At 39.3% G+C, this 71293-nt stretch overlaps 5 protein-coding genes across 6 annotated transcripts; 3 read left to right on the forward strand and 2 right to left on the reverse strand.

The window, feature by feature from the left end:
* Positions 1-6332: 6332 nt before the first annotated feature.
* rev1 (REV1 DNA directed polymerase) lies at positions 6333-23347 on the forward strand. The gene is made up of 22 exons (XM_077216581.1): positions 6333-6596; positions 8497-8563; positions 9649-9781; positions 11313-11481; positions 11558-11797; positions 12386-13092; positions 13209-13313; positions 13417-13533; positions 13650-13776; positions 14560-14688; positions 14793-14947; positions 15543-15662; positions 16118-16338; positions 16434-16606; positions 18357-18598; positions 18826-19016; positions 19435-19665; positions 19777-19876; positions 20210-20403; positions 20574-20724; positions 20814-20916; positions 23098-23347. Exons 2-22 carry the CDS (start codon positions 8507-8509, stop codon positions 23207-23209), a joined length of 3777 nt encoding a protein of 1258 aa, XP_077072696.1. The 5' UTR covers positions 6333-6596; positions 8497-8506; the 3' UTR covers positions 23210-23347.
* Positions 23348-25388: 2041 nt separating this feature from the next.
* On the forward strand, positions 25389-31218 carry txndc9 (thioredoxin domain containing 9). 2 transcript variants are annotated; one of them, XM_077216603.1, is made up of 5 exons: positions 25389-25457; positions 26262-26450; positions 26636-26754; positions 26864-27118; positions 30605-31218. In XM_077216603.1, the coding sequence occupies exons 2-5, from the start codon at positions 26265-26267 to the stop codon at positions 30723-30725; spliced, it is 681 nt and encodes a 226-aa protein (XP_077072718.1). In that variant the 5' UTR covers positions 25389-25457; positions 26262-26264; the 3' UTR covers positions 30726-31218. The 2 variants fall into 2 exon arrangements, with proteins under 2 accessions (XP_077072718.1, XP_077072715.1); XM_077216600.1 differs by lacking the exon at positions 25389-25457 and adding an exon at positions 25698-25774.
* Positions 31219-32831: 1613 nt separating this feature from the next.
* Positions 32832-34055, reverse strand: mrpl30 (mitochondrial ribosomal protein L30). Its single transcript, XM_077216609.1, has 5 exons — positions 33691-34055; positions 33533-33592; positions 33292-33438; positions 33126-33199; positions 32832-33029 (listed from the first exon to the last, which is right to left on the reverse strand). The coding sequence occupies exons 1-5, from the start codon at positions 33739-33741 to the stop codon at positions 32897-32899; spliced, it is 465 nt and encodes a 154-aa protein (XP_077072724.1). The 5' UTR covers positions 33742-34055; the 3' UTR covers positions 32832-32896.
* A 226-nt stretch (positions 34056-34281) lies between these two features.
* On the forward strand, positions 34282-38932 carry LOC143723805 (glutamine amidotransferase-like class 1 domain-containing protein 3, mitochondrial). The gene is made up of 4 exons (XM_077216604.1): positions 34282-34414; positions 36114-36285; positions 36384-36582; positions 38591-38932. The coding sequence occupies exons 1-4, from the start codon at positions 34307-34309 to the stop codon at positions 38784-38786; spliced, it is 675 nt and encodes a 224-aa protein (XP_077072719.1). The 5' UTR covers positions 34282-34306; the 3' UTR covers positions 38787-38932.
* A 353-nt stretch (positions 38933-39285) lies between these two features.
* On the reverse strand, positions 39286-42596 carry acod1 (aconitate decarboxylase 1). Its single transcript, XM_077216599.1, has 5 exons — positions 42475-42596; positions 42175-42336; positions 41992-42081; positions 41641-41840; positions 39286-40994 (listed from the first exon to the last, which is right to left on the reverse strand). Exons 1-5 carry the CDS (start codon positions 42484-42486, stop codon positions 40025-40027), a joined length of 1434 nt encoding a protein of 477 aa, XP_077072714.1. The 5' UTR covers positions 42487-42596; the 3' UTR covers positions 39286-40024.
* Positions 42597-71293: the final 28697 nt, after the last annotated feature.

A 71293-nucleotide genomic window follows, 5' to 3' on the forward strand; every position in this document is an offset into this window, starting at 1 on the left:
AAATGTCAGATTGCGTTGCTTCAAGAAACCCATTTCTCTGACATAGAGAGGTTTTGTTCTCTTCTTATAAGTCGAATAGCAGAGGAGTTGCAATTCTTCTTCATAAAAATCTCTCCTTTAAATTAGAAAAATCGATTACAGATGGTCGCTATGTACTTCTTTCGGGTTTTATATGGGGAATGTGTGCTGACCGGCTGCATTTATGCCCCCACGGCAATTTTTTCCCAAATTACTTGCTGACATATCTTCATTCTCATGCTCTCTCATTCTCTTGGAAGGGGAATTTAACCTACTAGACCCATCCATAGACCAGTCTCCCCAAGAGGTACCCAACCAAGGAAAAGTCTTAGACTTTTAGAATTTTGCAAGGATCTGGAACTATTTGATGTTTGGTGGTCAGTTCATATGAGGGAGAAAGATTATACTTTTTTCTCCCAGCCTCACCAAACGTTTTCGCGTATAGATCTATTCTTGTCATCACAAGGGATATTGGACAGAATGATGGATTGGTCCATTGGAATTAGGACTTTATCTGGCCCCTCTCCCATTATTATAATAATTCATCCCCCGTATAGAGATCCAGACTTTGGAGATAGATTTCAAAGTGTCACCCTCTAGAGGCTTATCCCAGCAGCTTAATGCAGACTGTTCTGCTTTAGATGTGTTATTAACTAAGAAAGCAGAATCATCTATTTTCTTTGCCAAACAAAGACTTTATGAATCAGGGAATAAACCAGACAGTCTTCTTGCGCAGTTGACAGAGACCAATGTAATTTCATCTATAAAGGATAACTCTGGGGCTAATAGATTTGAAAACAAATACATTAATAAAATTATTAAAGACTTTTATCAAAATCTTTATTCATCAGAATGCCACTCCATAGGGCAAAGGATGAGCCATTTTCTTAATAACATTAAGCTCCCCTCTCTCACACTGGAGGAGCAAGTGGACCTATGTATGCTAATTACAGAAGAGGGGAGGGAAGGCCCCTGGGCCAGATGGCTTTTGCCCAGAATTCTATAAAAAATGGGAAAAGAAATAGTTGGATCACTTACTGAAATTATTGCAGATTCATTGAAAAATGTTCAGTTTCCACCCACTTTAAATTTGGAAAATATTTAACTAATTCTTAAAGGGGTCATGAAGTGGCTTTTAAAAAAAAATTATATTGTTGTCTGAGGTCAACTTATGACGTTCGCTTGGTTTTTACATTCAAAACCATCAAAATGAATAAGTAATAGGCTATTTTCTACCCTAGTTTTGAGCCTAGCTCAAAAACGCTCGGTTTTTATGGGCGTCTCGCATTGAAGACTTGGAAGTAAACGCCCACTGCTGTGAGTGGATAACAGTTTTGCATAATAATGAGTTTCAACTCACTCGTCAGTGCACGTGGGGGAAATTGTTTTGAAAACTTCCAATGTTGTAAAATGGCAACCGGAATGATTCGCACCATACATGTTCGACCCAGAGTCCGATCCCGAATCGCAGGACAATGAACCAACAACACCTCAAATACAACGGAAACTTCAGCCTGTGACAGCGTGGTAAGTTATTGTTAATTGTTTATGCTACTTCTAATGTAGGCTATCTTTAATGTTTTTATAGAAATTTTACTCACATAAGTGTGTTGCACCATTCCTGTCGGATCCAATATAGAAGGCACAGCACCGTTTTTCAATCTTAATCGGTCTGCAAATCCTGTCTCGACCTGTGTCTTGTTTACAAAACAGTCCTCGGCGAAATGAAGCGAACAAACGGACAATGTTTTACCCACATCAGCTGGAACCTCATTAAAAATAAATTTTAACCATGCATTCCTATTGGAATCCAGAGGAAGCTTATGCAGCGACTGTCTTCTTCCACAACCAGGCACTGCACAATATTTAGTAAACGGCATGTTTACTGCTCGGTAGCTCAATCCGGTTTGTCATCACGAGGTAGGCCTATGTTATTTAGTTATGCGTGTAATGCGCGAATCGGTGGGCGGGGCTAAACCGGCCGTGTTGAAGTAGGCGTTGATCTTCTTCTGCGGGGGTGGTGTTTTATCCTCTTTGACGTCATAGTTCCCCAGTTTGAAAAACGAGTCGTTTGCTGAGCCTGGTGTCAATAAAAGCATTTATTGGACTAACAAGGACGTTTTCAGTTCTGAAACTTACAGGATATTCTTATAATATGGAGATCCCACTGATCCACTGCCTCTCTGTCCTCTTCCTCTACCTCTACTTCTTCCTCTCCCTACTGTTGAATCATCTGATGATGATATATAACAATGCACATACTTCAAAAAAATATAACGAGTAAACAAGGCATAAATACTAATTACAATAGTTCATGTTTTTGACCCTCACTATTTCATACTGTAACATTCGTTTGCTCGTTGTGTCAATTTGAAGTTTGTTTGAAATAACAAACCTGTTCACCCAAAGGAAAACTTGACGAAGTGCTATTAGAAGACATCCTGTCATAGCTTTTTGGTATTTCTAGGACCCTAGGTTTTTAGTGACAACGCCACCTATCGAATTAGAGGACCAGCGAAGATGAATGACATTGGGAGTGTGAGTAGCCTATCAAATGCGAATCAATTTTTATTTGTTTAACTTTAAAAAAAATTCTGATGCATTTCATTGGAAAGTTAACGTTGCCAACGTGCTGGTGATTTGCTAAACAGTCTTGAATGCATAGCCATCATATATTAGCCTCTAATGCTGGAAAATGAATTGTTAGCACGTTCATTTAACGGAACTGTTGCATGATAAGCCTGTGTTGACTTATTTACAGCACAATAAACTGTAGCATGTTTGTTCTGAAAGCTTGTTTATTACTCATTGTTTTTCCATTTTAATTCAGTTAAAATAATCTTAATGTTTTCACTGTCACCTGCTCACAGTCAGCCTGTTTAACGTTACCCACAATACATGTTATGTGTACGTCTCTTCATTTTGACATGGTTTTATAAAGTTGGTTGAGACATATGACATTTTAATAGTCAGACATATCCGAGAGGCCATTATAATAATTGAAATCCCACGTGTTAGATTGTGGCATTTACTGTATACTGTACTCTATATGAAGTGCTATCAAGGACACAGCTCAGGGTAGGCAATAGTATGACAAAAGATAAATAAATAAATTGGTTAAGCACTAGGCTTAGGCCAAATTTATGTCTATTTATTTATATGAAATTAACTTAAAAATGTTTTTCAAGAAACGACATGAGTGTTTCTAGAACCTTTGTTCCGAGAACATCAAAATCATTTTTTTTTCAAATCTTTGAACAGTATGCAATAATTGTATTATGAAAATTAATTGGTATGGAGATTGATATCATTATTTTTTATCATTATCATTACTCTGTGGTAACTAAGATCTTTTAAATATGAAATTTAAAATTAGAGAGTAGAACATGGTCAACTAAATGTTCCTTATTTAAATCACTTCTCTTTCTCTCTCTTAGGAGTCAGTGATGATGTTGTCCATGTGTTTGTCCATCCATTGAAGTTCTGTCTATGTGGTTCAGGTCATGATCAAATTTGTTTTTTTGTGTGTTCAAGTTCAGTGGGTATATATTATTTTGTAAAATATTTGGGTGTTCAATTTCAGTTTTTATATATTATTTTGTAAAATATTTTGTGTGTTCAATTTCAGTTATATATTATTTTGTAAAATATTTTCTGTGTTCAAGTTCAGGTGTTTTATATTATTTTGTAAAATACAAAATCTTAAATCTACCCCCAGAGTCATCCTTGTCTTCCCTCTGTACTTGAAAATGTGGTCCATAGTGACTGAAAAGACTATAAAATGATTCCTTGTTTATTTTACTTGAGTTATTATATGCTACTTAGACCCAATAATTTCTCAACATTCCTAGGAACCTGGTTTAATTGCAATAAAGAAAGTAGTATTTGGGTGTAATAAAACTTGAAAGAAAAAAAAACACTCTTTTGTAGTTAAAACTGGGTGGAAATATTACATTGCTGGCACTTTTTTCGGTCCTCCAAAACTAGGGTCCTGGAAATGCGTTCCTGGGACTGCGGTTCTCCGACTCGGTAGGTGGCGCTGTCACAAAAAACTAGGGTCTTAGAAATGCGGTCCTAGAAGTGGGGTCCTGAAAATGCAGCCTCCGGGACTGCAGACAGATAATATTGGAGGCGCTGGAGATCACAATTCGTTTGAATGCAAAATACAATTTCACCGCTAGATGGGAGTAATTCTTACTTAATGTCCCTTTAAGTGCCATACAGAGTGCAAGACGTTTCAGTTTGATGGTGGAAATGTCATGAATTATAGCCTATAAGGACATAATTTATTATTAAACAACTAAAAGCCCATTTTCATGATTTAGTAAATCATACTTATGATATAAAAAGTCAAAATTATGACAAAAGTTTGAAATTTTGATAAGTAGAAATTATCAGACAAAAATTCACAATTATGGCAAAAAAGACATGGAGGAAAATTTTTATTATTATTAGATAAAAATACATAATTATGACATAAAAGATTAAATTATTTGATAAAAAAAAGTTTATGCCTGTTTATCACATTATGTCGACTTTTTTTATATCATAAATATTATTTACCAAAGCAAGATTTATTCTTCTTATAAGGCAGAATTGGGCTTCCATACAATTGTTTACCTAAACAGTGTGCATCATTTAGAAACAATCGGTCAATTAGCAAAAGCTGTCATATTCACTGTAAAATGTGATCAGTTGAATTAAAGTCCCATTGTAACTCATCTTTGATTTTTTCCTGTGAAAAAATTTATTCATGCCTTAAAATAGCTTGAATGTAACTCTTCACCCTTGCCTTATTTAGTATACACAGACTCATAAATATGCAAATGAGCCCCGCCTCCACTCACTCATAAAGGCTTGTCTAAAAGTTGATGTATCAAAATGTCTTGTTACATAACGTCAATTAATATGATAAGCCTTTAAGGCTAAGGCTATGATAAGGCTAAACTATGTAAACAAACAGCTAATAATGTGTTTCTAATGTTACACAAACCATATTCCCGTTCTCCATCTCAGAGTCAGGCAGCTGCGTTCTAAAAAGCGTTCTAAAAATCATCATCCTTAGAAACGCTTTGAACAACTGAGAACGTCAGTGGAGTAAGGCATAGGCCTATTGTTCTTCATAACATTGTAATATAATTCACCAGCTATTTTGCTAAATGTGCCTGATTTCTCATATCAACAGAAAAATATACAGGGATAACCTGTCTTCTCTTGAGACTGAGAGAACAGTTAAGACTCTAAAGGCCGCCAGCACATTGATGTGATTGTTTAAAAGGTAGTTTGCAATGTCAGAAACACCAGCGATTTCAAACCACGTTTTTGAGACTGTCTTTGTTTCACTGCAGTTTTAAGGGCAAAATAGCCTACCCAGCAATGGTGTTGACTTATGAATTTGCACATGATTTGTCTTAAAGCATATTAAAAACACCACACAAAACTTTTAATGTTTTGTTTTCACCACAGGGGATCTTTAACTTAAAAAAAGTAAGGATCTTAAGTAAAATTACGAAGTAAATACACTTCATGCGTAATTGAAAAGAAAAAAAACTTGACAATCCCTCATAACTTTTTTACAGTGTACATACCACTCTTATCATTTTTGTCATATGGCAAAAATAGATAGTACTATTATGCTTGATTCTGTCAAACCACCTGTTTATTGGGCAAGACAAAAGGGTTTGCTAAAACGGCTTGCCATTAGATGTGTACAAATTTAATTAATAATGCACAACAAAGCATGTCATGTTACCTCTATTGTAATATATTTTGCCATAAATTCTAAGAGCTATAAACAGATGTTTCATGAGGCAGCCTCTCTGTCTGAGCTCCACAGGTTACCTTGGGACACCAACCAGTAACTGTTATGTGGCAGACAAGCATACAGTTTTCAGACTAGCATCAACGAAAATCTATTCTCAGAACATTTTGGTTGAGCTTTGGCGTGTAAAAACGGCCACCTCACATCCTCCTTGAAATCTTGTCATTGAGCTCGATCACTATGGCATGTTAAATTCAACAATACCAATTGCGAATTCGTGAATCATAAATCCTGCTAAAAGCGAAGGCTCTCTTCTTAATATTCAGAGCCAGCGCAGGCCTTCGCCATTGGAAAATTCCTGGCGACAACGTCATTGCCTAATTAATATACATGAGCCAAGCTTAGTCATTGGAACATTTCGGAGCGACGTCATCAGAACGTGATTAAAATTCAAAAGCTAAACTCTGCGTCAAGTGTAGGGTGACAAACGGACCGCTTGATGGTGCTGTGAGATACAGACAAGAGCTAACGCTGTCACTGTGCGACCCCGTCTGAGGAGGAGGAGGGTCTTAAGCGAAAACAAGCAGAGAATCTGGCAGAGCAAGCGGCTAGCAATGGAGAGATACGAGTGAATGGTAAAAGGGGTGAATCGTGCAGTCACGGGAGCATGTTGATATGGACAGAGTCCAGAATGCGTGAAGTCTCTGTTAGTAATCTTTCACAATTGACGCAAAGGGGGTGGAGGACGCAACCCAAGAGCGGAAACAAAAGCGCTTTGGTTTGAACAAAACACATCTGTAAAGAAGGGGGAGAATTGGTGAGCAACAATTTCAGTTTTCAGAGGTTTCTTTTTAAAAAGAAACCGCATATATCACACGCAGAGTGACGACAGTTGTGTTATTCTGTATTGAACTAATCGATCTGGTGTCTGTTGAACTTCTGCTACATTGTTCAAAACGCTGATGGCAATCCAGTTTATTATGCACGAAATGTCACTTGCCTTTTTATTCTCCTACGTGTCTGATCACTGTCTCTATCAGTTGCCCCACTAACTTATCTTCTGTATCGTATTTCTCCATCCCAAATGTACTGCAAAGTTTTTTTTTCCTTCCAGCCCGAGACAGTTCAGTGGTCTTTTACATGGCCAGACATGTCCCATGTGATGACTGATGTGTTCAACTAACGTTAAAGCTACAAATAAACCCGCAATGGAGTACAATTCGTGTTAGGGAGCTATCACCTCTGGTTTTGTAACTGTCGGTAATAAAAAGTAAAAAGGCCGTATATAGCTGTGATATATAATATAATGTTGCTTGTTGATTGACAGTTCACTAAACGTGAATCTTTCCATTTGTCAACCATTTAAGCCTTCAAACACATCCCTTGATGAATTTTTTTTTTTTTAAATGACTAAACTAGTTTGGTTTTAGCTTTTCATCTAGTCAGGCAGTAAGACCAGCTGGCTAATCAACTGAACACATGCTTTGAGACCAGATAAGACCTAATGTGTTTTCAGCAGTAATCATTTTATGATGATTTATTTATTTATTCATTTATTTGTACTGTTATTTTCATTGGCATTAACTGTTGGTAAATTTTATGGCTTCTAAAACATAATCAACTGCCTTCTGTAGTAGTGCATTTCATGGCCTAGTGAAGGCATATTTCTTGTGTAATTTTTGATAAATGAATCAGATGTTAAGTAAATGTTTTTGGGCCGATTGTCTGAACTTAAGTTCAATCCAGAATCACCTAGTAGTGGTTTAAAATGTGTCATGTGTCACATCACAAATACTAAATATGCTAAATAAACAAATAATCAAGCATGTGGCTGTAAATAACATTAAAAACTTTTAAGTAAAAACTTACTGAAGATGTTTTTCATTCTGTTACTCTTCACTACAACATTCAATGAAAAAGATTGTATCAGAGGCAAAAATGATCAAGGAGACAATGAATTAATGCTCTTATACATTCATTTGTCAAGAATAAAAGTAAATGACTGGAACAGATGTGCAGATGACCTCTGTTTTGGTAAGGTGTGCAGTACTTGGAGTAAAATGCTGATCATGTGTTTTCCGTTCACCTTTGACCTCACTGTTTTCAAAGTTCAGATATGCATCTACAAAATATAAGAATTTACCTGAATTCAATGCAGTGCATTAAATACAGTGAATTCAAACTTGATTGATATCTGTAAGTCACTTGTGTATAAATGTGTCTGTTGAATGCATACAATTATTTAAATTTTATGTTAGATGAAAAGAGTTGGAATTAAGAGGAATATGCTTAACTTCACTTTGCAAATCTCAACTACTTGATTGTTTGTATTGTAGCCAAATGTAAACTATATTATTGCCAAGCTCCAATTGGCTAAATGTGACGATAAAGCAAGAAGTTATGATTATAAACAAAAACATAATTACTTTTGTAAAGCTGCTTTCATGTGCCATTAAAGTTGACTTGTCTTATTCAGCGCTCAAGATTTCAGATGCATTAATTTTCTTTATTAAAGAAGTCACTCTTTACACACCTGCTAATTAAAGAGGTAGCACTTTTTTATTTACTGTAGCTCGTTTCCTTTCTTTGAGTCTGTAAACAAATGCAAGTGTGATGAAGAGAACAGATGTGCATACTTGTGTCCTCATTTTTATGTTAATTTTCCATCGCTCACACTTTTAGTTTTTGACTCATTCTTTTGAATCGTTTTGTTTCAGGTCCCTCAGTATGAGTCGAGATGGATGGAGAAAGAAAGCCAGTGAAGATGATGGGTGGGGAGGAAGGGTAAGAGTCTGTTGTTCTTTGTTATCTAATGTGTGTTATTGATATCAAGAATCACTGTAAAGTATTATTTTTACTGTTATTTCAACTTCTTTGATTTCCACATAACCGTCGACTGCATTCCTACCAGACGTTTCCCCTCATGTGAGCGCTGGTGTGTGTATGTGTGTGCTCCTGCTGGAGTCTAGACAGGTTTTCATTTGTATTACACCAGTGAGTAATCTCAATTTTCCTCACTGGTGACCAGCACCTCTGCTCTGCCGCCACAGTCCGAGCCCTGCAAGAGATTTGATAGGCTTCAGCATCCTGATGTTCCTTAGGCATTGGCAGAACCGCACTAGGATAAACAACTCCAAGATCGTCTGTCTTCACTGCTAACATTACATTCACAATATGTCCCTCTAATATGGCAACCATAGTGTTTTGCCACCAAATTTGAGACCCAAAAGGGTGTAACTGTTGATTTTTAGTTAGTGATTTAGTCATTTACAGCCGCAATAGCAGACCCTGGGTCCCATGTTTATTTTGTAAAAGTGAATCTTGCCAGTGCATGTACAGTATCACAATTGTTTTCTTACAGGTTTTTAAGTTTTTAAGCACAGAACAGTCAGTACCTTCATACCTTGTGTGTTTTCATATCTCAGGTTGTATTAATTAGGTTCGGGGGAATTTCCTATCAGTACAGGTGGAGCGAGTGAGTGAGTATTGTGGAGTATTATTGTGTGTGTGTGTGAGTCTGTTTATTGGTTCAGATTCAACTCCTGAATCCCAGCGTTCCATCCGTTGCCATGGAGACAGAGAGTCGCCGTGCCAGCAGGGCAGACTTGCACCTCCAGTCTCATTGAATGTCTGAGGCGTAATCAAACGCTTGTCAGCCAGACGCTGCACGTTTTCCTTTGTGTGTGTGTGTCTATATTGCGGTCTTTTTATTTTTTCCAGTGGTTAGAAATGTTTTTGTTTTTTTACTGTTTAAATGTGTGTGGTCAGTGAGTGCTGTCTGCTTTGCCTTATAACTTGATCTTGTAAATCAAGTTGATTTTTTAAATTCATGTTAAGATTACAGTTGTGTTTGTTAAATTCTTACTTAGGGCGGTTATATGGCTGCAAAAATCTGTAAGCTTGAGGAGCAGTTTCAGAAGGATGCCCCAAGAGAGAAGCAGAAAGATGGAATGTCCTCCTGTATCTTCAGCGGTGTGGCCATCTATGTCAATGGATATACAGGTCAGACTTCTCCCACATGTGATGTGATAACAAATGTCAAAATGAAAGCATTATTATTTATTATTATTAATTATTTTGAAATACTTTAAAAAAAAGATTATAAATACTTTGTTTTTGTAATCATTATTAATAATACTAATAATTAATAACAGAATTTTATTTATACAGTATATATTTTTTATTATTTAGATCTGCTATATATATATATATATATATATATATAGGCAGTTAAACTGCCTATTGTTCTTCAATTAAGTCCTTCGGGTTCTGCAAATTCTTCAGTGTTCCAGCATCTTTTGCATATTTGAACCCTTCAGCAGTGACCGTATAATTTTGAGATCCATCTTTTCTCTCTGAGGACAATTGAGGGACTCACACACAACTATTAAAAAAGGTTCAAACATTCACTGATGCTCCAGAAAGAAACACGATGCATTAATAGCCGGGGGGTGAAAACGTTTTGAATTTGAAGATCAAGGTAAATTGTACTGAATTTTTCTTCTGGGAAACATGTAAGTATTTTCTCTTTCTTCTGAAGGGCAGTACTAAATGAAAAAATGTATATTTAAAAAAATTAGAAAAAGTTGGGCATCATGCCCAAATCATCCTGTTCAAAAGTTTTCACACCCACCCGGCTCTCTTAATGCATCATGTTTCCTTCTGGAGCATCAGTGAATGTTTGAACCTTTTTTAATAGTTGTGTTTGAGTCCCTCAATTGTCCTCAGAGAGAAAAGATGGATCTCAAAATTATACGGTCACTGCTGAAGGGTTCAAATATGCAAAAGATGCTGGAAAACTGAATAATTTGCAGAACCCGAAGGACATGGGGTGGTGATGGCGCAGTGGATAAGACACATGCCTTTGGTGTGAGAGACCCGGATTCGAATCCACTGTGAGACACCAATGTGTCCCTGAGCAAGACACTTAACCCCTAATTGCTCCAGGGGCGTGCGACCTCTGACATACATAGCAATTGTAAGTCGCTTTGGATAAAAGCGTCAGCTAAATGTAAATGTAAACATCAGACGTAATTGAAGAACAATAGGCAGTTTAACTGCTCAGGACAAACAAGGGACTCAAGAACCAGCATCACAAAACAAAAACAAAAAAAGTCGTGGATCATCCAGGTAACAACACACAGGATTAAGAATCAAGAGTATATAAACTTTTGAATGGGGTAATTTTTTATAAATTCTGCTTTTTTTTTTTTGTCTTTGTCTTATGCACTAAATAAAAAAATAAGATGCCATTTTTATGATCCCTCTTATTTGTTAAAAATAATGTTAAAATTATTAACATTTTCGCAGATTCTGCAAAGAGTATGTAAACTTTTGAGCATAACTGTAGATTTGTGGATTTAGAATAATGTGTAAAATAATTTGGGAATATGAAGTGAAATGGTTTCTGGGAAACTTTGCAGGCTGGACTTATGTTTCCCAATTGAGCACCATAGCTAAACGTGTCAGGAGGAGTGCTGTGCCACTGCTCTACCGTTTTGAGAACCTTGTATTGTGTTTTTTTTGTTTGCAGTTCCCAGTGCGGATGAGCTGCGCAGACTGATGATGCGGCATGGCGGGCAGTTCCATCTCTATTACACTCGCTCCAAAACCACACATATCATTGCCACCAACCTCCCCAACAGCAAAATACAAGAGCTCAGAGGAGAAAAAGTAGTGCGGCCAGAGTGGATCACAGACAGGTGTGTCTTTTGTGTACTTTGCAAGCCATTGAAGCACATTATTATAGCAATACTAATATTTTTGTTTTTTGTGTAGTATAAAGGCAGGCTGCCAACTTTCATACATTCAGTACCAGCTCTATACGAAGCAGAAAGGCTTGACCTTTGCCAGTGTTCGTGCACAAGCTCAAGCACAACCCAGTCCAAGCTACCCCCAGTCAGACAGTATCAAGCCAAGCCACAGTCAAACCCTCTCTAAAGAAGTTCTCAAATCCACTCACCCTAACCACACGGCTGACTTCACTGATCGAACTAATCACCAGTTAGACGTCAAACTGTGAGTATGCTTTATGCCAGGGATCAACTGGCACACGTGAGTTTCAAATGCTGCGCTTAGTTAAAAAAAAAGAAGAAAAAAGATTCTGCTGCTTTAAGATCCAAGGAATAGCATGCACCACAACAAATTATTTAATTCATTTTTCATATTGTTTGTGTTTGGATATATATTGGATATTTAATTTATTGTCTTCATTCACCCAATTTTTACATTTAGATTACCTTTATCATGTAACACTCATTTAAAGTCTTTAGGTGTATAAATACTGAAATGTAATAATGTTAAATGTAATCTAAAAAATTTGTATCAGGTTTACACACTGTATATTATGTTCATGTTTCTAAATTCACTTGGAGCATTTAAAAAAAAAAAAAAGTGTTTTATTTATTTTTTCACATTTATTTAGACTACATAGTATAGAATTTTAAGTGTGCCCATTTATTTGTAATCGGTTTATTGTATTGGCCTGCGGGTCAGTTAAAACTGCTTCATGACCATGGGCCATGTTTTTACACCCCTCATTAAAAAACACATTTAGATAATTATTTAATATGGTATCTTCTTGTCCACTCTCATTTTGTCTGGCAGAAATGGCTCATATAGCATCACCTCTGAGGAGGATGCAGATAGGCCCGGAGTTAATGGGATTCATGATGGAGATGATGATGACAATGCCTGTGCCCTTTTGCCAAGAAGCTCACAGGACACTTCGTTAACTAACGGTTATGTACACCCTGTGAATGGTGCCTTAAAGCTTCAGGACTTAGTTTCTTTTGCAGAACATCGCCCTCATGTTGTTGACACAGGGTCCCTTCAGTCCCACCTCCCACAGGCTGGATGCTGGGACAGGGAGGAGCCCAGCTGCTCTTCTGCTGGATCAAAAACAAATTTCCATCAGACGTCCTTGATATCTACAGCCAGCCCTGCAAAGAAGCCTGATCCTCACAGTATGCAAAATGAACTCCATCCAGAACCAACATCTAATCCAGGAACTTCAGCTGTCCCTCAGAAGGGCAATCAGACAAGAGTTCAACTAAATGGCAGTTATCACATGACCCCTAACTCTTCCATCCTTGCAAACTCTAGAAACCAGTCAGGAAGTTCAACGGCCCAGGGAGCTGAGGCTGGAATAATATCAGAGTTCTTTTCTCACTCAAGGCTGCATCATATTTCTACATGGCGTAATGAGTTTTCTGAGTATGTGAACTCCCTGCAGAGCAGGCAGCGAGTAGCAGGAGGAGTTGTTTTCTCTGGAAAAGAGAAACTAAAGAAGCTCAAAGCTAATTGCAGTTCAGGTAGCTTGTCTTTGTGGTTTATGTTTGTGTATGTTTTTGTTATTGAGGAGCATTTGTATTTGTGTTGCAGATTTTTGAAGAAAAAAAAAAGGTTTCTGTATTTCTTTTTGGCACAGGTTCCTTAATGGCTGCTCCTCAGGTGCGTCAGTCCTGTATTCTTCATGTGGATATGGACTGCTTCTTTGTATCCGTTGGGATCAGACACCGACCAGATCTCACAGGTACGTTTCAGTCAGTTAGAGGGAAGTGCTCAAGTTCCTTATTGCAGCTTATTTGATAGCAACTGATAAACTGAGCTTTATTGATGATCAATCTGTACTTCAGGGAAACCGGTTGCAGTGACAAGTAACCGCGGTCCAGGCCGTGTTGCACAGCGACCTGGTGCAAATCCTCAGCTTGAGTTTCAGTACTACCAGAGGAAACAGGAACAGTACAGAAAAGGTAAACCCAGGTTTTAGAAGAAAGATGTTGGTTAAATTTTGCTTGAAATCAGAATTAATTTATTAAAGATTATTTTGAAGTTTGAATTAAGGTGACCATTGTTCTTTCTGCTTTAGAGAAGACAGGTAATGACCTTGAGATGACCCCATCTCCACAGTGTGATGAAGGTCCCAGTAATGGTGTGGATCTGGACCTGGCCGCCCTCTCAATGGCAGAGATTGCCTCTTGCAGTTATGAGGCCAGGTATTTATTGTAAACCTGCCGGGCTACTTTCTTTTGCAACATGTGTCCTTGATTATTTTGTTCAATTTTCCCAGAAAAAAAAAGGTTTAAAGATTTTAACATTTTAAATGTATATATCTGCTATTCATTTAGAAAATTTAGGAGTAAATTAGCACATAGATCAGGGATGTCCCGATTAATTTTTTTTGTGCCGCCGATCTGAGTCATTTGATATTGAGTATCTGCTAATACTGAGTCCTGATCCGATACAGGTATTTTCCTAGTGCTAGGTGCATACTTCAAGCACAGTAAAGTTATAAAATCAATACAACGTATATAGGTACGTACAGATAGTTCCTCAGGGGTAAATGCAAAATAGGGGAGTAATTCCAATGATGGATATGGAACTACTGATTTAAACTTCTCTTCTTGATTTTTATTTGTATAATAAGCAGAATAATAGCAACAGGAAGAAAGAAATTGTGGAGATAAGGTTAAAAAGCAATATTGCGGTGTTAGAATGCTAGTCTTTTAGTCAAGCAAGCCATAGCAACTCGTTGTGGCACAGTCTGACGGCAGATGACAGTAAACAGTCAATAAATTACTTTTGAGTAATTCATTACAAAAGAGTGCTGGTAAACCAGGAAACTCAAAACTCACCTGTGGTTCTTAATATTTTTGACTCCAATGCCCTCCATGGTCAACAACTGTAGATTACAATATATTTAAAAGTCAATGGCATTTTTCATAATACAGTTTGACCTCTAGCAGTACCTGTTACTCTGATGTTTTCCTCTCTTACAGGCAGGTTGGTGTGCGGAACGGCATGTTCTTTGGCCGGGCTAAGCAGCTCTGTCCTGATCTGCAGTCTGTCCCGTATGACTTCCAGGCGTATAAAGAAGTGGCACTGACTTTGTATGAGACCCTGGCCAGGTAACAGATATAATGTTTGCTACAATTTTATTTGGATTGCTATGTTATTCCTAAACCCAGAAGACAAACATTTTTCTCTTGCTTCACGCTTGCTTGTTTTATAGTTACACTCATAACATTGAGGCACTAAGCTGTGACGAGGCCCTGGTGGACGCCACGGCTCTTCTGGTTGAGCTGGGGGTTACTCCTGATGATCTGGCACGAGCCATCCGTGAAGATATAAAGGAGAAGACTGGTTGCTCTGCCTCAGTTGGAATGAGTAAGAGACTTTATAAATGAAAAAATGAAAATTCTGTCATTATTTACTCACCTTTATGATGTTCCAAACCTGTATGACTTACTATCTTTCATGGAACACAAAAGGACATTTTTTGAAGAATGTACTGGTTGCTCTTTTTCAATGCATTTACAGTGAATGTGAAATTTGATGTAAAAGTATTATAAAACTTGTGAGCTATATTCTACAAGTGTTCTAAAGCCATTCAATAGCATTGTGTTTTCTAATGCACTCTTGTGAACATGTCAAAGAGCTGATGTCAAGATTTTAAGTGAACAACAAGTTTGGTTTGATACCCACACAAAGCTATTCTATTGCTTCAGTAAACTTAAGAGATGTTTTGGAGCTTAAGAGCTCCAGTCCTCATTTACTTGCTTCATACCGAAGAGAGTGGCCAGGATATTCTTTAAAGTTCACCTTCTACAGAAGTAATATAGGTTTGGAACAACATGAGGGCCATTTTTGGGTGAACTATCCTATGAATAAGTTTAATAACCATGTGATCATATTGTAATGTAGTTGTTAGTGCTGTTTTATCTCTGAAAGCTTTTGTAACTTCCCTTATACATGTCATCAGGTTCCAACATCCTTCTTGCTCGGATGGCGACCCGTAAGGCCAAACCAAATGGACAGTACTTCCTCACGTCAGAGGAAGTAGATGATTTTATCAGGGATCAACCTGTCTCCAGTTTGCCTGGTGAGAACAGAGCATCCTACACATACACTACCATTCAAAGGGTCCAAAAGAGGGTCTGTTTAGTGTTTGTAAAATTTGTAAAGTCTCTTATGCTCACCAGGGCTGCATTCATTTGCATAATATTTTATTATTGTGAAATATTATTACAATTTAAATTAAGATTTAAATGTAATAATACATATTTTCAGCAGCCATTACTCCAGCCTTCAGTGTCACATGATCCTCCAGAAATCATTCTAATGTGCTGATTTGGTGGTCAAGAAACATTTCTTATTATTGTCAATGGTGAAAACAGTTGTACTGCAATATATTTTAGTTGAAACTGTGATGTATTTTCTTCTGGATTCCCAAACTTTTGAATGGCATTGTATTTAAAGCTGAAAACAGAGTTTTACAGTATCATTTATTGCGGTTTGTGTGCATGTGGACCTGTGCTTCTGCATGCTTGTGTGCAGGTGTGGGTCGCTCAATGAACTCCAAGCTGACCTCTTTGGGAGTGAGTACCTGCGGTGACCTGCAGCAGTTGTCCATGTCTCGACTGCAAAAGGAGTTTGGGCCACGGACGGGACAGACGCTCTTTCGTTTTTGCAGGGGACTGGATGACAGGCCTGTGCGCAGTGAGAAGGAGAGAAAGTCTGTGTCTGCAGAGATGAACTACAACATTCGGTTCACACAGGTTTTGAAGTATACAAGTTACAGCAATCATTGCTAATTGTCCTAAATCTGTTGACCACCCTCATTAGTTTTCCATCACCTCTAATGTTCTGCTAGGTTGAAGAGGCGGAGTCTTTCCTCACTAACCTATCTATGGAAGTGCAGAAGAGGTTGGAGGGGGCGGGGCTTAGAGGTCGCCGGATTACACTTAAGGTCATGGTACGAAAAGCAGGGGCTCCGATAGAGCCAGCCAAATATGGTGGTCATGGGATATGCGACAACTTTGCCAGGTGACTTGCACCAGGATAGATTTGCCACTTCTAGTCTTATCAAATAACCACTGCCATTTGTTTATGGGGAGTGATACTCTGACATTTAAAGTTGTGATGAAACAGGAGTAGCAACAAATCTTTTCCTCTGTATTGTGACGTAAAATTTGAGTGACACAAAAAAAAAATGAAAAATGTAGGGCAGGTATTTGGTTTAATTAATCTGCTGTTAATTGGATAGAGGCGGATTTGAATGTGAACTTGCAATTGATTGTAAGAAAAGGGTGGGTTTAAGCAGACTAAATTATTAGAGATTCAAGTTATGATGTTTTGATAAAGAATTATGAGATCAGAAAACAATATATGCATGGATGATTCATTCACAGTACCACGCATTTAGAAAATGGGGAGAATTTCTCTGATAAATAAAATTCCTACTGATACCGATAAGCTGATGATAATTACTTTAATGCTGTGGGATATATTAAAATCATATACAATTTTGACTGAATAAAAAAGCACTAAAAAATAAAATCAGTCTATGTAAAGGCTGCAAGTAAATTTAGGCATCACAAAATGTAATGTAAAGTGTTTATATTGTGTAATGTTTATGAAATGTAATTGTTTTTTGCATTTTGCTTAAGAAAATTTAATTATTAGTGTTTTTAAAAATTAACTTCATATGAGCTTTAGTAGATGGCAAATGGCCTACTTGTAATTTAAGCACATATCTCACATTCTTTCAAATTAAATTCAAAATAATTCACAATTTCATGCATAACCCTTTTAATTAAGCTCAAAATATCTTACATCGGGTGTCTTTGCCGACCTCTTGTGGAAAAAAAATAATATAACATGATATTTCGTGACTCTTGCCAATGGACTATGCACAACTACTTCTGCGTTCTAGTTAGTACATATCGTGAGTTTCCGGTTAGAGCGTTCAGCGCACCTACATACATGAGAATGCAGATTATCACTATGTTTCATGGCTACCAATTGATTAAAAGATAAGTCTAAATAAATCTTATCTTGTAATAAGTTTGGAAAATTCTGCACACAGTAAACATCAGAGTATCTCTTTTGTCAGTAAAAGTTGCCAAATTTTTAAATCTTATTGCAGACACTCATTTTAGGTGACGTTTGTTCAACTCATTGACTACAGTACATTGAAAGTAAACAGAAATAAGTGAGACGTACTATTTCCAAATGCAAGTGCGTCACAAAGCTCAGTGCAAGTGGTCCATAGATGGCCTTATAGCTCTATTTGGAGTAAATGTGGTTTTCCGCTGTGTCCTAAAGTCACTTCCTTTCAGAATGCTTTCAGATACACATGTAGACATTATAAAATAATTTTTTGGGAAAGTTTTGGCAATTTTAGTTAGAATTTTGAGCATTTTTAGGTTTGTCAATGTGTACTGAAGAATTCTTCACATTCCATTAATTCTGTGGAGGTCATTTTGACCCGCGAGGGAAGGTTTTGTTACTTTTTAAAATTCCAACCGCAAAACTCCTCGAGTCCATTCTGTGTTGGTGTGTGTGCGTGTGTGTGTATTCGTTGTTCAAGTGTGACAAAAGTTCGAAAAGGTCAAAATTACCCGAGGGAAGGATGAGGGTTAAATGTTAAAATAGGGTAGATTAGAATGCACAGTTAAATATCCAATATCAACCGAAACTGATTTAATTATTTTGAAGAATCTCTAATATTGACTGATAACTGAGCTCTGATTTGATATACATTTGGGAGTTTCTTATTACTGTCACATTGCAGGTCTGTTTTACTAGCTCAGCCTACAGACAATGGTCAGCTGATAGCAGCAGAGGCCATTAAGCTATTCCACGCCATGAAGTTGCATGTGAAGGACATGAGGGGAGTGGGGCTGCAGGTGCAGCAGTTGGAGGGACCACATGCAGACCCATCAGGACAAGGGCCCACTCGTGGTCGCTCGATCAAAGACCTGCTGCAGGCCAGACAGCCTGCCCACAGCCCCAGGAAAGAGCCTCTAGCACAAGGTCAGAGCAGTTTGATTAGGGTTCTTGAAATCCAAAGTTTAGATATAACTCTGAACAAACTCACCTAATTGTATCTTAGTTATGCTCACTCATATGTGTTTGATTAGTATGTGCTGGAAAGTGGCCCTCCAGGGCCGGATTTGAAAAACCCTGATTTAGGTTATGATGTATAGGATTTATGTTGGTGTCTGACTCTTAACACACATTCCTTGTTGCTTGTATTTTAGATGGTTTAACCAGCCCTTCCTCATCCAGAGCTTTCTCCTCCAATCAGGAGAGAGTTACTCCATCATCACCACCCTCCACCAGCTCAAATCCAATGCCTGGAACGAGTAAAGGAGAATTTCACCACCCACGCACCCCCAACCATGTTAGGGCATGCCTAAACATCAGCATTGAGGTGCCATCTCCCTCTCAGGTTAGGTTCTTGAGTGCACCTCATGATCTAAATGAAAATGTATCATGGTTTCCACTAAAATATTAAACAGTACAGCTTTTTTTCAGCATTGATGATTGTAAGAAATGTTTCTTGAGCAGCAAATCAGTTATTAGAACAATTATTAAAATGATTTCTGAAGGATCATGTGACAGTGAAGACTGGAGTAATGATGCTGAAAATTCAGCTTTGCATCACAGGAATGATTTAATAATTATGTAATACTTATTAATACATTAAAATAAATTACAAAAGAAAACGATTATTTTAAATTGTAAAACTATTTCACAGGATTACTAAAATAAAAGCAGCCTTAATTAAAAAAAAAAAATCCTGCTTAACCCGAACTTTTGAATGGTGACATTTCAAATGTAAGCCCCTGTTTCCCCACTCATTTTAGGTGGACCTGTCTGTTTTAGAAGCTTTACCTGTAGACATAAGGAAACAGGTGGAGCAGTCCTGGAGACACCGAGAGGAGCAGCCAAGCACCTCATCTCATCTCTCAACCCCACCTCGAACCTCCTCTCCACCTCCAGCCCCATCACTTGGCACCCTTGTACTGCAGCTCCCAAACCAGCCAGGACAACCATGTACAACAGGCATTATACTAGAGCTCCCTGACTTCTCTCAGGTACATGCTATTAACAATCCCGACTACAAGGGGGAAACTTGGTTAAAAATGGTGTTAACATTGACCATCAGAAACTAGTATTTTAGGGATCCTAAAACAGGTTTTTAACAGGTTGACCCAGATGTGTTTGCAGCACTTCCCAGAGAGCTTCAGGAAGAACTGTACTCTGCTTATCGAAACAAGGGAAATGCTCAAGCTCAAGGTGCCACTGGTGAGAAACAATAAGTTGGGCTGTTCATTGTGCAACAATGTAAAAAACACCCCAGATGTCATTTCTCTATTATTATGAGAACTTATGTTTTTCTTATTCTAACATTTTTTCTTTAACAGATTTCATCTTTTATATTGTACATTAGAATGTGATTCCTAAATTTAGTCCTTGTGTGTTATAATTGACTTTTCTATTAACAATGTAGCTATAATATAACATGACAATAATTATCAGCTTATCCAGATTTGATATCCGTGTCTCTCCTAGCATTAAGTAATCAACCGCTACCACACACCATACAGTGTCTCTAATCTTTCCTTCTCGTTTCTGTAGTGGAACAAAAAAAAACATTTCCTCAACTAAAGCAGCCTGCAGTGGGAAAATTAAAGCGCCGCTACAAAAAGAGAAATGCTAGTCCTGCCAAAAAGGGTCCAAGTCCACTAAAAAAACTATTTCCTGGAAACAGCCCTGCTAAATCCAGCCCCTCCAAAATTATTCCTCTGCCACTCAAACATCAAGGCCTCAAAGTAAGCCTGTAATCCAGTTACAATATTCTTCTTTTTATTTATAATATTTTTCTGTTTATACTTTAGTTTATTGATGCTTAAGCCATTTGACATGAAATGCGTTTGTTCAAGGTTTTTACAATTCTAGAGGGGGGAAAGAAGGATTTATCGTAGATGTTTTTCATTGGTAGACTGAAAATGTACAGTGCCCGTCCTCTCCGAGCATAGATGTCCCAGAGACGCTGTCCAAATTAAATCCCCGCCCAGTCCCGACCTTAGCTGGAGCTTATGAATTCAGTGATATCAGAACTCTGCTTCGTGAATGGGTCACTACCATCTCAGGTATGGTAGAACAGCAAAACTTTTTTTAAATGCTAGTTTATATTTGCATTGTGCACCTAGTTTAATTGTGTGGTTCTGCATCTTCACAGAACCAATGGAAGAGGACATTCTGCAGGTGGTGAAGTACTGCACAGAACTCGTGGATGATAAAGACCTCGAGAAACTCGACCTTGTCATCAAATACATGAAGAGGTATTGTTCTGAATTCTCCACCACGGATTCCTGCAATAAATACATCATACATCTCACAAGCAGTAATATACACTACCGTTCAAATGTTTGAGTTCAGAGAGATTTTTTTAAAGAAATGCATATTTTTCTTAAACATTAATGCATTAAATTAATCAGAAGTGACAGTAAAGACATCTATTTTTTTTACCCCAAAAAAATGCCCATTTCAAATATATGCTGTTCTTTTGAACTGTACTCATCTAGGAATCCTGAAAAAGACATCACAGTTTACACACAAATATTAAGAAGCACAACTTTTTTCAGCATTGATAATAAGAACTATTTCTCGAGCTGCAAATCAGCATATTAAAATATGTATCATGTGACACTGAATACTGGAGTAATGATGCTGAACATTCAGCTTTGGCATCACATATTACATATTAAAACATATACTAAAGTTATTTTAAATTGTAATACTATTATTACCGGTATTGTAATATTATTTCCATGTTTGCTGTATTTTTGATTAAATGCAGCTTTGGTGAGCATAAGAAACTTCTTACCAACCCCAAACTTTTGAACAAACCCCATTTCCAGTAAAGTTGGGACATTTTGTAAAATGCAATAAAATCAAGATTCTGTTATTTGTTAATTCACTTGAACCTTTTTTTAACTGACAAAAGTACAAAGAAAATGTTTCCAATGTTTTCACTGAACAACATAATTGTATTTTATAAATATAAACAAATTCTGATTTTGATGGCTGCAATAAACTACAAAAAAGTTGGAACAGAGGCAAAATAAAAGGGAAAAAAATATCAAAGTTAGATTATCCAACTCTTTTGAAACAGTCCACAATGAGCAGGTGAATTGGTAATCGGTGAGGGAATCGTATTTGGGAGTAAAAGAGCTTCTCAGTCTTTGCAAGCATAGATGGGTCATGAGCCATGGCTCACCGCTTTGTGCCAAATATCATGAGAGAATTGTCAAATGAATCAAATATCACATTTCTCAATTCAAGATTGCAAAGAATTTCTCTTTTACAATCTACCATACATAACATTGTGAAAAGATTCAGGGAATCCAGAGAAATCTCAGTCTGTGTAGTGCAAGCCAGGAGACCTCCGATGAATCTCCTTTTAAATGTGCGTGACCCCTCCGACAGCATTGCATGAGAAACTATTACAGCCACATGTGCTCAGGAGTACTTTGGAAAACCATTTTCACTTAAAACAGTCTGACGCTGAATCAAGAAATGCCACTTGAATCTCTGTTACGCTAGGAGAAAGCTATTCATCAGTTCTATGTGGAGATCCCGGCGAGTTATCTGGGCCCGGGCTCATCTCAGATGGTCTAAAAGACAGTAGAAATGTGTGCTGTGGTCAGATGAGTCCATGTTTCAGCTTATTTTTGGAAACAAATGGACATCACATCTAAGTCCCGAAGACGAAAGGGACTATCCAGACTTTCATCAATGACAGGTGAAAAAGCAAACATCAGTCCTGGTATAGAGGTGCATCAGTGCAAACAGCATGGGTAACTTGCATATGTATGAAGGTACCACTGACATGGATGCATATATTGGGATTGTACAGAAACATTTAATGGCGTCAAGATGAAATCTTTCCTGGATAGCAAGACAATGCCAGGCCTAATTCTGCACATGCTAAAACTGAGTGGTTTCTAGACACTTTGCACCATATAAGGGATGTCCCTGATTGCAGTCCATATCTGTCTCTTTTTGAAAATTTATGACCCATCATGAAAACGAGAATCATACAGCGACGACCACGGACTGTTGAGCAGATGTCTTTTATCAGGCGAGATTGAGTAAAAATTTCACTTGCAAAACTACAACAATTAATATCCTCAATTCCCAAACGATTAAAAAGTGTCAAAAAAAAAGGAAAGGTGATGTGACAGTGGTAAACATGCCTCTGTCCCAACTTTTTTAGAGTGTGTTGCAGCCATCAAAATCAAAATTTGTTTTTATTTACAAAATCAAATTAAGTTGGTCAGTGAAACCATTGGAAATATTTACTTTGTACATTTGTAAGTTAAATGAGAATTTAATGGTTCAGGAGAATTAACAAATCCCAGATTCTTGATTTTATTGCATTTTGCAAAATCTCCCAACTATTCTGTAAATGGTGTAGTAGATGGATTGGACTTTCTGATGATTTGAACTGTTCATTTCAGACTTATGCAGCAGTCCTCAGAGTCAGTATGGAGCATGGCCTTTGACTTCATCCTTGACAATGTGCAGGTGGTGGTACAGCAAACGTATGGTAGCACTCTGAAGATCACATAGGAGGACCGTCCTAACCTCAGTCACTGTGACATCAGCCCAGTCCTGCCACCTCATCATGATGTGTGAGAGACAAAAACAAAACCGCTCGAGTCTGACAATCGTAGCATTGCTGTCCTTTTTGTGAAATCACCCAATAGAGCTTCTCTGAGAACACAGGGGACATCTGAGGATTACAAGATCAAGCCAATGATGATGAGGAACAGATGAGCATATCAGCTTTATTCAGAAGCAGCTGAACACTGAATATTATTTCATCATGATGTCAATTCTCTAGACTGATATCTCTAGAGGAACTTTGGTAACACTTTTCAGTCAGGTTGTATTTGTTAACATTAGTTAATGCATTAAGTATAATGAGCTAACAAGGAATACTTTTTGACAACATTTATTAATCTTGGTTAATGTTAATTCACAAATATATTATTTTTCTATTTTTTTACTTCTTAAATGATAATGCATTAACTAATATTGACATACATTTGTAGCATTTAAATATGTAGACATTAACATTTTACAGCACGTATTAATCTTGATTAAAGCATCATTGATTTTTAGTTGGTTAACTATTCATGTGTACAACCTGAGTGCAAAATGTCACCTGAACTTCTTTGAATGTTTCGAATGCACTGACTGTCCTAAACTAAGCAAAGCAAGCCACTTTGCTTCCTATTTGGATCTGTTTTTCTTTCTTGTCTTTATTGTCAGCATTTTGTCCTCTTGTAACCCAGAATCTATGTTTATTTTGAATGTCTGGCCTCAGAAATATATAACAGACTTAGCAAAGCAGAATTGAGTGGCATGTCATTGCCTTTTATGGGTCAGACTGAGATGTTTAAAGTGGAAATAGGGAAAACAGTATCTTCTATCAAAATCTTTTGGCAGTTTAGCATGTGGATACTAACGTTTTATGTAAAGCTAACATTTGTTTTCCTAGATTAAATATATATATATATATATATATATATATATATATATATATATATATATATATTACTGATTGTTCATCATGATGTATGTTTGTCCTTATGTCTGAAAGAGCTAAAAGAGAGATGAATATTTATGAAGAAAAAGATTAAAACAATTGGCCAGGTTAATTTTACTAAATTGAGTTTCAACTGTCCTGTCATGCTTCTTAGTTTTGTTTTCTAAATTAATGGATATGGTGCTGGAGGAAAGGAAGGGCTTTTCAATCAGATGGATGTGAACTGAATAATAGGTCAAAGATGGATACTTCAGTCTACATTCCTGATGAAGCATTGTCCTCTCAATCCCTTTTCACTGTAGTTTTGACTATGTATGAACAGAATGTACTTGACTCCTCAAATGTTTTAAGTTAATACTTTCTTGGTTTTAAGAAGCTGCTCATGACACGTATATCTGTTATTATCTCACATTATCATGACATTACAGAGATGAAGGCCTGAAAACCCATATTTGGTCAAAAATCTGTAATGACAGAATGACCTGTGCCTGAAGACCAGAAGCTGTGACATCATTTGTATGTTTTCTAAATTTGCAAATAAATTTGGATAATTGATATGGACTTTTTTGTTTTTTTTTGTATGTATGTATTTATAATTTGTGGATCAAACTAACATTGATCCACAAATAATGTCCCTAACAATGATAGTGTAACAGCAAACATCTTAAAAACTAATTCAATAAGATTCTTAAAGAAAGGATGAAGACAAATGGCATTTGTCTCTGAAATCTGCAATTTAATAACACTTAGGGAAGTTTTAGCTTGTAGTTATGTTGAATATTTATAAATTAATATTTAATATTCTGATGGTGCAAACGAAGAAGCAAAATGGAAATAGAAAATAATGATTGATCAAATACATAAATTCAAAACAAATTTACAAAGAAAAAAAATAGACTGATCTAATGTAATTTTTAAAAAAGTTGGAGCATATTATGCTTCCCATATATATTATATTGGTATTTGTTATCCTTCACATACTTTTAAAATGTATTTCTAAAATGTAGCTTTTGTGTAATGTTGCAAAATACTGCAGTTATTAATTATTTTAACTGTAACTATGGTAAATGTCTGTAAGGGTAAGACTTACAGCTGCACTGAATTTTATGAAAAAACAAAACAAAAAACAATACAATAGATGTATTTATTGTATATTCTTTCTGAAATGCGTCGAAAGCGCTACGATTGCATGACGTAATCAGACGACGCCTCTACGTAAACCCTGCGTCAGTCACTGTGTCGTCGCCTAGAAATCATACAGACTTGGTAAGTGTTGTTCTGTAACATTTTTCTACAAACTCTGCGTTTAAAGTTGTATGTCAGTTAAATTATCCCTATCTTGTTTTTGCTTTTTGGAGAGTGTGTCGCTTGCCGATTAACTTCGCTAACGTTACAGTCTTTGTTGGCGATCAAAGCTGCCGTTACCACGGTGTTTGAAAGCTAAAGCAATACGCTAGCATTAGCACGATTTGACGCAAAGCACCACATATCCGTTTTAAAATCAACAGTCATTATTTACAAGAGCTCATTGTCTTTTAAAATCAGCAATTGTAGTTGAGACAATGACATAGGAACTGGAGATGGTAAGCCAAGTTGGCATGCTTGTCTTCATGCGGTTGTAGTCAAGCGCTGACCGACTTATCAGCACCTCTATTGTTGTGTACGAACAACAGAATGCCCATCAAAACCCCGACGACTAACGTTATTGATTAACGTGTGCCACACCTTTCACTCATTAGTAGCAGTTGTTTTGCTAAATAAATTGCATGCTGTATGCACTTTAGTGGTCAATTTAGAACTGGTGCACCAAACAGATTTTTGGTTTACTTCCACAGACACGTTAAAACTATTCACTTTAATAACATTAAATGCACAAATGCCACGTTGTTGTGATACCTGTTAGATGTGTGAGAAACAGTTATTTTGCCGTGTAAAAATATTAATTAGTTCAAAAAGTAGCTTGTTTTAATTTACTTTAGGCTAATCATTGTTTTACAAAATTCACTATACATTTTTTTAAGTGGATTATTTTTAAGTAATTGCATCCAATATGTGCTGTATGTCTAACAGGAAATGGCCAGTCAGTCAATGGAGGTTGTTGCGAAAGCTCTGGAGCAGCAGGTGCTGCAGTCGGCACGGATGGTGGAGGAGCAGCTGGATGCAGAACTAGAGAAGTTTCAGACCATGGATGAAGATGACCTGGAGAGGCTCAAGGAGAGAAGGCTCGAGGCCCTCAAGAAAGCTCAGAAACAGAAGCAGGTAGGTGTTCAAAAGATATTTAAAGAACTTGGTTCTAAATTCGGAGCTTGTTTTAAGTTTTTTAATAAAATGCTTATTCAAAATAAGTTATCTACATGAGGTGTTTATTAGTGCATTGAAGCAGATCAGATTCCCCGTATTGATGTGTTAAAACTTTGTAAACTGTGGTATGTGTGTGTCCTCAGGAGTGGATATCTAAAGGACATGGTGAATACAGAGAGATCCCAAGTGAGAGAGATTTTTTTGCTGAGGTGAAGGAAAGCAAAAGTGTCGTCTGCCATTTCTACAGAGACTCTACCTTCAGGTATTTGTGGATATATTTGTTTTCTTTTGTTTTCCTTGCATCCTTGTGTTATGAGTCAATTGTGTATACAGCTATTTTCAGTGTTTTTTTTTTTGTTTTTTTTTCAAAGATGCAAAATTTTGGACAAGCACCTAGCTGTCTTGGCTAAGAAACATCTGGAAACAAAGTTCATCAAGCTGAATGTTGAGAAAGCTCCATTCCTAACGGAGAGGCTGAAGATTAAAGTCATTCCAACACTGGCTCTGGTGAAGGATGGGAAGACTAAGGATTACATTGTGGGCTTCACCGATCTGGGCAACACAGATGAGTTTCCAACCGAAATGCTGGAGTGGAGACTGGGCTGCTCAAGTATCATCAACTACAGGTATGCATGTATGTATGTGTGTCCCCACATTAAGTCCTTCAATTTGAGGGCATTGGACCTGGGAAGTCCTTGAAAAGGTCCTTGAATTTGAATTTAACCAAGGTGTGGGAACTAGGCTTGGGCGGTATCCAAATTTTGATACCGTCAAACCTCCTCCCTATTTTACCGGGGTATACGGTATTACCGTGACTAATTAAAAATTATGACATAAGGCTCAGACAGCGTCACCAAACTGTTGGCTTGTGCCTACACCGTTCAGAAACTGAATACCAGATCGGGCAAAATAAATAAATAAAAATCAAGGCCAACCCGTGCACGTTGATTCTGATCCCGGCTGACGGCATTAAATGTAATAATATTAATAATATTAATTAAATGTAATAATAATAAAACGTATTTTTAATACGTGGGCCGTTATAATATGGTCGCACCAAATAATTTTTTAACCCATGTGCTGAGGGGGTGGTAGATATAAAGGCTATTTACAAATGAGCAAAAATGGGACAATAATAATTAATTATTTTAATAATGACAATTGTATTCATTTTATTATTTACTTTAAATTAAATTAACAAGCAACAAGCAAGAAGTGCATTTGTAAATCCGGTGACACGCGCCCATTGATTTTTATTAATACAACTTTTCTGTCAGTGCTGCAAAGATTAAGTTGACGATCGACATCTCCTAGTGAACGCGCATATAGAGAAATGCAAATCATGGATTACATAATCAGAAGGTATAGGCTAGCCTTTTTCTTTTCGTTTTGAATTGTTTCGTTTAAAGAAATTGTCGATTGATATCTCCGTAGTGAACGCGCTTATAGAGCGAAATCATGGATTAATCAGAGAGTATGCTGCCTATATTTCTTTTCCTTTTGAATTGTTTTGTTTAAAGAAATTGACGATTGATATCTCCGTAGTGAACGCGCCTATAGAGAGAAATGCACATCATGGATTAATCCGAGAGTATGCTGCCTATATTTCTTTTCCTTTTGAATTGTTTCGTTTAAAGAAATTGACAAATCGCCATCTCCATAGTGAACGATAGAGAGAAATGCACATCATGGATTACATAATCAGAGAGTAGGCTAGCCTATTTCTTTTCGTTTTGTATAGTTTCGTTTAATTTGATGATCGCCATTTCCATATGAACGCGCATAGAGAGAAATGCACATCATGGATTAAATAATCAGCGAGTGGCCTATTTCTTTTCGTTTTGAATTGTTTCGTTTAAGGACATTTCAAGCTTTATTTAGATATCTGTCACGTCTGTGAGACATACACTGAGTTTCGGTTAATTTATGATGAGATTTCAATGCAAGTGACCGCGGCGCGCCAGCCCACGATCATGTCATGATTATGTTGTCTGCTATATTTGATTCTTATTTATTATTGGTTGATAAAAAAATTATTAAAATTAAGATACAATTTATACAAAACGAAATTCACTTTAAAGAAAGGCCTTTTACAAAATGAAACTTAATTAAGTGGTCAATGACTGACTCCCGATGCATCCCATCTTACTCGTACTGTTCAGTTTTCATTATCAACATAAAAAAAATGACATTATAATATTTTAACAAATATAAACTAATGCGCTTATTTAATGAACTCGGGGCTTAATGCATCTTTGCAGCAGTGAGTGGGTGGTTGTTTCGGAGATGCAACATTAGGTTAGAGGTGTTTCCATCTCTCGCCGTCACCTTTTTTATTGCAACATTTACATATTGCCTCGTCAGTATTTACCGCCTCTCCCTTCTCTCTCTCTCTCTCTTTCTCCTCCACACTGTCACTTGATGACAACTACATAAGCATTTTTAGGCATTGAATAAATTATATTTATATATTATATATAAGTGCCTGTAATGGCGGTATTGAAACTGATACCGTTGCTATTTTAAGACCCCGCGGTATACGATATTACCGAAATACCGCCCAACCCTAGTGGGAACCCTGATGTATGTATATGTATGGTGCAATTAAATCGCATACTTATCATGAAGTTAAGCATAGATCATTTCTATGTTTAACGTGTTTATTTTGTAATCATTTGCTTTATCCAGCTAAATTGACAGATTGAAGAATGATTCTCTAAAATCTGTTTTTTCTGCAAGCTTTTTTCAAGGTAAATTTAGGTGTCTTTCCAAAAAAAGCCACTTGGAGACTCCAAAAGGACACATAATAACCAAATGATAATATCAAAGAGCTTGTTTAGAGCTGGTTTGCTTTATCCAGCTGAGAATCTTAGTTTGCATATAATCTGGCCATACTATGGTAGGATGTTTTAAATTTCCATTCAAGTCTGTATTTCACACAGCGTGAGGGCTCGTGCTCTTCAGAAACAACCACAGAATATGACAGAGCTTGTGTTTTACAGCTAAACAGACACTGGAATGAATAATTCACTGAAAACAGAACACGTCTTTATTCTCTCTGCCATATCTGATGTAATCACCCTGGATTTCTTTACATTAGGCACATAAAATTATTAACAAACAAACTTTACATTAGCGCTGTTTTGGACTAATTGTTTGAAAGAATTTACTTCCTAGATAATTGGATTGAAAACATTCCCGGAGTTTAGCAGCCTAAAAGGATCTAATTGCAAACAGAGAAGCGAAATCAGGTTAAATAGTTTGAACAGAAATTTCTGGCTGCCAGGGTTACAGGTGCTTGCCCCATTGTAGATGGTCAGTGTGATAAACTCCTGACTATATCATTTTAGTAAATAATGCAATTTCACATGCTTCAGTAATTTATTTGCGTTAAATAATTTTAATGTGTTAAGGATTTTAATTTTGAATTATTCGGATGTGTTAACGTTGACAGTCCTAATATATACATTTGCGAAGACTCGTATATTATCTCTTATTTTTAAAATTGGAAACTGTTTTCTATTTAAATATATTTTAAAATGTAATTTATTACTGTGATGGCAAAGCATCATTACTCCAGTCTTTAGTGACATCGGAAATCATTATGCTGATTGCAAATATGCTGATCAAACATTTATTAATAGTGTTGAAACTGATTTTTTCCAAGATTCTTTATTAAATACAAAGTTGATAAGAACACCATTTATTAAAAAAAATAATAATAATAATAATTTAAATGTCTTTACTGTCACTTCTGATCAATTTGATGCACCCTTGATTAATTAAAGTATTACTATCTTTTAACAAAAAAATGTTCTAACCCAAAATCTCTAAATCAGTGGTTCTGAACCAGGGGGCCTCAAGATGTCTTAAAAATGTTTAAAAGATCAAAATAAGCTTAAACAACATAAAAATCAAGACAATTTTCATCTTTCTAGCTTGGCCAAACTCTAAAACATTTTATCAGGTTGAAATTGTGAGGGTCAAATATTGTGGACAATGAGGGGACCTTGAAGACAAAAAGGTTGAGATCCACTGCTTTAAATTATATATCTATATACACTAAAATTTTTACAAGCTGCTTTTATATTTTGTATCCTTTCTCCATCTAGTGGGAATATTTTGGAGCCACCAACAATTGGGCAGAAGTCAGGGACAAAGTTCACCAAGTTGGAGAAAAAGACCATCAGAGGCAAAGCGTATGACTCGGATTCTGAATCTGATGAGGATTAGAGGACCGAAACATCAAGCTCCGTCTTTCTCAGGGCTTCCAACATAACAGTCCTAAGTCTTGTAACACCTCTTTGTGATCACTTTTTTTTCTTGCCGTGTCTATTTAATTTGAGTCTCTCACCTTTGTCCTATGTTTGATCATTTTATGATAACCACCTATTTAATTAATATTCCTTTACATATGTTTTAAAGTGAAACATTTGTGTGGAGCATCATACTAGTGAAGGTTCACTCTCTTTAGCTCTTATTAAGGAAGATTGAGTTTCTGCAAGACGGATCAACCGGAAGCTTACGTTTAAACAATGGTGCAAAAAAAAAACTAAATTAATATTTCTGCCTCTGATGCACAGTTTAGTGAGCATCAAACAAGTGCCAAGGAAGCAAGCTTCTGTATTCCACTAAGAATTGTCACCTCTTTCTCCCATTGATGTGAAAGAAGTGCAGGCTTTTTTCTTTTGTAGCAGTACATGACTCATTAAAAAAAAAAATTATATGCCTGTTCTGTTTGTCAATGGAAAAAAAAAAACTGTCTCCCTGAACATAGCAGGGATTTTAAGGTTTCATCACCAGAGTGACTAGATAAACACACACAGACATATCATCTCCAACTGGGGATGTGTTCAGCAGACAAGCATATCAGGTCTCAGTCACGGACACATGTAAAGTTTTTAAATCTGTGAAAATAGGGAATAGGCTGCTGGGCCTGATGGCATTACTCCGCGAGTCTTGTTTTAAAAAATCAATCATAATTCCTGTGCCTAAGAAAACCACTGCCACCTGTATGAATGATTTTAGACCTGTAAGCCTTGACTTCTGTGATTATGAAATATTTTGAACAGCTCGTGAAAGCATATATTAATTATCAACAACAGGATACCTGTCCACTGATCCACTACAATTTGCATACAGATCAAATAGAGCTGTGGATGATGCTGTATCCTTGGCTTTACATACTGTGCTCCAGCATCTAGAGGGCAGGGATACGCATGTCAGGATGCTGTTTGTTGATTATAGCAGTGCCTGCCTTCAATACTATCAGACCTTCTGTTTTTAATACCTAATCTGTTAGACCTGGACCTCTGCAATTCCATCTGCATGTGGATCAGGACTTTCTAACAGGCCTCAGCCTCTATAGTGTTAAACACCGAAGCACGTCAAGACTGTGTGCTCAGTCCTCTATTATATAGTCTATATATACCTATGACTGAATTGCAAAACATCCTACTAATTGTATTGTGAAATTTGCAGACGATACTACTGTAGTAGGACTCATTGACAGTAATAACGAAACTGCCTATAGGGATGAGGTGAGTAATTTGATCATGTGGTGCAGCAGAAACCATCTGTCCCTCAATGTGGGGCAAACTAAGGAGATCATCATAGATTTCAGAAGGAACAAACCTACACATATACCTGTCTATATTAACAACTCTTAGGTGAAATTGTCAACACCTTTAAGTTCTTAGGCATACATATTTCAGACTCCCTCTTATGGTCTTTCCAAATCAGCTGTGCCATTAAGAAGGCACATCAGAGGCTTAATTTCTTGAGGTGTCTCAAGAAATATGGTATGTCCCTTAACATTCTACTGAACTTTTACCGCTGTACAATTGAGAGTATACTGACAGGTAACATTGTAGTGTGGTTTGGCGGGGCTACTTTACGTGACCTTAATCTTCTGATAAAGGTGATCACAACTGCATCTAAAATTATTAGGGTTCCACTTGAACCGCTTCAAAACATTTACTGGAAACACAGCACTAAGAAGGCACTAGGTATTAGGGAATCTAGTCATCCTACTCACAATCTCTTCTCCCACATTCCATCAGGGAGACGTTTGCAGAGCATCCCAACACGTTTCAGGGATAGATTTTACCCTCGGGTAATAAGCCTACTGAATGATAGTACAACAGGAAGGAGAATTGAGCTTAGTTACTATGTTTGGATGTTTAAATGTTATTTATAATTGTTATTATTGACTGGTGCAGAGAGAATGCCAAGGCACATTGTATTTCATTGCTGTAGTACTCTGTACTAATATGCATAAGACAAACTTGAACTGAACTAAGGTTTGAAATGCATGCTTTTGTAATAATTAAGAGAAGATCAATTTCTTCAAACCTTTATTTAACAAATAGCAAATACACAACAGATGGTAGGCAAGAAAGATTCTATGACTCGATGGCCTTCTGCTCAAGTGGTTGCAGGAGCCGTTTCACTACCAGCTCCCCTTTGCTGTTCAGATATGTGTTGGCCATGTCCTCCTCAGCAGGTAGTCCATATGGAAGCTTGAGCGGCTCGATCCTGCAGATAACAATATTTAAACATGTAAGTTTATTGTAATGGTCAGCAATAATCAACTGATTTAAACATGTTATGAAATGCAAAAGTCCAACATACCTAACCAGATGCTTAATGGTTTTCAGTAGATTGTTCACTGAAGGGGTGTTCTTGTGGACACGGGGTTCATGCGCCTGGAGAAAAAGATGTATTCAACTATAACATTTTAGTTGAGTGTGATACTATTTCATAAAGTAATTTAAAAAAAATGGATACCAAATCCCACCTTCATTAGGCCCAAGCTCTTTATAACCTTCTTTTCCCAATATGGACGCCTCATTGTGCTTTTAACCCGTGTCACTATGTGTAATTTGTGTGGATTTTCTGGATCACCACCGTACTTGATATGTTCTTTTGCTCGTTCCTCAAATACCTGAAGGACGAGAAGATGGTGTGATGTTATTAAATTAAATAAACTGAATCAGATAAAACGATGCATGTACATTTTGAACTGTAACGTAAGTTACCTGTGAAGGTATGCGACTCTTAGTAAATTTAGTGCGACATGGTGTGGCTTGTGTCAGATTCTGCAATAACAATTTAAAAAAGTTTATATTAAACATGTTTTTTGCATTATCTTAATTATCACGGTTTATTCAACGAGGCTGATGTAAAATAATCTCACCTTTGTGACAGTCGATGCAGATGTTAGAAGAGCTCGATACAATCCTGCCATTATCAGACGACTGGCTTGTGTTGAGGTGGGTACTAAGTTACCTAGAAAGGTTATTAGCTAGCAAGCTAGCTAGAATTAATTAATCGTGCACAATACAGCACTCAGTAAGTGGACTATATAATGAACGTAATTGCATCAAGGAATGTGATATTATTTACTCAAACACCCACGATATCTAGATATGGTAATGGATAAACCTACCACAACTAACTATGCTATATTTCATGCATGTAAGTCAACTGAGTTGACCAGAAACGGAAACGACTTTTTTTGTGTGAAAAAATAGTCATTTCAAAATAAAAGTTCCCCGATGCCTAGTCCTTTGTAGTGATGAGTCTGACTCACTAATCGGTTCTTTAGAACAGTTCATTATAAAGAGCCTGTTAAAATGCACTCAGCGATCATGTTACATATTACGTTTTCTTAAGCTATCCAAATCGCTACTCTTTGGCAGTGGGCAGAGACGCTGTAACATCAATTCTTCGTTTACGAACACCGGAAGTTCCTAACTCTTCAAGGGCACTGCTATCTTCAGCGAATTTGCCACTTTGTTTCGTTTATAAACATGGGAAAGCGTGTTGCTGTAGTGCTGGCAGGTTGCGGTGTGTTCGATGGTAGTGAAATCCACGAGGCGTCTGCGGTTTTGGTTCATTTGAGCCGTCAGCAAGCTACTGTAAGTTTATGTAAACCTTCGACTATCAGCTCTAATGTTATTCACTGCATATAATGCAATAACGCAGACATTCAAAACAGAACATAAACCAGGAGCAATGCCATAAATCGTTTGTCTAAAAATCAAGAAATGGCTTGTCAAGTTGGTGCTATTTTTATCAGATCACTTAACGTTAGTTAAACACGGAAAATCGCACAACCAACCATATGAATGGATGTGAATAGACGAGACGTCTTTTTCTTGTTATTGGTGGTAATTAGGCATGTGACTAACAAAATTTCATATCACGACAATGGACCACTTGCACTGAGCTTTTACTGACCTATGTTTTTGACGCATTTCCGTTTGGAAATAGTACATCTCCCTTTTTCCGTTTATGTTTACTTTTAATGTACTGACGTCACCTAAAATGAGTGTCCGCAATACGATTTTAAAAAATGGAAATTTTTATTGACAGGAGAAGGTATATTCTGGAATTTACTGTGTGCAGTATTTTCCAAATTTATCGGAATATGAAGTTTTTATCCAACCCAAGCCGATCTGAGAAACCAGCGGGTGTTAAAAATACGCCATTATTTCACCACATGGTGTCAGTGTTCGTCTAAACTAGTGACCGCGACGCTGAAAGTGTATGAGAACCATAGACAGTAAAAAAATATGAGAACAGATGAATAACATCAGTACGAACCACGAATTTATTTATTTGGATTAAATATTTTAATCATTCTGTTTCATTTTTCAATATCAATCTTTTCACTATTTACATGTTCATGCCCAAAATGCTATTTAATGGCTCTGGGTATAAGGTATTATCAATATATTGAAATAATTTGCTAAGTGATGTCATCCTATAACATGTTTAGTAACTTTTTACTTAAATAAAAAAATAACTGAACATTTATTACAATAAAAACATATTCGTCCTAAAAAAATATAGAGTAAACAAATGTTTCAAACAGATAAGTGCTAAAGAATTATTAAGAACAATATGTAACATTTAATAAGGTCTCATTAGTCAACATTAACTTCTATTCATAATGAGCAATAGCGAGAAGTTATTCGTTGTTAACGTTAGTTACGAAATACAACTGATCGTTGTTTGATCATGTTAGCTCATGTACATACAATTTTAGTAAAGTATTAGTAAATGTTGAAATTAATAAATGCTTTAGAAGTATTTTCCATTTTCACTTTATGCTAAATAATGAATTAACTAATGGAGCCTTATTGTAAAGTGTTACCGAAAAATTATGAAGAATTAGAACATTTTCAATCAATATCTAGTGCATGATTGAGTCCAGATTGAAACATAAAAAATTTTAAGTTTAAAAATAAATAGCCTAGCCTATTAAGTTTTTTAATATTTGATGCTGTGATTAGCACCATTGCGAATACAAAAAATTGAAGTGCTGTTTGAAACATTTAAATAGAGTTTAGAAACAGAAAGTAGTACCAAAGCCATTTTATGGCAAGCCTCTAAGGTTAACAAAAAAAGTGTACTGTAATCCTGTTTATCTGCACATGCCTAGTGGCAACACTGCAATGTCTTTACTTTTGACAATGAAGTAGTCCATCTAAACTATTAAATATGAGTGTTGCTGGTTTCAAATAATTATCAGCCTACATTGTAAAATATCATGTAATGCATTGATCTTTCACGTTGTCTAGGACTTTGGTAACAGGATTAACCTTCCCACAGGTCAAGATATTTGCACCCAACACTGATCAGATGCATGTTGTCGATCACTTGAAAGGCTCTCCAACAGAGGAAAAGAGAAATGTGCTCGTGGAGAGTGCCAGACTTGCCCGGGGTGATATCCAAGACCTCTCGCAGCTCAGTGTAAAGGATCTGGATGCCATCATCTTCCCTGGTTAGCACACTGCCCTTATTGAGGCTACTTTTGGAAGAATTCCCATGCACTCTTCAGCTCAATATTTCATTTACTATTATTTTGAACTGATTTTGCAGGTGGCTTTGGAGCAGCTAAGAACCTGTGTAGCTGGGCTGTCCAGGGCAAAGACTGCTTGGTCAATGAGCAGGTTAAAACAGTGCTGCTGGCCTTCCATGCCGAGAAGAAGCCCATTGGCTTGTGCTGCATCTCACCTGTGCTGGCAGCGAAGGTTTTCCCTGGCTGTGAAGTTACTGTTGGCCATGACAAAGATGATAGGTAAACAAGTTGAAATGATGTGACTTACAATATTTTTAAGAAATCTAAAACTTTAGTATACCGAACTAACTCTGCAAACAGAGAAATGTCTACCCAGTTAATTACTCTTCTAAAATTTGGGGTCAGAAAGATTATTTTTTAAAGAAATAAATACTTTTATTCAGCAACGATGCAGTAGCTGATTAATAGACATTTATAGTGTTTTAAAAGATAAATATTTCCATTTGTTGTTCCATGCTGTTCTTTTGAACCAGTGCATTACTATCATTTATATAATATTATAGTTTTAATGTTTTGGGTTAGTTTTATATTTTCCATTTTAATTGTTGTAAATTTAAATGGTAATTTTTACTAGTTTTTTTAATGTCTATATAGTTTTATACATTTTTATTTCAGTTATAGTTATTTAAGTATCAAGTTAAGTTAAGCTAAGCTGTTTTACATTTGATTTTATTTCAGTTAACATTTATATTGTTTCAAGAAATAATTATATTTAGTTACCAGTGCTGGCCAATTCACTGTACAGCTGATCCTTTAAAACTGCCTTTGTCATGTCTTTAGACACAGAAATATTATAGAACTCAGCAATCAACACTAAGTCTTTCTTACGACAACGATCAAAAACCTCTACCGTTGGAGCAAGGGTAAACCCAATCAAATCAAACTCCATCCCTTAGAGTACAACCACTCCACCCGTCAAGAAAAAAAAACAATAGCGGATTAATCTTTAGTTCTATCTATATAGATAGATAGATCCTGGACAGCCCCCAATTTTTACTGTTACGTCCCAGATGTAAAATTTGTCTAGGTTAAAGGGAGTAGACAGTGAAAAGAAAATAGATGTGCCTGAACCCGTTCCCAGCCCCGTACGACAGACACATGAAATTGTAGCTCAAAATTTATTAACATAATATATATAGGTATGATTGACAAAATTAAACAAAAAGGGAAAAAAACTAGTTACCTCAGGAGGGGGGGGGGGGGGGGGGATAAGCCAAAATAACAAACACAAGTACCCTCTGACTAGTTGAGGAATAAAACTTTTTAGTCTGCCAAAAGAAAACAAATAAACCACAGAAAGTTACACTAACTCCCTAACTAGCCAAAAACAGGAGAAAAGATATTACAAAAAGTAAAGATAGGCACCCACCTCCCTACAGCTTCCAGACCGTTTGGTATACGAAAGTAAAGTAGCAACAACAAACAAAAAGAAGTGGTAGTAGGCTACAATAAGCCTTAGCCTGGTGAACAACAAGAAGTCTTAAGATTGTACAACACAACACAATACAATACAATACAATAGCAAGTAGACCAACAAGTGAGAAACAGTCACAACACTCTGGAAGGCAAGCTTTTCTTTGAATGTCCTCCGAAGCCTCTTTTCAATGTGTAGCGTCTCCGGTATAACGAGCAGCAGGTGCGTTCAATCATCTCTCTCTCTCTCACCTGGTAGAGCTGCAGAGTTGCAGAGAGGGGGAAAAGAGAAAACACACACAAAACCCCAACACTGCCTTAACACAACCACTGAACATAACACTATAATAACAATGTTCTGAACTTTCTATTCATCAAATTATCCTAATAAATGTATGGTTTCAACACAAATAAAAATCAGCACAACTGTTTTCAACATTCATAATAAGAAGAAAGATTATTATAAAGAAATTATTTTTGATGGAGTATAAGAATGCAGTATAAGAGACTGCTTTTAAAATCATTTAAAAAATCTTACCAACTCCATACTTTTGAATGGTACTGTATCTTTTATTAGCATTGAAATAATTTGTCCCCTCATTTGGCAAAATAGGATGCAAATGTGATGGAACTGGCAAAAAAAAAAAAAAAAAACAGCAGAACACGGACACCACAGAAAAGGCTGAGCTCTGGTTATACAAAACCATGTATTTTTATACACCGTTATCTTTTACTGTTGCCATATTGTTCACGAAAATGTTGATATTGGTATAAAAAGATAGAACTGAGGCATGTCTGAATCTTTGGCTTTCAGGTATCCAGATGTTCCAGACACTGCGGAAGCTATTTCTCAGCTTGGCTGCAAGCACATCTGTAAGCATGTGAATGAGGCTCATGTTGATGAGAAAAATAAGATCGTCACCACCTCTGCTTTCATGTGCAAAGCTCCACTACATGAAATATTTGATGGAATTGGAGTGATGGTACAGGAGGTGCTGAAACTTGCCTGAATACTGAAAACTTGCCATTAGAAAGACAATGTCTATCCACTCATTTTGCATGAGTGGATTGACATCGTCTTTCTAATGTTTTTGTATAACGATTCCATGTACAAGTGTCTGAATAAACATAAGCATATAATTGTCTCATTAAGAAAGTTTAGACTTTGTTACAGATGAATATTGAGTCCAAGCCTTATTTTATTGATCAGAGAAATAATTTATGATGGCTTCTGAACGTCGCAGAGATGCTACATAACTTTAATTTCTCTCAAAATACACAAAAGTCATACTGGCGTTCAAATGTTTGGGATCAATCATTTTTGAGGGAAAGAAATTCATACTTTTATGCAGCAACAATGCATTAAATTGAAAAAGTGAGAATCAAAACTTTCACATTGTTACAAAAAATACTATTTTAAATAAATGCCTTTATTTTGAACTTTTTATTCATGAAAGAATCCTGAAAAATGTATCACGGTTTCCACAAAAATATCAAGAAGCACTACCATTGTCAACACAGGTAATAAGAAATGTTTATTGAGCAGCAAATCAGCATATTAGAATGATTTCTGAAGGATCATGTAAATGAAGACTGGAGAAATGATTCTGAAATTCAGCTTGATAAATGATAATTGATAAATAAATGATATAATGTAAAAAATTATATTAAAACAGAAAATAAAAAAAATACAAAACAGAACAGAAAACACGGTGACATACAATCCAAAGAAGAAATGGATGTGAAACCTTTCATTCCGAAAGTGTAAAAATGAACTGAGCTGTTCTGTTTTCTCTCATTACTTTCACTTTGACTTTACGTTTTCTGGGAAAAACTACATCTGACGAAAGAGCACTGTTACTTAATTCTGTGTATTTACAAAAAAAAAAGAAATCTGACATTGCAGATATAGGCTAGCCACAAATAGCCTCAAAATGCATATAAAAGTTACAGACAAGTTTCAAAATGAACACTTGCTAAACTCAAAATTAAAGTAATAATTTACTTTGGTGAGTAAATAACTTGTAACAATTTGGTTGGAATACAAAATGCAAGATTTCAATCACAATAGTACATATAGTTCTCGTGCTTTTAACTTTTACTCATCATAACTGATAGATTTATCATATTTACTATCAAATGTTTGCTAGAACAAAAATAAGAAAATGTGGAACAGAGTCATGACAGGTTTCAGTAAGACAAGTGGTTCACCACTTTCTATTAGCCTGAATGCAAGTGACACAATAATTCAAGCCAAAGCTGAGTAGCGACGCTCATGCCTGTGCATCATGTGCTTATTAAAGTGCATGTATGACCAAAGCATTGAGCAGTCTTGGTTTGTGTCCAGACGGTCTACAGTGTAAATAATACCCTCCACGACATCAGGGGTCAGCACAGTCGAAGCATTAGCCCTGAACTTCTTCACCAGATCCTCATGACTCAGTGGTTTCCTCCAGTGACCGTAAAAAGTGTTGCAGCGTGCGTTGAACATTTCCCCTTGTGTTGTCTCCACGGCGATTTCGCAATACATCTTGTCAAAGCTTGAATGATTGTCTTGTGGATTTTCCAACTCTACTTTCAGAAGCATCTCCTTAAGGTCACTCCTGTTCATCTGGCTTTTGCTAAAAGATTCAACTGTGACCTGACCATCAAGCAGTGCGGTACAGCAGTTGAACTGAAAGGAGTGTCTGGCCTGGTGTTCGCTAACTGGAAAAGGGCAGTCTACATATCTGGATGAGGGCACTCTGAGTGTGATCTTCTTAATTTGACTGAGATCTGCATTTGGGTATTTATCCAAAAATGTCGCCCTTGCTTCTATTGCTGCATCTGCCACCCAGTGCATGCCGAGGTGTGCGGGAAAACGTTTCTGTGCAATGTTCTGGTCTTCTAACACCCACCTGTACTGAGAAGTAGGGGTGACCTCAGCCAGTGGGCGAGGGACATAATCTGGATAGAAGGCCCCGAAACCTGATGCCAGATCCAGAATCTGTGTATTACCCTCAAGGCCGAGGAGAGCGAGCTGGGAGGCCTCCAGACCCCCGCGGGCAGCATTGCCCATGTGCAGAGGTTTGGTTTGAGTAGCAGCGTTTGCCATGGGAGCTCCAGCAGATGAACAGGCTATCGCTAGAGCTGCTATGCTCTGGGCTGTTGGGAGACCCAAAAGTTTAGCCGATGCAGCCGTGCTGCCCATAACTCCAACAACTGCAGGCGGGTGAAATCTGAGAGGGACACATGAATCAGAATAAATACCTAATAAATACATTAAAAAAAAACGTTATTAATTAAAGCAATAAAGGTGTGGACAGTCATATAGTTCTGCTTGCATTTTATGAATAAAGCCAATTTAAGTTATTTTTTTAAATTACAATACCTAATTGATAATTAGTTGATCCACATTCAAATAATTAGAAATGTACAGTATTATTCAAGTTTGGGGTCAGATTTAAATAAATAAATTAATACTTTTATTGAGCAAGGATGCATTATATTAGTTAAAAGTGACATTTATAATGTTACAAAAGATTTTTATTTTCAAATGATGTAATTAAGGACTTTTTGAAAAATTCTGGGGGGGAAATATAGTTTCCACAAAAATATTAAGCACAACTGTTTTCAACATTGATAATAATAAGAAATGATAATCACATTTTTACGATCATTTGCAATTTTGTTGTTTTTTGTATAGATTGCATGCTATATTCAATACTTCCAATTACTTTGATATTCCATAAATATCAAAGTTTCATCTATTTACTCAAATTTAAAAATATTAGTCTATTTGAGCGAAAAAAATGGGGGCCAGCATTTATTTATTCTAATTTGATATTTCATTCAAAAAGTACATAATTGTACTAAATATTTTACCTTTTGGGAATGTTATGAGCCTCTTTAGAAAACCTCATGAGTCTCCCCTGAACCTCAATGCCTACATTGAAAGCCAGCAACAGCTCCAGGCCAGAGGGTTTAGCAGGTAGTGTTTCAGCCATTGCCAGGAGAGCCGGTAACACAGCGCCAGAGGGGTGAGTGGCTGGATGCCAGGTGTCATCAAAGTCCATAGAGTGCACCTAATAGCACAGGAACACATCCCATTATCAAGAACCCATCTGAGGGAATACATACATGCTCTAGCAGGACCATCTTGATTATGCAGAAATGATTGATTTTATCACAAGTTCATACCAGAGTATCTGAAGGGGAGTATTTAAAATGACCTACCGCAACACCATTAACAAAGGCAGCATACTGAGGGGGAAGAGATAATCCTGGTCTTCCCCAGACCTTGCTGTTTTCCAGTGCTTGCTGCCTCTAATTTATAAATGATCAAAGAAATGTGCATAAGAGACAGAAATAACGGGAGGTTAACTTAACAATATCAATCTATTGAAACAGCATCATTACTTGGCTGCTCTGAAGGACTATGTTAAAGACTGGAGTACTGGTTCCAAGCAATCCCACTCCCAGCGTGTCCAGTATCATTCGCTTACTCCTTCTAATCACTTCATCTGTCAGATGAGATGTGTTCAGACAGGAGACTGCTGCCCCAAAACTCTCAGTAACACCCTGAGAAAAGAAAATATAAAACCTATTAGCCCATCAACAGGATGAATACTTTTTGATGCATTTGAATTTTAACTGTAGCAAAAGAAGTGAAAAAAATAACGCTGGATGAATCTAACATAAATGTTTAAAAGTCAGTACCTTTCTGATCATTGTGCGATGAATGAATCCTACTGTGAGTTCAGCGTGGTAACGTTTGCCTTATATACCAATGTTCCTATAAGCAAAACTGGTTCACCAACCACCAACTTTCCACGGTTACTAAACCATAGTGTGAAGTGCATTGTTTCACAATTTGTGACTACCTTGGTATTAAATGAGTTCAAACTTTGTACAAAAACATTACTATACTGTATCATTTTCAATCTTTTTATTTTATTTTACAATGTATTTCCACAAACTATTTAGTAATAAAAAAAGACATAAATATAAAACAAACAAAATAATAATAAAAGTATTATTATTAATAAAAAAATGTATTAAATTATACATAATGTGGAGGTTGTAAGAAATTGTCTTCACATTAACAGTGATTAGATGTGCCCACGTCTTTTTACAGGTTGAAATTAAAATCATTTCATTAAATCAGAGTGCTTTCGTGGAATACAATTAACAAAAGACAATCATGAAATCACATGATATGACACCATATTTCATTATCTTTTGCATCCACAGGAGGTGTGTGTCTCCAGAATTTGTGAAATCCGGAATTTCTATTTGCAATTGTGTTGTGGTGTCAGAGACAGTGTTCTGTCAGTCACTGGTTCCTCAAAGTGTCACATGAGTCTGACCCCTGTAAAGTGAAAGAAATAAAGCTTATCATATGCTAATGTGTTTTCATAGACAGAATTAAATTATTAGGCTCTCCAGCGGTTAATGTTATCAATATTAACAGGACATTTTTCAATGAAAAGATTTAAGTTTTGGATTTATTCTTCAATGTCTTACGAATGTTTTATAGAACAATTTAAAGTCAGTCTTGTTGCTTTAACATCATTCTGGTTCAGTAAATGCTCATTTCCCATTGTTATGCATGAATTGAGCTTATTAGCTCATTAGTAAAGTACACGTGAGCTGAACAGGGTGTCAAATAAAGGACCTGTGCAAAATGTGCAGTTGGTGCTCTGGGATGGAATCACTGAAATCTGTAAATAAGCTCTTTATTTTGGCTATAAAAGCCTTCAATATTTGGAGCAAGATGAGGAATATATTTTTTCTATAAAATATATATTTATACATTTTTCTAGCAGATTATGTAAGAAAATGCAGGCATATATATTGATTCGCAAGTTAACAAACATAAAACAGTAAACAAAGCAAATACTTGCATGCTTTGAAATAAATACAAATTATTTGTTGATTTCCTTTTCTGATAGGATAAAAATCTAAACCAAGTGAGCAGTCAAATATTATTAATGACTAAAGATTACTATATAAATCTTGATAAATCAATGTGTATCGTTGCTTTATTGTTTATTCTATTCAGCCACACAATATTTCTTGTTCACAACCTCAAGTTTCTTTTCGTCCTTGGTGTCTGCAATAACAAAATCAAGACAGGCAAAAAAAAGATTTAATTAAATAACGAGCAGATCTGTTGCTTTTGCTTTATTTGGTCAGCTACTGGACATTTACAATGAACCCTCTATGGTGTATCGACTTTATAAATGGTGCAGAGAAAATTGCATTTAAAAAACAATAATATTCAACCAAAAAACAAAAAAGTGCAATGTGCTTGACATTTTTTGGCAACAAGGAAGTGAAGGAGACATTAGCACATGTCAGGTCACATGCTGTCAATGCTCCATTGTAAGTTCATTTTAGATTGGGAAATACATATAAATTCAATTTTTAAATAATATTTTTTTTAAATATTATACATCATACAGCTGTACATCCAAATGTTTATTCTTACGTTTTGGGTCATTTTAAATGCACATTTTTGTAAATTCAATAACTCAGAGTAAAAAAAAAAAAAAAAGTGTGTGTTTAATTACAAAGACCCTTTAAGGGATACATATTTTCTGTGTAGCTGTACTATTGTTCAGTACTGGCAGGCAGTATAATAACCTTTTTTGCCCGTGTTTTAGGTTGATGTTAGTAAGTTTATAGAAGACAGAGAGAAAAAGCTGTACCTTTTCCAGAAAGTATTGATGACTGTGACGGCAGTGCACTAGAACACGAGAACGTAGTAAGAAGTGAAGTTGAAGATCAAGGAGGATAGAAACAGTGAGGGTGATGGCAGAAATTAATAATATAAGTCCTAGATTGTTGTGGAAGTCAGACATTTTGGTACGTTCTCCTACCAGTTTGGAAGATGTGATACATACTACAACCAGAGGTCAGGAAAGATGCCACTGCCTATTGGCCTCACTGCACTGACAAGCAGAGATGATACCAAAAATGACGACTAACAGGTCAAAATCGAGTTACGTGTGGAAAGTGTGGGTTACACTGAAAAAAGAAGTCTTTTGATCATTGTCACGTCTGCTACAATCATTGAATTCTAAAAAAGAAACAATGTTAAAGATTTTTTTGAAACACCAATACATGGTTTCACTACTTTCCTCGTAGAGAAGTTGCATCTGAATTTTTGTCAAGTTTTTGACATTTTCACATGTGACTTCCAAATTAAATATATGACATCAAATGTTAAAGGGGTCATATAATGGTACATGCACTTTTACAGGTTGATTGTACTGAAATGTGTGTTGGCAGTGCCTGTACACAACCATCATATAATGATAAAAATTCATCCAGTGTTTTTGTTTTAATCTGCTTATATATTTTCCCCTGCCTCAAATTGAGCCGTTCGATTTTGTGACGTCACTAAATCGGACGCCCCTCCCACGATTGATAATTGACAGCAGCGTTTCAACACAGACCCGCCCTGAGCGAGCTGTTATCGTAGTCCACCATTGTTGATACACTGAAGCAGAATGGCATCTAAGCGATTGTGGTGTTCTGTTCTTGGCTGTAATAAGGAACACAGCAGTCATTTTAATGTTCCTAAATTCGGACTGCTGAAGACGCAGTGGCTGAGTTTTATTTTTGAAGCGAATATTCCCAATGATCTACGTAAATGCTTTTATGTTTGCGTTAATCATTTCTCACCAGACTGCTTTCTAAACGAGGGTCAGTGTAAATCTGGTTTTGCTAAGAAGCTGGTCCTGAAAACAGAATCGATACCTAATGCTTAACCTAAACTAATGTTTACGCTCAGGGTATGGCATGTTTTCTCTGTAACGTTATGATGTTCTCAATATAATTAATAATCCCACGTTTATAATGAACAACGCGTTATGGTTAATGTGTTATTAAAAACCTTGCCAGTACATACAAAAATTGATCAAAGTGACATTACGTTAACCAACCATTCAGAAACGTCCTGTTCGAGCCTTAATTGTCGAACTTCTTCGGGGGCCGTCATCTTGTTCCGGGTCCGACTCTGGTTCAAATTGATACGGTTGTACAGATGTGTCCTCAGAGACTCCCGCTGCCATTCTTTCTCCAAAATATACCCTCAACTGTTGTCAAGGCAACACTCAACGTGCGTTGTCAAAACGCCCCACAGAACAGAGGGGCGGAGTGAGCAAAGCTCATTATCATTTAAAGGCATATGCACTGATACGGCGTGCTGAAAACAGAGCTGTTTTTGCCTAGGTAAAATTAGTGTTTTCTTACAATACTAATGAGAATTTTTAATAAAAGTATATTACAAAGTTTTCATTTAGACCCTAAAGATTCATATTAACTTGTACAAAAAGGCCATTATATGACCCCTTTAATAAAGCTTTTTAATGTTTTTTGAAGCACAAAGACATTTTCACAACTTTTCAGATAGTAAAAATGCATTTGAATTGTGTGTGAAGTTTAAGAAAATTTCCCCAGAAATATTTACCCTAATAGGATAAAGTCAGTTATAAATGATGGCACCCAAAAAAAGGTCAAAAGTCAGATGTAAAAAACTAATTTTGGAAAAAGATTTTTTGCCTTTATATGTAAAATATAAGTCATTTATTTTTTTCTAGCCGTGATGTCATAATTAGTCCCATGGAGGGATAAATGTACATATGTATATTTATTCAAAACAAGATTAATTCCAACTCCAAACAGAGTCTGGTTGTGTACTTGAGTCATAACTAATGAAATGCTCCTTCACAGGCTGCAGTCCAATGCAAACGACTTGTGCTAAAGTCAGTCTGAGGAGGCAGGAAAAGCCACCCAAAACACTTAAAAAAGAAGAGGCTTCAGTGAACAAAAGATGTGAGTCATTGCAACAATTACATTGTTGTTTACATTTAAATGAGCCTCAACATTATATGTCAGTCAGGCTCAAATGTAAAAAAGGGGCGGGCATATATATATATATATATATATATATATATATATATATATATATATATATATACACTGTATATGTTTTGCAGAAATAAATTATATTAAAAAGTATATTAAAATAGAAAACCATTATTTTAAATTGTAATAATTTTTTTCTGTATTTTTGATCAAATAAATGCAGACTTAATGTCGATAAGGAACTTCTTTAAAAAAAAAAAAAATAGTAATGTGTGTGCAAATATTTGACCAGTAGTACTGTACTATTATACTACTGCTGCAAAATTATCAAAAATGTTAAAATAATAACGTAGCCATGGTTGTCAGCCTACACTTCACATAATAGGCCTGTAGGCCTGGGCTTCATTTAACAAACTATGATATTTTCATCAAATGGTAAACTGTGTATTAATATAGACTAAATACAAGTGACTTGAATACTATACTTACCATTAATGCTACTTTTGGTGCTGGTTTTGTGCAGTGCTTTGTAGTCAATTAGCATCCATTAGTTCAACGATGCAGACTCAGATCGCTTCATGAAATGTAAATTTGTCTGTTCATGTAAAATTACTGCTCCACTTCACATTGTCCAATGAAATTCGAACTTGTTGTGCCAGATGACGATTGCTCAGTGTATTATACATGACAAACAGGTATATATGAATTATGTAATATTTGAAAATATGTGATATGTGGATTTTTAATTGAATCGAAACACAAAACATTGAATTATTGAAAAAAAAAAAGTTAAAAAATTGTTTGGTTTATATTTTTCTTGCCGTCAAGCCATATACTCACTGAAAGAACCATATTTGGCTCGAGAGCATCGGTTCCCAAGCAGACTGTGGGATACCCCTTATGAAAAATAAGTTTATTCAAGTGTTCTATTAGTATACTTCTTTTCAACTAAAAATAAGAAAGCATACTTTCAGTCTACATTTTATATACTTCTCAGAAATATACTTTATGTACTTCTCAGAAATATACTTAAAATTACACTTCAGAAAACTTGACTTATACTCAGAGAAAAGTCCAAGTAATTTTTGGCCAATACTTGTACTCAATCTTTTTATCGAGATATACTTAAAAGTATATTTAAGTATTCAAAGTACACTTGGCTTGTAGTTGTGTTAACTCTTTTGATCGAGTAGCCTATTAAATATACTTTTTTAAAATAGTTTTTCATATACAGTTTTATGAAACTTACATTGTTTGAAAATATTGATATAAAACAGATATGTTTCCAATTCTGCGAATCTGAATTTTAGTTCTACTTTAACTCTTTCCTCACCATTGACTGAATTTTCCAGCTATCCATGTTTTCACAGTTATACGGTAGGGGGCACTATGACACATCTTCTAGTACAGAATCTCCGGATCAAAACAGAAGAAGAAGAAGAAGAAGAAGAAGAAGAAGAAGAAGAAGAAGTAGAAGCTGAAACAAGTGATAGAAGATTGCTCACTCAAATGTAAAATAACATGATCATCAAACATTAAACAGCCTGTAAATCAAAACTGCTTAATGTTTCCAAATGAAATGAAGCGTTATACATGAAGAGAAAACGACTGTGAAGCTTTGGGGGTGTTGGACTCGATCTACTCCATCTGTATTTTGATCATCGTTCTGAATCTGATCAAGGCGTAGTCTTCGACAAAAAATAGATTTTTTAAACTTTTTTGTTTAAAATGTTGCCTATCTTTATGAAACTTACCAACATTCAAGTGTTGATGAAAAAAGGATGCATGAAGCTAATAAAATGTTTTTAAAGTTAAAGTACAGTTAAAGGTATTTTTCATGTATAAAAAATAATATTTGAACATAGTAGTATAGGCCTACTGCAAGTGCAAAAATAATATATAAATAGTAAACTATAAGTATAATGTTAAGTTCACTTAAAGAAAACTTGTAGTATAAAACTACTAAACTAGTAGTTTACTGAGAGTACACTAAAATAAACCGTGCAAGTATACTTGCAGTATAAAACTACTAAAATAGTAGTTTACTGAGAGTACACTAAAAGAGCAAAAAGAATATATAATTAGTAAACTACAAGTATGATGTTAAGTTCACTTAAAGAAAACTTGTAGCATAAAACTACTAAACTAGTAGTTTACTGAGAGTATACTTCAAAGTGTACTTTCATAAACTAAAAATTTGCTACAAGTATTAAAATAGTAAACTACTAGTATACCCATAAGTTCATTTGCAGTACAAATGAGAAACGTAATTATGAACTAGTTGTGCACTTAACGTTTACTAATGTTACACGTATAGTACACTTAAACATATACTTTTATATACTAAAAGTGGTCCAATTTAGTCCCAAGCGGTATTAAAATAGTATACTTACAAGTTTACTACTAGTACATATTGACATTAGTATACTTACTACATAATTATACTTAAAAATATACTTGAACATTACTTAAGTATACTTCATAAAATGAACTTGAAGTATACTTGTTTTTCGTAAGGGACCTACGTCTACACTACTGCATTTTCATTTTAAAACGCATAACTTTAGCTACGGTTTTGCCTGCCGTCCATACACTTCTCCGGAGTTTTAGACCCTCGAAAACGTCTCCAGTTACTATCGTAACCTTGGTTCCCTGAGAGGCAGGAACGAGACATTGCGTAGCTACGCTGCAGGAACTCCTCCCTTCTACACTTTTGTTGAAATCTTATGGGCTAACACCAGCTTGGAACAGCTGGCCAATTGTCGCAAAGAATGCAAATACTGACAGGCTTGCGGGCAGTATAAAATGCATGGGCGTGATTCAAAATGCAATTGCGTCAGAATCACGACTGAATGCTGCACATCTGATCAAACACGAAGACGGCGGCTAACGCAATGTCTCGTTCCCGCCTCTCAGGGAACCGAGGTCACAATAGTAACCGGAGATGCTCTCTTTCGAGGGCGGGACCTCTACATTGCGTAGCTACGCCACGGGAACTGTATTAAATCCCGACGTGAGAGTAGTGAAGATAAGCCCAGGGAAAACAGGGCCAAGCTACACCAGCCACGGAAGAGGACATAATCTCCTCGCTCCCCTGAGAATCTGACCACCAGAGCATGTCTTCCGATTGATTGCCCGTAACCGGGGAACTAAACGAAGCAGTAGCGGCCACCTATTCCTTCAGCGTGGGTGCACTCACATTATTTTCCAGTCTGTGCTGCAGGAAGCGCTGGGTCAATGTCAGTAAGCTGGCACCATTTACTCCAATCACAGAGTAGAACAACAGCCAATAGCTAAAGGCAGGGCCAGACCAATGAGCTGCTCAGCTCAAGTACACCAGAATTGCATATCAGTTAGAATCTTAGGCTGTACTGAACAATGCAGAGCAGTATAACAGCACAACAGCATAATCACATATCAGTATATAAATTAGCACAGCGACAGCGGCCGTAGCAACGACAACTGTGAATATACGTTGTTAGATCAGAAGAGCCATTTGTACTGAAGAATACAGGGCAACATAATGGCATAAACGCATATCAGTATGTACATAAGCACAGCGTCAGAGGCCTTAGCGACGACAACTGTGAATATACGTAGTTAGATCAGAATAGCCAGATGCACTGAAGGATACAGGGCAACATAATGGCATAAACACATATCAGTATGTACATAAGCACAGCGTCAGTGGCCGTAGCGACAACAACTGTGAATATATGCAGTTAGATCAGAATAGCCAGTTGCACTGAAGGATACAGTGTCACAGTGTCTGGTTATTCCCTGGGTTAAACACTAGAGGTCCTCAGTTTTCACGGTGTCTATGCATTCTCACTACACTTCCCATGATCCTTTCTGTCACTGATTGTTCATTGCATTACAGCTGTTTCTCATCACCTTGTTTGCACTTGTGTATATATACCCTGTCTGTTTCAGTGTTTGTCACGGAGTCCTTGTTATTGTCCCCACACTCCGTTTGTCTTCTTATTATTGGATTGCCTTTTCTGGATTTTGACCTTTGCCTGGACTGTTGTGAGTACGGATTACCCTTTTAAATAAACTGCTTTTTGGATCTCTTTTCCCCGTGTGTGCGTGTCGTGACAGAAGGACTCCGTCATGCAGAGATCCAGCGGTATGGGGTCTCCTAAGTCTCCAGCCACTGATAGGGGGAAGAAACAGCAGAAGGGGAATTCTCAACCTAAAGAGATTCCTCCTCGCATGAACATCTTTGAGTGTTTTGCACTGTGGGCCCGATTGACTGAGGAAGCTGATTTGAAGGAAGCTTCCACACCCCCTTCAGATCATCCCAGAGAGTCATTCGAGGGAACCCGGCTGGCAAAATATTCCGGGAACCGCGGAGGTCATAGGAGAGGAGGTACTAGAGGGGAGTCCAGGTATCACTCTCCTCCTCGATCCTTCATGGAACCTGAGGTGGTGCAATCCAGCCTAGACTTCCATCCACCACCGGTTTCGTCCAGCATGAGGCCTTCATCGATGGTTCCATCCAGCCCAGAGCTCTCACCGCTGGCGCCGGCCAACCCAGCACCCTCTCGCTCTCATGGACGGAGGAGGAGGAAGAGACACGTTCCGTCTGCCCAGTCAGAGACTGTTCACGTCCCGTCTGCCCAGTCAGAGACTGTTCACGTCCCGTCTGCCCAGTCAGAGACTGTTCACGTCCCGTCTGCCCAGTCAGAGACTGTTCACGTCCCGTCTGCCCAGTCAGAGATTGTTCACGTCAAGTCTGTCAAGTCAGAGACTGTTCACGTCGCGTCTGCCCAGCGAGAGACTGTTCACGTCGCGTCTGCCCAGCGAGAGACTGTTCACGTCGCGTCTGCCCAGCGAGAGACTGTTCACGTCACGTCTGCCCAGCGAGAGACTGTTCACGTTCCGTCCGCCTTTTTGGACCTGGGCTATCTGGAGCGCCTGGTTCGGATCCTGGACATGCCCATGTCTGCTGTCCCTGAGTCGGAGCCAGTGTCTGCAGTCTCTGAGTCGGAGCCAGTGTCTGCTGTTCCAGAGCCGGAGCCGGAGGCAGAGCCAGTGCCTGTTCCAGAGCCGGAGGCAGAGCCAGTGCCTGTTCCAGAGCCGGAGGCAGAGCCAGTGCCTGTTCCAGAGCTGGAGCCAATGTCTGTTCCAAAGCCAGTGCCCGTTCCAGAGCCGGAGGCAGAGCCAGTGCCCGTTCCAGAGCCGGAGGCAGAGCCAGTGCCCGTTCCAGAGCCGGAGGCAGAGCCAGTGCCCGTTCCAGAGCCGGAGGCAGAGCCAGTGCCCGTTCCAGAGCCGGAGGCAGAGCCAGTGCCCGTTCCAGAGCCGGAGGCAGAGCCAGTGCCCGTTCCAGAGCCGGAGGCAGAGCCAGTGCCCGTTCCAGAGCTGGAGCCAATGTCTGTTCCAGAGCCAGTGCCAGTGTTTGTTTCTGTGTTTGTGTCTGTTCTTGTGGCTGTTACAGTTTTGGTGTCTGTTCCTGAGCCGGTGTCTGTTCCTGAGCCGGTGTCTGTTCCTGAGCCGGTGTCTGTTCCTGAGCCGGTGTCTGTTCCTGAGCCGGTGTCTGTTCCTGAGCCGGTGTCTGTTCCTGAGCCGGTGCCTGTTCCAGAGCCGGAGCCAATGTCGGTTCCAAAGCCAGTGCCTGTTCCAGTGCATGAGCCGGTGTCTGTTGCTGTTCCTGTGCCATGGTCGCCCTCGCCCTGTTCGTCACCGCCCTGGCCGCCCGAGGGGTCTTCACCGCCCTGGCCGCCCGAGGGGTCTTCACCGCCCTGGCCGCCCGAGGGGTCGTCTGCTTCGCCCTGGCCGCCCGATGGGTCGTCTGCTTCGCCCTGGCCGCCCGATGGGTCGTCTGCTTCGCCCTGGCCGCCCGATGGGTCGTCTGCTTCGCCCTGGCCGCCCGATGGGTCGTCTGCTTCGCCCTGGCCGCCCGATGGGTCGTCTGCTTCGCCCTGGCCGCCCGATGGGTCGTCTGCTTCGCCCTGGCCGCCCGATGGGTCGTCTGCTTCGCCCTGGCCGCCCGATGGGTCGTCTGCTTCGCCCTGGCCGCCCGATGGGTCGTCTGCTTCGCCCTGGCCGCCCGATGGGTCGTCTGCTTCGCCCTGGCCGCCCGATGGACTGTCTGCTTCGCCCTGGCCGCCCGATGGACTGTCTGCTTCGCCCTGGCCCCCGGCTAAACCATCACCCCCTGTTTCTGTTCCCTTTCATGGACCTGGCCCCCCATCCCTCCCCCTGATCCTCCACCATTCCACCTCCCTCCTGAACTCTCGTGTTGTGTGTTTTGCCCTGGTCTGTCTCTCCTGTTTCCCCCCTGGCCTGTCCCTCCTGTACCACCCGGGTCGGATGGAGCGTCTGGTAGCCGCTCCGTAGGGAGGGGGTTATGTCACAGTGTCTGGTTATTCCCTGGGTTAAACACTAGAGGTCCTCAGTTTTCACGGTGTCTATGCATTCTCACTACACTTCCCATGATCCTGTCTGTCACTGATTGTTCATTGCATTACAGCTGTTTCTCGTCACCTTGTTTGCACTTGTGTATATATACCCTGTCTGTTTCAGTGTTTGTCACAGAGTCCTTGTTATTGTCCCCACACTCCGTTTGTCTTCTTGTTATTGGATTGCCTTTTCTGGATTTTGACCTTTGCCTGGACTGTTGTGAGTACGGATTACCCTTTTAAATAAACTGCTTTTTGGATCTCTATTCCCCGTGTGTGCGTGTCGTGACATACAGGGCAACATAACGGCATAAACACATATCAGTACATAAGAACAGCGTCAGCAGCCGAAGCGGCAACGACTGCGCAAACCGGTAGTCAAGACTAAAGACTAGGACATAATTGAAGATAATGTAGCCTGGGTAATCCAGGCTACCAGTAGAAGAGTTGAGAGATATTTAAAAAGATGGGAAAATTAAGAAAAACAGAATAAGACAGAAAAACGAGTGCTTTAGAAGTGAAAGTGTTTCATCCAATCACGGATCGTGCTGCATTGATTGGCTTCAGTTTCCGGCTGATGGATTACCACCTTGGTATCTTCTGAGAAATTGTGATCACCATCCATGTGCGTATGTAAAAGGCAAGCCACCCACGGAGACCATTTGATTGTTGAACTTTGATCTTGAATTCATCGAAACTGGTATGAGAAATCTTTTCCTTATAGTTTTTGGACAAATGGGACTGAGACTTTGGTTTTGCATATTTTTACTCGAGCTTTGAACGGAGAGACATTGATTCTGAACTGAACAATTCTAAAGAGTCAACAACCCTTTTGATCCAAGTCATTTGATTCTGAACTGACATTAACTGAATCAATTCAGTGGATCTTGAATATTTGATTTATTTGGCTGAAAAGACTGTTAAATTTTGAAGGGAAATAGTAATTTGAGTTATTGAGCTTGTAATATGTTGTTTTGAGAACATTGTTTATTGTTTCCTCCAAATTTTATTGGGTTATAAACAAATGGAGACTGTTGAGTTTTCCAAGAAGTTTTATTTTATTATTTCATGTTTGTACAAAGTATATGACAATTGTTATCAATTGAGTTGATTTGTTTGAGTTGATGACTCCAACTTCCTGAAAATTCAAGTAAGAGAGTTGATTATAAGCATTATCATACATTGTATGTTGTTAAATGACAGTATTGAGATTTACATGCTCCAGACAAATTGCAATTAAGAATTTCTTCAATAAATGCAAGATTCCAACCAGTAAATGAAGTTCTTGGTTTTCACCTACCTGCTGTGTTGCTTCCTACTCTCCAGTAGCCGCTCCTTACCTTCTGTTTGGTTGGCCCATATCAAACCATATTGAACCCTATACAAGTGTGACACATCAGATCAGGCACGTGTGCCACGTTGCAATAATCACTCACCGAAAGCACTGTTCTGTGAAGATCAGCCGGTTGCAAAACGTACAACCCTAAAGACGCGCCTACATGGCCCATGAAGAGACGATAGACCTCGACGAGTGAGCTCACATGTTAAGGGGGTCTTTCCTCCTGTACGTGCACTAATGAAGTGCTCGATTGATGGGTCTCAGTATCAGACGGAGTCCTCCATCCCTCTTGGGCACCACAAAATAGCGGCTGTGCACTTCCATTCTCAGAACGGGGTGTTTGAAGCGGGGTGGTCTGAATCTGGATTGAAGAGAATACTTGTTTTGAATTAGCCTCAGTAACCAAGGTGAAACGTCTGGAATAACTATCCACGCATCTAGAAAATGACACCGGCCGTATAGTTCTATGACCGCTGTTGCCCGTTTGTAGACTAGAGCCCTGTCCCAGCCAGGCTGGCTGGTGATCGGGCACGAGCAGTGTCGTGCACCGTGGCGGGGAACATTGGCACTCTTTGGCGTTTTTCCATCGGGAGGCCAATATAGGCACGGACTGTGCCTATATGGTCGAGTCCAGCATGTCCTTTCATGTCGAGTCCAGCATGTCCTACCACTATACAATTCTCATACAAGCATCACAGGGTGACTCCAAGAGGTCCTGGAAAGTGCTAAATTAAGTCCTTAGCAAGAACCAAAACAGCACTGTGCTCCCAAATGCTGTGGGCATACACTCACATTTAGGTAATAATTGTTCTAATGATATCGATTTAGCAAATAACTTTAATAATTATTTTGTTTCTATTGGGGAAAAACTCTCTAACAAAATAATTCAACCTCAGGGTATCTCTTTTAACCATTACTTGCGGGGCACTTATGTTAATTCCGTTTTTATGGAACCAACTAACTGCGATGAAGTCTATAAAATTATCAGACTATCAAATTTACAAAGCTCGTACACTGCTGGTGAGGATGAAATTTCTAGTAAAATTCTGATAGGCGTAGCACTTGATATCATGGAGCCACTAACTTATTGTATTAATCTTTCACTGCTTTAGGAATGGTGCCGAAAAGGGCCAACATTGCAAGAATTATTCCAGTATTTAAATCTGGGTATAAAAACAATATGAGTAATTATCGTCCTATATAAATTTTGCCTACAATCTCTAAGGTTTTAGAGAGAGTAGTGTACAATAGGTTAAATGGCTACCTTGACAAGTTAAATATTATAGCTTCATCCCAATATGGTTTTAGGAAAAAAAGTACTATATGCATGGCTATACTTGATCTGATTGAAAAGATCAATGATGCCATTGATAAAGGCGACTGTGGTATTGCTATTTTTTTTTAGATTTATCCAAGGCGTTTGATACTATTGATTTTGACATCTTATTGAATAAATTACATCATTATGGAATTAGAGGATTAGCACTTAGCTGGTTCACAAGTTATTTATTTGGTAGACAGCAATATGTAAATATTAATGAACAAATTTCCAAAAGCAAACCTATCAAATGGGGAGTCCCCCGGGGATCTATTTTGGGCCCTCTTCTTTTTATATTATATAGAAATGACTTTGAAAATTCCACCATGGCCTTACACAAAGTTCTATTTGCTGACGACACAAATTTATCCAGATGTCCAGATGAATTGGAAGAAATAATAAATAGAGAGTTAAGACATGTAGATATTTGGTTTCGGTGTAATAAATTATCTCTTAAAATCAATAAGACAAACTATATTGTGTTTCATTCCAACAAAAATCAAATGGAAAATAAGCATGTATGACTTAAAATAAGTGAGCAAATTATTGAAAGAGTAAACACCACAAAATTTCTTGGAGTCTTTATCGATGAATGCTTAAATTTTAAATGCCATATTGATAAGTCAAAGTCAGCACTTCTCACTTTATATAAAACTTATACAACTTTGACTTTACAAAAAAAAATTATACGGGTATTAACGTGGTCTGAGTCCAATACCCCCACTCGTCCTCTGTTTCGTCGCCTTGGTTTATTAAGGCTTTCAGAATATAATGTCTTTCATAATGCCTGTACGAAATTCTAGGTCATTCATAGGTTAAATTACCGACTGTGTGAGCTTGTCCCAATCAGTCGTCCCCAGCACACATATGACACAAGGGATAAATATTTCATCATTGGCAAAAAACGACGGCTAAAATGTACGAGCCTGAGTGTAGTTTGTAGAGGACCACAGATTTGAAACGCGCCTGAGGTGAATTTGAAATTATTGCATTCTTTCTCCATTTTTAAGAAAAGTCTTAAGGAAAAATTGCTCATAACATATGATTGATGAACATTCCGTAAGAGTTATACTTGTGCTGGGATTGTCTTTTTGCTTGTAGTGTTTGTTTTTTGTTGTTTTTTATATACTTGTTTATTTTTGTGTCTTTGGTATATTGAGTTTTTGGTTTGTATATTATATGTTGTATATTTATGTTATTGGGCCCCCTCCTACAAGCAGTTAGTATAGCTTCTTTGGTGTTCCCCATTTTCATGCGACTTACTTATGACTATTGTTCTTCTGAAATTGTGTATAAATGATATTATGATATTATGAAGTCAACTTGTTGAATACAAATATTATTTAGCATTGAGGGTCAAGTCAAAGTTGAGTGTACATGTCCTTGAGTATAATGTTTGTTAAACCCCTTAACCTGTTGTCCATCTGCTGACAGCCCTGTGTATAATGTTTACTGAAGAATAAAGAGAGGACTGCGACTACACGCTGCTCAGGCAAGGCGAGTGACACAGTGTTGAGTGTATGGGGAGGAAACAGCCCTTTGTGTGAAGGGACATGTCGTTGCTGCCCGATGAAATTCACGTAATGTCCAAAACGGTTACTTTTCAGGAAGTGAAAAAAACACCGTAATTTCAAAAGCAGTTGAACGTAGCGTTGCATACTTGGTATGGCATCTTTAAATGTAACCATATTCTTGCCAGTGTAATGATATAATCCACATTTGACCAAAATCGAGTTTAAATGGACATACGTGCATATTTTAGAGTAACGGTGGTCGATGCGCGTTCTTCCGATCATTAATTAGAATGACCAAGTCGCGTTCATATTGACAGATGAATAGCGTGACACATTCAGCGTGAGACTTACGCGATTGACACTTGTAAAAGAGCAAATTTCTGAGGCGTTGTTTCAAATGCCTTCCTGCGCGTCGTGCAGAGACCTTCTCCCGGACGGGGATCGTCACATCATCTGCGCTCGCTGCCTGGGCCGGGACCACGCAGAAGCTGCTTTGACCAAGGGCGGATGCCCGGAATGTGATGACCTGGGTCTCTCCGCACTGCGGGCTCGCCTCGCCGCTTTCGCCGTGAGTGAGCCCATCGCCGCCACCCCTCTGAGCCGCGCAAGAAAAAGCGCCGCTCACAGAGGCTTCCTGAACCTGAGCTCAGTGACGTCACGCCGAGCCAGTCTCCGCGTACTTCACCGCCGCTCTTGCCTTCCCCACCGCCGGTTCAGTTCACCCAGCCGGACCTACACCCCTCTAGCAGAGCGGTGGGCCTTGTGACTTTCGGCGCGTCCGAGGACGATGGGGGAATAGATGACAGCTTTTCCATCGACGCTGCATCGGACGACTGGCCGGGCTCCACTCTCGACCCCGCCCCGTCGACGCTAGCTAGCACGAGCGGGGGCTCCACCATGGATACCGAGATTATCCGTGTCCTCTCTAAGGCCGTGGAAGACCTCGGGCTCGATTGGTCTTCTCCCGAAGAACCAACCCGGAGCCGATTGGATGAGTGGTTTCTGCAGGGGCGCCAGTAGGCCCCTCGGCAAAGGCCTTCTCCCTTCTTCCCGGAAGTTCACAACGAACTCACCAAGTCGTGGAAAGCCCCCCACTCTGCGCTCTTAAAGCCTTCTTTTTCTTCTTCGCTCTCCTCTGTGGACGGCGCGAAGGAAAGAGGCTACGAGGGAACACCGCCCCTCGAGGAGGCCGTGGCCAATCATCTCTGCCCGCCCTCCACCACCGGATGGCAAGCCAAAGCTTCCCACCCCTCGAAGCCCTGCCGCACTACTTCTGCTCTCGCCGGTCGCGCCTACGCCGCCGCCGGCCAAGCTGCATCAGCGCTTCACTCAATGGCGGTACTTCAAGTGTTCCAAGCCAAACTTCTCCGCTCTATGGACGAGTCTGGCCCCGAACCCGAAGCCTTCAGGGACCTACGCAGCGCAACTGATATAGCTCTGCGAGCCACGAAGGCCCCCGCCCAGTCTATTGGCCGTGCCATGGCTAATTTGACTGTTCTCGAGCGCCATCTGTGGTTAACTCTGACGGAGATGAAGGACGCGGATAAGGCGCCATTTCTCGACGCGCCTATCTCCACCAGCGGGCTGTTTGGACCGGCGGTTAAGGGTTTCGCCGAACGCTTCACTGAGGCCCAGAACGCTTCACAAGCTATGCGCCATTTCCTGCCCAAGCGCTCCAGCTCATCGCAGAGCAGACAGAGACCGCTACAGCCGCAGCGGGCTAGAACAGCTCCCACCGCCTCTCATCCCACGCCTCAGGCTGACACTCGGCGCCGCTCGCGCTCTCACAACCGCAAGCCGCCGTCTGAGCGACGGGGTCCTCGGCCCAAGATTGTGCTGAACCCTGAGCCTCGAAAGTCGTCCTAGCCACAGGAATGAGAAGAGAGAGTGCGTGTCTCGCAAAAGCCGGACCACTCTCTCTGCAAAAGCTCAAACATTACCCAGTCCCCTTACAGGCGGCTGGATATGTCCATACAGCAGTCAATGGGCCAGTCAAAGAGCTCGCTCACCTGCAAACAAACACCGCTTTTATGGCGACGCACAGAAAACACAAAAAGAGTCTTTTTCTGCCTGTGTCACTAAGGGTTCACATGTCCACAAAGTGTGCATTCCCAGATACTGTCAAAACAGTGCCAAATTCATTCCCAGCTCAGGCTGCGCGCCCCATGAATGTAGATCACGTGCCTACGGTCACGTACGCACCACTACACACAAGCACTGTTCACACAGTTATAAATTCACCCCCAGTAAAAGCGGGAAACATTATAAAAGTGACGAGTGTGCCTACCACTGTTTATGCACCCCCACTTATAAACTGTCCTTACAGTGTCAAACACAACCCCAGCTCAGGCTGCGAGTTTTACAGACACGGCGCGCGCTGTTGTAATCACACACGCGCCCATTCACTCAGCTGCTCAGCGCGCGCCCACGCTTCTGAGAGCTACGAGCTCAGGCGATTCGCTGGCCGGGTCCCTACGTCACAGCGGCCCGCCCCTAGCCTGTATTCAGCCCATATCTGTACACGCAGCGGCATGGGAAAACATTCCAGAAATGCCGAAATGGGTATTGGATATAGTAAAGCACGGATACTCGCTCCAGTTCGCTCGCAGACCACCACGTTTTACGACTGTGGTCCAGATGAAAGTGAGAAAGGAGTGTTCACATGTTCTACGCACCGAGGTGCGCAAACTAATAGAAAAGGGCGCAGTGGAAACTGTTCCCCCCTCTATGAGCGAGGAAGGTTTTTACAGCCGCTATTTTCTCGTCCCGAAAAAGGATGGCGGTCTCCGCCCCATCCTAGATCTCAGACACCTGAAAAAAGCACTAATGATTCGCTCGTTCAGAATGTTAACAACCAAGCATATCCTCGCGCAAGTACGCCCAGGAGATTGGTTTCTCTCAGTGGATCTGAAAGATGCTTACTTTCACATTCCAATAGCGCCTCATCACAGGCCGTTTCTGAGATTCGCTTTCGAGGGACAGTCTTACCAGTACACAGTACTTCCGTTCGGCCTGGCCCTGGCTCCCCGTACATTCATGAAATGTATGGATGCAGCACTTTCCCCCTTGAGACGAAGGGGAGTGCGAATACTGAATTATCTCGACGATTGGCTGGTCCTAGCACAATCAGAGAGTCAGTTAATAACACACAGATCTTGGATTATCAGCCATTTAGAATGCCTGGGTCTAAGAATCAATTTTGCAAAAGCATACTATCTCCCAGCCAGAGGATTTCTTTCCTGGGAATAGTTCTAGACTCGATGCAAATGACAGCGCGTCTCTCATCAGAGCGCGCGCTCACCATCCGGCGCCTTGCAACATCATTCAGGGAGGGCGCGCGCGCCCCCGTCAAGCGGTTTCAGAGGATGCTCGGTCTCATGGCCTCAGCATCGGCCGTACTCCAGCTAGGATTGTTGCATATGCGCCCTCTCCAACGCTGGCTCAAGAGCCGCGTCCCTACTCACGCGTGGCGTTCGGGCCACCTTTTAATCAGAGCGAACCACGGCTGTATAAAAGCCCTGATGCACTGGAAAGTCGCCGACTGGTACCAGTCAGGCGTGAGTCTGGGTGTGAACACAAGGAGAAAGATGATAACGACAGATGCCTCCAAAATAGGTTGGGGGGCCCTTTACGAGGGCAGGCCTGTCTCCGGCTTTTGGTCAAACCCGGAAAAGCGCCTACACATAAACTGTCTGGAGATGAAAGCGGTCACTTTGGCTCTCAGAGCCCTGCTTCCACATCTAAAAAACGAACACGTCCTGGTCCGAACGGACAACATGATGGTAGTGTCGTACATAAATAGCCAGGGTGGACTCAGGTCGAGCTCCATGCATTCAATGGCCAGGAGACTCATTTTATGGTCCCAGCACAACTTGCGCTCGCTGAGAGCAGCGCATGTGCCAGGCGCCCTGAACCAGGGGGCAGACATGCTATCCAGAGACAAGATTCTCCCAGGAGAATGGGCTCTCAACCCGCTGACGATTCAGTGGTTATGGAAAACCTTTGGCAAAGCGGAGATCGACCTCTTCGCCTCCAAGGAGAACGCGCACTGCTCTCTTTTCTTCACGAAAAGCACGGACGCGCTCGCCCAGAGCTGGCCGAGCCGCCCCTTATATGCCTTTCCCCCAATCGCGATGCTGCCACAGGTCATCAGTCGGGTCAGAGAGGAGCAAAACGCAGTGCTTCTGATAGCCCCACTCTGGAAGAACCAAACATGGTTTCCAGATCTGATGCAAATGCAATCTGCACCACGGCCGATTCCACTGAGGCCAGACCTCCTCAGTCAGGCCAGCGGGATGATATTTCATCCCCGCCCCGATCTGTGGGCCCTTCATGCATGGCCCCTCAACGGGTTCCCAGGAACCTCACGAGCGGAGCACTAAAAACCATCGCTGAGGCGCGGGCGCCCTCCACGAGACGCTTATATGCTCAGAAATGGAAAGTGTTCAGTGACTGGTGTAATGCCAAGGGCCTGAACCCTGAAACATGCGAGATTACGAACATACTCGCTTTTCTAAAAGGGCTTCTGGAGGCGGGCCGCACCCCCTCCACGCTCAAAGTATATGTGGCGGCCATCACAGCGTCACACGACCCTGTAATGGAACGTCCATTGGGAAGAAACGACCTAATTATTCGTTTCCTAAGGGGCGCTAGGAGGATGAACCATTCACGCCCCCCCTCAGTACCGATCTGGGACCTAGCTACTGTCCTAGACGCTCTTAAGGGGCCCCCCTTTGAACCACTCCGAACCGTGCACCTTAAACAGCTCTCGCTTAAGACTGCGCTCTTTCTGGCACTCGCCTCGGTCAAGAGAGTGGGCGACCTGCACGCGCTTTCGACAAGCGCTGCCTGCCTAGAATTCGGACCTAACGACTGCAGGGTTGTCCTTAGACCGAAACACGGGTATATTCCTAAAGTGCTCACCACTCCCTTCAGAGCACAGTTTATCTCCCTAACTGCGCTGTCGTCTCCAGCAGACGAACACGACGCTAATCTACTCTGCCCCGTTAGGGCTCTCAGAGTGTATTTGGAGCGTTCTGCCCTATTCAGACAGACAGAACAACTGTTTGTATGCTTTGGCGGCCGTACGAAAGGTTCCGCCGTTTCAAAGCAGAGAATCTCTCACTGGATAGTTGAGGCGATAGCACTGGCTTATGAAGCTAAGGGACTTCAATGCCCCTGGGGAGTCAAAGCACACTCCACCAGGAGTGTGGCTTCTTCCTGGGTATGGTCGAGCGGGATACCGATCGAGGATATTTGTGCGGCGGCAGGCCAAGTGCCTCACCGTCCACATTTATCAGGTTCTACAACCTACAGGTCCCGACATTGCATTCCAATGTACTATCAGCATGATGCTAGTTGAACTACGAGTTCGTATCTAGATTATGTATGTGCTTGTGTCACACTGAGCGCCTTCTAGCCGCTCTGTATTTTTTCCCACATATAAAGCTCGCCTCTGCCGGCTAGTTGGATGATAACTTTGCTTTTCAGCTCAGGCACCTGCCTCTGGCTATCATAAGGCGAAGTTCAGCATGCACGGCGTTTTGCATGGTGTTCCCATAGCGTTAGCTACTTACGCAACAGGAGAGACCTCTCGAAAGGGAACGACTCGGTTACTAACGTAACCTCGGTTCCCTGAGAGGAGGGAACGAGTATTGCGTAAGCTGCCGTGATTGTGCTTGGTTAGTTCGCTTCAGTCGTTTTAACCTAAAGAACTCTCATGACGGGGCGCCCAATAAATAGCTCTTGGCCAAGCCCATCTTGACGGGCTCTGACGCGCGCGGGCGCGAAGCACGCTCATTGGTCGCGCATTCAGAGTCGCCCCGTCATTGGTTCGAGCAAGTTGCCGCAGCACAGCCAATGACCGAGCTTCCATCGTTCATTGCTGTCAGCTGTGCAGCTGCAATGCGTTTTACATAAAGACTTCAGTATTCTCGAGAAAAGGAGTTTTCCCATAGCGTAAGCTACTTACGCAATACTCGTTCCCTCCTCTCAGGGAACCGAGGTTAGGTTAGTAACCGAGTCGTACGTCTCGTTCGATTAATAATAATGGCCAGTGCAGTGGCTGGGATAAACATAAAACCTACCAATGTCCATTGTCATGATTTTTGGAATGACTTATCGCGAGAGGAAAAAAATGTTTTAGTCGCATAACATCGGTTAATGGAAACACCGTCATTTCGCAATAGTTTTTTGTCGACATTTAGAAAAATCGCAAATGTTTTGCGCAAATCTGTGATGGAAGTTTCCATTACAGATTTGAGCTAAACTTTTCCGTTTTTTTTCTAAATGTCAACAAAAAACTATTGCGAAATGACACTGCGGTCTACGTCAGGTAACCTAAATGTGCAAAAAATGTTTCCATTGCAGTTTTGCGAAATATTTCTTTTTCGAATTGCCTGATAAACCACCTCATGCGAGCATAAAAACTTTTTCGCGATAAATGGGAGTTTTTGCGAAATTTACTTGTTTCCATTGGGTGTATTTTCAATTCGCAATTTCAATTTGCGCAATTTGAAGGGTAATGGAAATGCGGTGACAGACAAGACAGAGCAGGTTACTGTTGCTATGAAACAAATGCTCAGCTCTCAGATTATGTCAATTTTATTACAAAATTCAAACAATACCTTTTTGGCGTTGATTGTAAATGTGACGGGACAATTTGATCGCTGTAACGCCTCAGTTCAAGCGGCACGTGAACCGAATCATCTTTTACTCTTTAATACTAGAACTAGTATTAAGATTAATAGGTATGTAGAAAGATACAGTACAACTTACCGAAATGTATATTCCTCGTACATAATATCGATCAATCAGTGTTTTTCAACTGCGGAAATAGGTCAATATCTAACAGATGGAGATGAACAGCTGAATAGTTACATTTACCCCAGGAAAGCCATTTAATGACAGGTAGGCCATAACATGTTAGTTGGCTAGAAAAATTAGCTATAGAGGGGGGTATTTTGCTAAATATGTGCAATATAAGTTACATATTTATTATATTTTTACTTTTACATTAAAATATTATAACGTTGTTATTATAATAAAAAACACATTATATTTTATTTTAATTGTTATTTTTAACCTCTAATATTAATGCCAGCTGACAGTGCTCTCTGTATGTTTACAGCTGTCACACTCTCACACCACATGGACTCGTTATGTTTTGTCATCACCTGCCTTCTTCACTCATTTGTTGTCACGGACACTAATAATGTTCAGCTGTGCACTCACCATCATTAACATTGAAATGTTACTTATTTTCTCTCTTGAGAAAAATTAACATGCATCTACTGTAGCCTACCTAATCCAAATGAATCGATATTGAATCAAGATCAAATCACAAGAATTGAATTGAAATTTGTTTCAAGCTATAATAAAAACTGTAGCCTAACAGTCATTGTAGGCTACTATGTGGGCCTAAACATTCATTGTAACATGTTGTTACTAAACTTAATAAAATTCTGTTTAGTTAAAAAATGTTTTGACAATCACAATACACTTCTGATGATAGTTTTTATTTATTTATTTATTTATTTATTTATTCATTCATTTATTTGTTTTTGCATTTCAATCATTAAAATGCGCCTATAGGTACTCCCTCCTCTTCAATGACCATAAAATCAGCCATCGCGCTTGAGTTTAGATGATTTAAGGGAGCTGTTTTGCTCCCTTAATTTTTTTAAGTTGAAACGGTTTATTAAGGACTTTGTTGCAACCATAAACTGTAAAAAAAGATGGACGACGCCCCTTCGCTCTCTTCCATTGGCGAGACGTGAAGCCACCATTGTCCCGATATGTCGCTGACATATTGGGACTTGAGTCTGCGCAGTTGCGATTTCGGGACCAGACATGCGCAGTAGTGAGCAGGAAGCTAAAGTCGCGTAATCATTACACCAACGTGATAAAAACTACAGTAAATGACAGAAACTATCTTTGGAAAAAAGATATGTGAAGTGTAATTTAATTGTTTAGTATTTGGTCTCACGTCCCGTTGAAGAACATGGGGAGGCGGGGTTTATGAGCTATACTAGGACCGGTCACTGGGGGATGATCGAGACGTTTTGGCTTCACTTTTCAGGGCTTGTGTGGCACGCTTGGTTGCAAACACATAACAGAACTTAAGGGAACACTTAAAGTCCCTGTAAAGGCAATTTGAAAAAAAATTCTAAACATATTATAAATGTTAGAAATGTATTGCTAAAACATATTACAAAGACTGTGAACTGTGAAGTACTGAATTGTGGAGTTAGACCGTTTTTCACCATTGCTAATTTCCGGATTTTTTGGGTCTAAAACGGGGCTCGATGACGCACTGAAGCCCCTGATCTCCTGGACACGCCCCTATTTGATGACGCACTAGAGCCACTGAGGCTGGCCGCTCCACTAACAATATAAATAGAGCACATTCGCATCAGTTTGGCGCTCAATCGCGAGTTACTGTCAGTACTATTATTTGTTACTACAGCTTACAGTTCGCTACTTAGCTATGTCTTCGTCACGGAAATGCGTACTACCTGGATGCGATCACGTACAAAACAGTTCGGTGTCCTTATTTAAACTCCCTAAAAATGATCACATCAAGAAGAGGTGGATTAATTTTGTGAAGAGCCACCTTGATAGAGAGCTGAGGATCACCACCAAACCCCCCCTGTAGTGATGATTTTACACAGGATAGTTTTATAAACTTTCGTCAGAGACAACTGGGATTCACTGATCCGCTGTTACTGGTGAATGGGGCCGAACCGACTATCTCCCGCCTCGGCCTTCATCCTCCCGTCGTGCCGACAACTGGTGCCATCATCGGCAGTGTGTGCCCACCAATGAGTGTAAGTTGCCTTGTGTGCTTATGTTATAATTAACCTAATAAGCTTCTAGGAGCATCCATTCCAGCTGCAGCGGGTCGTGACAGTTGAGTGTGGCAACGGTAGCTTTACCGCGAGTGGGTGTGGTTACAGTGCAACCAGCGGACACGCCCCCAGCGTTTGAGAGCAGAGACTACTGCTCATTTTTTTCAAGATTTTGATAGCTTATTTTATGTACTCGCCGGCTTTTTTATCATTCAAATTTGGCTGGGTGGCTAATAACACATTTTTCTGTGATATGACAAACTCAGAACACATACTTCATTTTGACTTTACAGGGACTTTAAAGGCACACTATGCAGGAATTTCGTTTTTGTCAAACAGCGACCCCTAGAGTCGCTGTAGAGTACTTGTATTTAACGTTACTGTCGTAAACACCACCCACGCAGAGCTCTGCACTTTATAATAATAAAGTAGCCTACCGCGTTTGATGGCTTATAATGTTTTTACATGATTGCAGCTAAATTACAAGTAAATAGCCAATAGCCTAGGCCTACTGTATAATTTCATTTGTGTTTTTTGAGTGTAATGTAAACATTACAAAATGCCAGATGACATCAATAAAGTTACATGTACGTCGCATTATTTCGGAACAATGTCCGTTATGATTTCGTTAGACATGATTATTGCAATTTATCATAATAGTTTGCAAATTGCGCTCATTTACACTATTTACAACGTGTAGGCTTATTTATGTCCTGATAATTATGTGAGATATTGACAACTGTTCTCATGATAATTGCAGGAATCAACTTTAACAGTGAAAGCCTGACCGAGTGGGACTCTTGTCCGGTTCCTCACGCTGTCAGATTCTCGTTTTCTTTTCCTAGTCTCTTCCGACTGCGTTTTCTTTGCTTTTTCCATCGTCGAGTATCACGTCTGAAATGCGCGCAAGTGTCTTCCATAGGTGTCTTCGTGCTTCATATTATGTTGTTGTTGATGTGTGTGACGTCGTTGCCGTAAAGCATGTCGTGATTCTCGCGAGATTTGTCGGGGGTGCTCCTCTCAAACTTGCATTGCTGGTTTTTGCAGCGGCGTCCCCCCCAAGCTTTACTACCAGGATGATTCGCCCTACTATGAGTTTGTTTACCACTGAAATGACTTTGAAGCTGTTATATTAAAGGAGAACTCCGGTAAATTTTAACATTGAGCTCATTTTTTTGTAAATTTGGAGTGCTGTCAGTACAGAGAACAATGACAAAAATCGGTGTTGCCTACACAGTGTTATCCTCTTTTTAAAATTTGAACCCTGTTGACTTAAATGGGGCAAGTTTTAAACCTGCTTTTAGCCTCTTAAAATCATTGATGTGTCATTACAAGTGCACAGCCATGTGAGTGATTTTATTCAGAGTGAACACGGTGAATCTGACTGAATAAGACTGAACTTCTGACTGAAATCTGACTGAATCTGACTGTGAAAGATATGAATAAAAGTTATGTTAATTCAGCCAGCTCACATACCTGTATTTACTTCCTGATTTCGGTCGAAGTCCACAGAAGTCGATTGTCGAGTGCGCGTGCGTGATCATTGGTAACTAAGCAATGGTAATTTACCAGTTATGGTACTCCGAGCTGGCACAGCTACTGGAAACAATCCCATGGCCGGTTCCACTGAGGAAAGACCTCCTCACGTAGGCAAACCGATTAATCTGCCATCCACGTCCCGATTTGTGGGCCCTTCATGTATGGCCCCTCAACGGATACCCGGGTGTCTCCCCGAAAGGGTGCTGAAAACGATCACTGAGGCAAGAGCACCGTCCGCTTCCTTAAAGGAGCAAGGAGGTTGAACCCTCCGCGACCTCCTTCTGTGCCTATCTGGGACCTCTCCACGGTCCTGGAAGCACTGAAAGGTGCCGCATTCGAGCCGCTACTGTTGGCGGACCTGAAGCATCTCTCGTAAAAGACCGCTCTCTTACTGGTGCTCGCCTCAGTCAAGTGAGTGGGCGATTTACAAGCGCTGTCAGAGCGCAGGTCATTTCACCAGCAGCTCTTTCCTCACCAGAAGACGAAAGAGATGCGAGTCTACTCTGTCCCGTCAGGGCTATCAGAGTTTATGTGGAGCGTTCAGCCGCATTCAGACAGTCAGAACAGCTCTTTGTATGCTTTGGCAGCCGCACCAAAGGGCTTGGTGTGACAAAGCAGAGATTATCATGCTGGATAGTAGACGCTATCGCGTTGGCTTATGACTCTAAGGGCCTGCTTTACCCATGGCCTCATCATGGGCTTGGTCAAGTGGTATACCCATGGAAGATATTTGTGCGGCGGCCGACTGGGCCTTGCCGTCCACATTTATCAGATTTTATAATCTGGAAGTTCCAGCTTTGCAAGCGAGGGTTCTCTCAGTATAAGTGCAAGCACAAACCCCCCTAGGCCATGTGAAGTGCATTCTTCCCGCATCAATTCAATCCAGATATCAGCGTCTTCCTCTAATATGCTAAGGTACATTTCACATTTGTGCTTAATATGATATTTATATAGGCTGGCCTGTCTACATGGCCTAACATTTGGTCTGAGGTTGGGGGTATTGCGTGACGAGTTCATAATGCGGTGAATTCCCGCTCCCATTTACTTCACAATCACATTATAGAGAGACGCGCGTCACGATCTGTGCACTGCCGCGTCTCGCGCTCGCCATGCTGCCAGATTCAGAATCAGTGCACTCTATGAACCACGGCGTTAACTTGAACTGCATTTCTGTCAGTCTGTAACTAATGTTACAGCTCGTTAATAAACAACGTTTTTTGATTGATCCATTATACAATCCGTCTTGGCAAGTGCACTTGCGCAAAAACATTTTTCATGTTGAACTTTTGTTTTTTTGTGTGTGGATGCTGCTGATAAAACAGCTTCGCCAAAGAGACATGCGTGTGTGTGTGTGTGTGTGTGTGTGTGTTTGTTTGTTTCTTTTGTAAAAGTTTCCTGGATATAACTTCCCTATTTAATGCACAATTTTCCTTACAAATTGTATTATCAGCAGCATTACAATGTGAGTAAATGTAACCGTGTAAAATGTAAGGGATGATGCCACCCTTCTAGAACAATGTGCATTTACGTTTAAATTCTAACATATTTAATAGCATGGAATTAAAGTGTGTAATTAGTGTTAGCTCACTATCTTAGCCTTTTTCAGTGCATTAGGTGAGGTAATCTGATAATATTAGTGATTCTCATTTATCAAAACACTAACATTGGTACCGTTTTGGAGAGAAATTAGGTATTTTTTAATCTCTCTATTTAACCCAACTCATGGTGTGTGATGCTGAACTATCATATGAGTTTCTAAATGTTTTTGAATCTTTGCACAGTTATGAATATTGATATTTTATGTGCAACAATGGCATACTCAGGCCTAGTTTCTTTTCGCCTAATTTTAAATGCTTTTCCCCCCAAAAAATAATATGATTTAAATGGTGAGGAGTGTACTGATTTGATGCATTTAAAAAAGATGGATGATAGATATTCTTCAATCCTTCTGACAAAGAACAAAATATAATGTGAATTACAGTATGTGCAATTTTTTATAAATTTATAAATTGTAGTGCACAGTGTTTATTATAAGGGGTAGAATCCGCAGCTCAGTACTCACTACTCACTACTCATGAGTACTTTTAAATAAGCTACTTTTTTACTCTTACTCAAGCAGTTTTTTGGACAAGTACTTTTTACTCTACTCACACTACATTTTTTGGAATGTAATGGTACTTTTACTTGAGTATGTTTTTTCAGTACTCTTTCCACCACTGTATATATATATATATATATATATATATTTATATATATATATTTATATACACACATTATAGGGATTTGGCCCTATTAGGCCCATTTCCTTGTTTTTTTTTCCTATACGAGACTCGTCAAATGACCGGTTTCTATTGGGATTCATAAACTTTACTCATCTATTATCCTCGGGCATCTGCTTCGGGGATCTGTATGGAGCAAAGTTAAGCACGCATGGCGTTTTGAAAGGGGTTCCCATAGCGTAAGCTAGCCTTATGCAATATGAGAGACCTCTCGAAAGGGAACGTCTCGGTTACTTACGTAAACTCGGTTCCCTGAGAAGCGGGAACGAGTATTGCGTACCCCGCCGTGCTATTGTGCTTGATCAGGGGATCTCTTCAGTCGACTTAACCTAATTCCTTTTGGCTGAATGGGCCACTATAAGGGCTTAGGCCATGCCCATTCTGGCGGGCTCTGACATGCCAAGGCACGAAGCAGCCTGATTGGTTTCGCGTCTGAGCCGCTTCACCATAGGTTCGTGCAGTTGCCGCTGCACAGCCAATGACTGTGCTAATCCGCTCATCTGTGTCTGCTGTGCAGCTGCACTGTGTTTTAAAGAATTTTGCTTCAATATTCTCGAGAAAAGGAGTTTTCCCGTAGCATAAGCTAGCCTTACGCAATACTCGTTCCCTCTTCTCAGGGAACCGAGGTTACGTAAGTAACCGAGACGTTTGTATGGATACGTCATCGGTTCGGTCTGAGTGTGCTTCCGGATAAAGGGGGTTCGAAACTTGCGCCACCTTGTGGCTGTTGTCAGGAGTAGTAGACGCAGTTGTAGTAGTGTCAGAGAGTTGGAGAACTCTCATTGTTATTATGTCATATATGTGTTAGGGCTGTACATTATATCAGGTTAGAATAGTTATAGTATATTGCTATTATTAATTATAGTAGCTATATTATAGTCTTGTTATATTAATTAGATAAGATTATTTGGATTGCCTTGGATTTTTAGATCTGGACTGGACTGCTTTTTGTTTTGGATTGCCCTTTTGGATAATGGTAATGGAGCCAGCAAGACAGAAGAAAGCCTCCCCTGTCTGGCCTCAACAGAAGCATCAGTATCCTCATTTATACCAGCTGGCACTGGCATTTTTATGTTTCCCTGCATCCTCTGTTCCTTGTGAAAGGATCTTTTCCAAGGCTGGTTTTGTCCAAGAAGAGGAATCATCTAAACCCCAACACACTTGAAAAAATTCTGTTTCTCAATAAAAGTCTATTGTAATCCTTCCTTCACCCACCCCAAACTGAAGTGTTGCAGTTTGCTCCTCTATATCTCCAGTCCCATAAGCACAACACTGCACTAAAACTAGTAACAGTGCATTGCACAAACCCCCCAGAAACAATTCTTAACTTTTCCCACCCCAGACTATTCTGTTGCAGTTTACTTTATTACACTCCCTCCACCAAAAGCACTGCACTCAACACAGTGTCACTTTTGTCGT

This window comes from Siphateles boraxobius, unplaced genomic scaffold (assembly GCF_051911475.1).
Source record: "Siphateles boraxobius isolate OS27281-9 unplaced genomic scaffold, OSU_SipBor_1 7, whole genome shotgun sequence".
Lineage (NCBI taxonomy): Eukaryota > Metazoa > Chordata > Actinopteri > Cypriniformes > Leuciscidae > Siphateles > Siphateles boraxobius.

Excerpts from the sequence above, each read along its gene's own strand:
- rev1 (XM_077216581.1), top strand. The coding sequence starts at position 8,507 with ATGAGTCGAGATGGATGGAGAAAGAAAGCCAGTGAAGATGATGGGTGG. Across the intron at positions 13,777-14,559 it reads TCTTGCAGTTATGAGGCCAG|GCAGGTTGGTGTGCGGAACG; the intron begins GTATTTATTGTA and ends CCTCTCTTACAG. Across the intron at positions 20,404-20,573 it reads TCAAACATCAAGGCCTCAAA|ACTGAAAATGTACAGTGCCC; the intron begins GTAAGCCTGTAA and ends TTTCATTGGTAG.
- txndc9 (XM_077216600.1), top strand. Across the intron at positions 26,755-26,863 it reads TACAGAGACTCTACCTTCAG|ATGCAAAATTTTGGACAAGC; the intron begins GTATTTGTGGAT and ends TTTTTTTCAAAG. Across the intron at positions 27,119-30,604 it reads TCAAGTATCATCAACTACAG|TGGGAATATTTTGGAGCCAC; the intron begins GTATGCATGTAT and ends TTCTCCATCTAG.
- mrpl30 (XM_077216609.1), bottom strand. The coding sequence starts at position 33,741 with ATGGCAGGATTGTATCGAGCTCTTCTAACATCTGCATCGACTGTCACA. Across the intron at positions 33,200-33,291 it reads AGAGCTTGGGCCTAATGAAG|GCGCATGAACCCCGTGTCCA; the intron begins GTGGGATTTGGT and ends CTTTTTCTCCAG. Across the intron at positions 33,030-33,125 it reads ACCATTAAGCATCTGGTTAG|GATCGAGCCGCTCAAGCTTC; the intron begins GTATGTTGGACT and ends TGTTATCTGCAG.
- LOC143723805 (XM_077216604.1), top strand. The coding sequence starts at position 34,307 with ATGGGAAAGCGTGTTGCTGTAGTGCTGGCAGGTTGCGGTGTGTTCGAT. Across the intron at positions 34,415-36,113 it reads TGAGCCGTCAGCAAGCTACT|GTCAAGATATTTGCACCCAA; the intron begins GTAAGTTTATGT and ends ACCTTCCCACAG. Across the intron at positions 36,286-36,383 it reads GGATGCCATCATCTTCCCTG|GTGGCTTTGGAGCAGCTAAG; the intron begins GTTAGCACACTG and ends CTGATTTTGCAG.
- acod1 (XM_077216599.1), bottom strand. Across the intron at positions 42,082-42,174 it reads TAGTCCTTCAGAGCAGCCAA|AGGCAGCAAGCACTGGAAAA; the intron begins GTAATGATGCTG and ends TTTATAAATTAG. Across the intron at positions 41,841-41,991 it reads CCTTTGTTAATGGTGTTGCG|GTGCACTCTATGGACTTTGA; the intron begins GTAGGTCATTTT and ends CTGTGCTATTAG.